The 72,089-nt window shown below is 43.3% G+C and overlaps 1 protein-coding gene across 3 annotated transcripts; it reads right to left on the bottom strand.

Annotated features, from left to right (window-relative positions):
- Positions 1–24,761: 24,761 nt before the first annotated feature.
- Positions 24,762–32,178, bottom strand: LRATD2 (LRAT domain containing 2). 3 transcript variants are annotated; one of them, XM_074887889.1, is made up of 2 exons: positions 31,877–32,178; positions 24,762–30,971 (listed from the first exon to the last, which is right to left on the bottom strand). In XM_074887889.1, exon 2 carries the CDS (start codon positions 30,964–30,966, stop codon positions 30,067–30,069), a length of 900 nt encoding a protein of 299 aa, XP_074743990.1. In that variant the 5' UTR covers positions 30,967–30,971; positions 31,877–32,178; the 3' UTR covers positions 24,762–30,066. The 3 variants fall into 3 exon arrangements, with proteins under 3 accessions (XP_074743990.1, XP_074743981.1, XP_074743972.1); XM_074887880.1 differs by having other exon boundaries at positions 31,853–32,178; XM_074887871.1 differs by having other exon boundaries at positions 31,505–32,178.
- Positions 32,179–72,089: the final 39,911 nt, after the last annotated feature.

Raw genomic sequence — 72,089 nt, forward strand, 5'->3', positions numbered from 1 at the left:
TTAAACCAGTGGAAGAGCTGGTCAGTAAAAAAAAAAAAAAAAAAAAAAACCAACCAATGCACATTACATATTGCTGTATATGATTTGGATGGTAAGGATGGGATTAGAATTTACAAGAGCTAAGAGTCTTCAATACATTTACATATATTATGTAAATATCCTTGAAAAAATATTGACATATATTAAACGTGAACTCTGTAGTGTGGTACAATCTCTTACACTGGGGGAGTTTCTATAGGTAAGCTAGTTAAGTTTAGCTTGAAAATGTGCATGGTAAATGTTTATATAATGAGTCAGACACACAAAGGCTAATTATTTTAATTGATTAATTTCAGTTGTGTAGACCAATTCTTAGAGTAATTACTTGACAAATCTTAATTGATTAGTTTACTGGTTTTATTAAAGCGTTATTAAAGCCACCATTCCCTGGGGGGATCTTCATTTCCAAGAGAAATACATATCATATATAGCTAATGTCCCAGGCAGTCACAGTGCATGTTGTTCAGGGACAAAGCACTGCCAGCCCAGGGAGGCTTTCTCCCAGCCAGTGTTAAAGGTGTGCAGCTGAACGGTGTGGAAAACAGCTGCTCCTGCAGTGAGTAATTCTCAAACATCCAAGTGCTTGTCTCATGCTGGAAATGGCCGAGAAAAGAGCAGGAGCTGCTGCCACATGGGTATGTGTGCAGGGGATATGGTAGCAGGGAAGGCAAAAGCTGTTTTCTGTGTAGGAGTAGCCTGAGCTGCATAACTTTACTTAAAATGTAAGGTTGCGTGGAGCTTCACCAAGGAAACAATACTCTTCTCAGCAAAGTCAACAGGAAAATATTCCAACTATTTCAGTGGTGGTAACATTTTGCCTGAAATTTTTGGGTCATGGCTTTATATCTTTATAAGATAAGTCTGTATATCTGCGCCATCAATATTTGTGTGTGTGCGTATATGCTAGCTAAAACTTCCAGAGGCAGGATATTAAAGTTTCTGGTTTGTATTTTCTGTGGTTGTATTAGTTCCAAGTTATTTTATGTCTTTAAATGAATTGTTCTAAAAACATAGAGCTCAAAAGCCAGTGCTACGCAGGAAGGTACATGCTTTATTCACAGTGGTTTTATTGTTTGTGAGATTGGCTCATGGATTAAAAGTTGTGAACCTCTTAATTTAATTCACTCCACCACAACCTTCCTACCCAAATGCAACAACACTCTTGTCCCAAATGCAAAGGCCTTACAAAAAGGACATTAACATTAAGAACTATATTTATTTATTTTTTGATTCTCAGAAGTAACAGAATAATTTTCTTTGAAAACCAGGGAGGAAAAAATCAATCATCTGAAGCAAGAAGAAAGCATGAAATGCTTTAGCCCAAGTGGATAAAATGAGATATAAGCAACTGAAAACAGAGACTTATCATGGAAAACATTAAGCAACCTTATCTCTCTGTGTTGCTAGCAGCTCCATCTGTTATACACAGTAAAAATACTGAAACCAGAAAGGCAAACACAGCAACAATCAACTTTATTTATTGAAATAAAGATGCATAAAACAACAGTCCTATATCAAAATGTCCTAGAGGAAGAAAACCAATCTCACCAGGAAGGTTTCCCAGTACTGAAAGAACTGAGAAGGGAAATTGCTGGAGGCAAAGAGCACTGTTTTGTAGGAAGTGATACACCCTGAGATACAGAGGGTTTCTAACATAACAGAGGCTTTCTATAAAATATTCCAGCTTGTATTTTCTATGGCAGTATTCTGGCAGACCCTGGTGATTATATTCTCTTTCCTTGAAATGAACTGTTCTGAAAGTATACTGGTCGAAGTGGTTTGCCCTTTCCCTCAGAGATTATAAAGTGGGATTCTATTTTGATGGTTAATCATTAAATGGAGTCCTTTCCATTTTCAGGAACAGAACGTTTCCTAAAAGAAATGGTGACTGAAATGAAATGCTAGGTATTCAAGCAACCTCAGCTTGCAAATAAGCTGACAGTTATGCAAGCAATGGCACATGTGAAACAGGTACTGTCTGAATAATTAACTGGAACCATTTTGTTTGCAAGTAGTGAACTGGCACCAGTGGCATCTTAGGAAAGAGATGGTTGCTTCTGTGCAGGTTGTTATCATCCAAGTTTTCTGCTGCACTTGTTGCAGATGACATTTTTTTGTTCTATGCACTCCTAGACAACTTACCTAAATTGGATCACTTCTGATGTCATATGACATCATCGTCATATAGTCATACGAAACTACAATTTTTTGTTTTCCTGGAAAGAAAGAGTAGACATTCTAGGTAAACAGACTGATTCAGCTCCCTTCTCCAGCATTGTTGAAATGAAGCTGCAGAAACTGTAATAAGCATTGATACTTCCATTTCATAGAATCATAGAATCATTCAGGTTGGAAAAGACCCTTGGGACCATCGAGTCCAACCATCAGCCCTACTCTACAAAGTTCTCCCCTACACCATATCCCCCAACATCTCATCTAAACGACCCTTAAACACATCCAGAGTTGGTGACTCCACCACCTCCCTGGGCAGCCTATTCCACTGTCTGATCACTCTTTCTGTGAAAAATTTTTTCCTAATGTCCAGTCTAAGCCTCCCCTGTTGCAGTTTAAAGCCATTGCCTCTTGTTCTGTCACTAATCACCTGTGAGAAGAGACCAGCACCAACCTCTCTACAATGTCCTTTCAGGTAGGTGTAGAGAGTGATGAGGTCTCCCCTCAGCCTTCTCCTCCTCAAACTGAACAGTCCCAGCTCCTTCAATTGCTCCTCACAGGATCTGTTCTCCAGGCCCTTCACCAGCTTCATTGCCCTCCTCTGCACTCGCTCCAGCACCTCGATATCTCTCTCGTATTGAGGTGCCCAAAACTGGACACAATACTCCAGGTGTGGCCTCACCAGTGCAGAGTACAGGGGGACTATCACCTCACTACTTCTGCTGGTCTATTTGCAGCATCTATTGCAGATCCCCTAAATCAAGGATTTAAATCAAATCAAAACTTTGCCTAATGCAAAAATGAGCCCTACAGAGACAAATATATCACTGCATTTGATTCAGGCAACTGCCCATCTTCTGATTAAATACAAAAAACATCTTCCTGCTAAACAGTTCCTTTCACACTGAGACATTATCAGTGTTTTTATAAAAAACTGTACATAGTTATGCTGAATTTTATAGCCATCTACTTTGCTGAACCATTTTGTGGGTTTTTTCTGTGGAAACATACACCCAAAGAAATGTATGTGACTTAAATGTTTGCAGGACTAGTGCTTGCATGTCAATGTTTGTGTCCTTGTCCAGAAAGTTTTTACAAAGAGCCTCTGATATCATGTGAGTTCCAGTATAACACACCAAAATATGCTGAATTACTTAGCTGCATTACCAAGTGTGGCTGGTGTGTGGTTATGTATGTGTTTGTGTATGTAGGGAACAATTTCTATTAAAAACAGGAAATAACAAGGGTGAGGCTCTGCTCCACCAAACAGCTGACTGACCCTGATAACTCTGGCGATGACTCTAAGTTTCAGTATAGAATCCAGGTGCAATCTTGCAATCAAATATCAGCTCTCCTCACCTGGTAGAGGCATCTCTGAAGTCTTCTGGCACTGGCCCACGGTCATCATGCAAAGGCCTCAATGAACTTCAACCTGATTTCCCTGAAATGTGATCACAGCTTGAAGAGGCTCTAAAGCTACTTTGATGCTCATAAACAAAACAGCATCCTGGCACAGGGCTGTTCTCTGTCCTGCAGACACCCATACTGTTAAATGATTAGCATGCTCCTTAACATGGTTTTAGCCCACACCAATTAGTGGTCGCCCACAGATTACTCTGGTGTGGTTTGGGGCCAATATAAAGCAGCTGTTGTGGGCTTGAACATCTTGTGCTGGGGCCAGGGGCTTGGAGTGGGGGAATTAGCTGTATGGATATAAACTCCGAAATACCACGTACGCTACTTGCTAGGGCCCGAGGATGGTCTCTAGCCTGTTTTATTTAGACGCAATCTGAAAGATGTGAGGCCAGCTTTTTTACATGCAGCTTCTGCATCACTAAGCCTTGAAACTTTAAAGCCACTTTAAACAAGAAAGTTGGGGTTTTGCTCCCATAATATTACCCTTCCTCACCAGAATGAATAAATCTAGATGAACTCTTACCTTCCTCCACATCAATGCCTGGGCTGCTCTCACTCCTGTCATAATTCAAGGAACTGTTCTGTATTTTGGAATGAACACAACTAATGAACTAGCTTTCTTGCCAGGGTTTCATTAATAATTTTCAGCTTTAGGAAGATACTGGGAAATGTGAATGTGCCATGTTGCTCAAAAAGTCTATGCTCATAGACTGCTGTGTCAACTACTATGGTTGGTCTCCAGCAACAAAGATCTGTCTGAGCTTGCGTGGGTCATGGAGGTTGTTGAAACCATCACCTTTCCTCCTCATTTAAAATGTGAAAGCACATTTTTCTCCTATCTGCCTGTTACGCCTGACTCTACAGATAACCTTGCTGCCCTGACTTTAAGAGTTTAGTTTATTTGCTTGATTTTTTTTGTTGTTTCCTTTTCCCAGCTATCATTGGTGCCTGGTCACCATAAAAGAGTGAACCAAATTTTTTCTGTGAGATTGGTGCTCCATGTAAATCTTCCAGGATTTCATTTGATTGAATGATTTATATCATTTCCTTCACTTACCTATGTATAGCCCACTCCAGTTTCACAGGGATTGGTTTAAAATCACCTTGTACATCCATATCAGAGAGAAGTATTCCCTGAGATGTTGATGAACCTGTGGTGACAATCTAATATCAGTAACTTTGCTGTGGTGGGAGTGAGGCAGGCAGAGGACTGATGCATGTGACTTTGCCCCCTTGTTGAACCTGTAGTGAAGTGCCTGAGGGGAAAAATCTTCAGTGCCGAGAAGTGCATGGGATCCTGTCTGTCTGTCATAAGGATAATCTCAACCCAAGCAAAATTTTAATGTATCTTCCCTGTTTCACTGGAAAATTTCAGATTCTTATGACACCCCAGTGGTATGAAACCCACTTAGCATTTGCACAGGCAGGCTCCCTCACCCCAGTTATTACATCGACCAAACTACATTTTCAGAATTTTTGGCATTTACTTTCCATTTCCAGGAAAACTTCAATTTGAGGACTGCAGTATTTATCAGATTTACGGACTTGTACCTTTGTAATTCTCACAGAGGTGGATGGTCTTGAGTTGCTCTGCTCATGAACTCACCAGACTTGGGGCATGGAAAAGGTTTGCAAATTGGTTTCTTCCTTTTCCACTGGGCTTAACTTTGATTTCTTAAGGATGCCATTAACAGATACAGTACAATTTTGGCTTTTCTGTGGTGAAGGGATGAACACATCTGCACAGATAGTTTTCATCTGGGTAGGAACAAGCCTGTCTCTATAGGTGCCTGGTTAGTTTGATGCTGCTGATATGAATGTTTACTGGTGGGAGAAACTGCAGCTTATTTAGAGCCTCCATTAGAACTAATTAGTTCCACCACTGCTTTGTTGGTTATGATTGCTTTTATGTACAGTATAGTGTACACTGATTCCTCTGTCTTTCCTCCTCACAAAAAAAATATTGACTTTTTTCCTTTCCCTATGTTCTCTGAGGGTGGAGACCACCCTCAAGGCAGACGCTAGTTAGCATCTATCAGCTATGGTCCTACTCTTGACATTGATCTAATACTTGTAGTTAATTCCCATCAACCAGTTCATATAAAATGAACTTTTGCACTAGAGACAGAAGAAGCTGGGTCAGGACTCATGATCTTCAGAGCTAGTTTTATGTTTTGCTTTGTTTATTGAGTCACTTTGTATGTCTCCGAATTCTGACTGCTGCTTCTGTCATTGCTAATCCAACATCTTTTGGTCAAGTTCTGTTTTCCTCTGTCACATAAATCCTCTCAAGACTTTGATCACCAATACTGTACAGCTACACTGAAGCATGGTCTCCAGGACATTTATAAATGCATGTTCATTTTGCTTTTTAGCTGTGGTATTAATCTCCTGTTTAACTTCCTTATTCTATTACAAAATTTGAAGATGTCTACAACGCTGCCTAGCTTTGGGCATGCAGTACTCTGCTGAGATCTTTTACAGGTCTTGCAGATCTATGGTTCCTGGTTTCTGAGATTGCAACAAGGCACTTCACAGGGTGTTAACTTTTACTGCCACAGATAGTGAGGAAAATTGCTTTCTGTTTATCTTTATCTATAATCTTATTTGTGAGAAAATAGTGGCTCAACCTTTTTAACCTTCTGAACTTCTGTATGCTTTCAGACAGCTGCTATGTTTCACTGTCTTTCTTTTTTCTAGTCAACCTGTTCATGAAGTGTTATCTTCTGTTCCCAAACAGAATTTCATTCTTCAAATTACTGGGACTGAATGCAAAACAGATAATATTTAATCTCTGACTGTATGAGTAACAAACAAAGCATTCTTCTATCACTGGTCAAAGTGAGTGCTGGATATGCAACATAAGGGTTTCTTTTAAACAATGGATCTAGTTTTGGGAATGTGAAATATCTGTTTTTTTTTTTTTTACTCTGAACTTCTGCTTGGACTCATGGTAAGTCAATCAACTTCACAGATTGAATGAAGAAATACCAGTAAAAATGCAAAAAGTAAGGCATTGCTGCTCATATATAGAATTTATAGTAGGCTATAGTTAGGCTAATCTTTTTTAGTGCCCAGCTTTTGTTAACTTGTTTTGCCACTCTGCATGTTTCTATAGTTATATGTAAAACGTTAACTAATGCTGTACCATGATGTTGTGACTTGTGTACATCATAGCATATCAGAGACCAGATGCTCTACAGATGTAAATCAAGAGAGATTCAGTGGCATCTACAGAGCAGTATTGGTTTATTAATCAATATATCAACTGGAGATCTCTCACTTTATATGCAGAGGTACATTCATACGTAGAAAGACTATAGATAACCCTACATATCCTATACATATATATATGGTCATTGAGTTGTCAGGTTCCTTACACTTGAAAAGGAGAGTTGATAGATGAGGTATGATGAGTGCACAGGTGATTATGTGAAACAGTGCTTTTATTTTACAGTTGATGGATTCAGCCAAGACTGCTCCACAAAAAGTTTAGTCCTGACAATGGATATGCGTTTATATACTACACTATATTAAGTTATATTATATATTATGTGTGTGTGCTTGTGTGTGTGTGCGTGCATGCATGCATGCAAATGTGTCTTTAGAATGATGGTGTGCATATATGTGCATGTGTGCTATGCAATACATACATAGTATCAGAGTATCAGCTTCCCATACAGCAGAACAGGGAACATGAACAGGAGCAGAAAAAATGTGTGAAAACAATTGTCTCCAAAGAATCCTTTGCCACTCCTGACTGCAGGTCACCAGGGTTTCCTAGAGACTGCACAAGCTACAAGACTGTGCATTATTGAAGAGGAAGGTACATAAATCCCTCATGAGGATTCAACACGAATGTGGTCTTTAAAGAGAGAAGCTGATGATGCCTATGCTTGAACATGTCATAAAACTGCACGTGTGTTGAAATCTGGCACTTTTCCATGCCAACACAGTACATTCACTGAACAGTCATTTGATGCCTCAAAAACATCTGGGGCAAGATACTTCATTCAATTTAATCCTTCACCTTGCCAGGATTTTTGCAAGGCATTTGGTGTTAAATACAACGTGCCCTTCAGCTTCCTGCCTGAAACCATCGGACAATTCTACCAAATACTCCACTGCCCAAAGTTACTGGAGGATATCAGCTATAATGTAGAATACATGACAAAAAATACTGTAAGAATCCTGATCATCCACACAAAGCAAATAGACTTGGTCTGTTAGGAGTCTTTAGCATTTGCCAGATGCAAGGATATTCATGGTACCACCTCCCCCCGCCCCCCCCCAGGCAGTGTATGGAGATGGAAGAGGTGAGATTGGGGCACCAAATTTAAAGACACCCAGCAAAGCATGTTCACCACAGCCTGCTACAGGCACAGCTATAGCTTAGCAGCACTCTTTTATGGTGCTGTTTAACATACCGCTGAGAAAATTGCATAGCCCTTTTGAGTCTGCCAGTACCCAAACTTTACCTTTAGGGCTGAGAAATTTCTTGACTTACAGGAACTGTTTGCGGCTAGTGTCATTGCTCGTCATGTGTGGGTGCAGTTATAAAGGTGTTTTCTGCCTGGCAGTTACCAAGACAGTGGTTCCGCTGACTAATCGGTGAGTTTCTGACATTGTTTTTTTGTACATTTTCTGCTTGGAGATTAAGCTGAGCAGAATGACAGCCCTTGATCTGCTCTCTGTTCTACATGAAGGAGGCAAATTAACACGGACGTGGGTGGAAGAATCAAGAACTGAAGTCTAAATCAAGAGGAAAGGCAGGTTTTGAGATGGGCTGATAACAAGTGATAGAGCAGGTTATGAGCAGTTAGGGAAGGACGATGAAGTAGCACAAGAAAGGCCATCTAACATTGGCTGGTGAGCATCTACATTTTTTTATTTTGTCTTGTTATGACCACCCCTCACTGCTGCCTTGCTAGGACATCTCAGAACAGACATCCAGTTCACTATCTCCACTACTAGATTTGATGTCTAAAAGCCACCGAGCACCACTCCATGTCGTATCAGGTTTATGTGCCGCCTAGAAACTAATTTACTTGCAGAGGGAGAAGAAAAGCGTTCATCAGGACTGCAAAGGTGCTAACGGGCTACGGCAATAAGTTAATATCAATAGAGTGAAAGTGGATCAAGTCTGGACAAACAGAAATACTCCAGCAATGAGTTTGAAACATTAATAAAGACAGAGGGAAACGCATGAAACCAGCTTTATGGAGAGAGGGAGTTAACAGAGAAGTAACTCACTAGTGACACAGAGATAAGCCACTTAGGCTGTCAGCTCATGATGTATTCATCAAGCCATCTCAGCTTAGATATGCTCAGTAAACCTTTACTTTCTTAGAGCTTTTACCATCTATGCAGTCTGTTTTGGCTGTTTTTTCAGCTCCTCCTAATTTCAGAGGAGTCAGAGAGAAGAATCTGCTCCAGTCTGTGACCTGGCTGTTTATTTTGTAGCTAGAGGTCACCTTTATACCCGAACATTATCCTTATCAAGCTAAATGCTCTTTTTTTCTCAGACATCAAAGCTTTCTCATGATAAGACAACCTGAGTTGAAAGTTCATATAAAGGATAATGACATAATGGGCAGCATACAAGCTGGAAAAATATGTAGTTTCCATTTTTGTTCCATGACTAGAACCCCATTTTGTTTATGGTCACTGGAAGTAACCAGCACCACTCAGTGGTAATAGTAGTGATGGCTCTTCAAACATCCAAGCATAGCTACTAGAGTGTAAATTTAAGTACTCACACTCGGGTGAAAATGATTGTGGTGTCTATTGGTTTCCATAGCAGATATAGACTTACCCTGCAGTAAAACAAAGTGAATACATACTTACTTAATAACCTAGAGCTGTCTCCTTCTGTTGTAGTGTCTTAAAAGGATGAGGAGAACTGCAGCTACTATTAGTGGAAATGGTATCTACCCATGCTCCGGTATTTACTCTTTGTTCTTTAGGTGACTCTGAATGGAGGATTGGACGTAATCTCTGAGGCCCAGCAGTCACCTTCATATGAAAGGATGAGAGGATTGATTTTGGCCAGTGCTGCATTAGCTTTCTGGTATTCTGGCTCTCTTACAGTCACCCAGTGACAGCAAATGCTGTCAGAACTCCTTAAAAATCACTGGCTGTCACATGATAACTAGCGACTGTACTCAGGATATGGAGCTGACACTTCAGGAATATGTGTGTCACCTAAAATTTGGTGCTCTCTTTTGGCCATCCTGCTTTGGATTTTTAATTAGAACATGAGGGGAAGACAGCAATCACTCAATGTAATATTAACCACTCTTATTGGGATAAACTGTTGTGCAGCTACAGAGCTTCTTACTCAAGAATCTCAGCCATCACCAGGAATTCCCTTAAAACCTGTGAACAGCATTATGTAACTGGGTGAGTATTTGCAGTAAAATAAGCCCGGCATTGTTGGTGTTCCTGGTATTTCTTATGCGGGGAAGAACTGCAGACACAGAGTTTACCTAATTATCTCTGGTTATATTTGATAATCTTGAAAGATCCCAGAACACAGTGATAACAGTCACACTATGATAACCGCAATGTTACTACAAGGTAAAATGTTTTGTCTTTATCTGATTGAGGTGGAGTAGCTCCAGCCCAAGCTTGTCTGTAACTAGCATTCCGTAGGATATATATTTACTTTCTGTTGTAATTCTTGCAGTGACCTCCAAATAAGCGTCAAAATATTGTTCTCCTGCATGTGGGAGGCCAAGTCTTCTTTCCTGAGCACTGAGCAGGGTCCATGTGGCTCAGTAACATTCATGCATTTTATATTGGTAACAGAAGAGTTTTGTTTCCCCACCATGCTCAGAACAGAACAGAAAAGCAGCCATCTCCAGGTTGGAGAGGACACAGGCACAGCCCAGCCTGGAGGAAGAGATCTGTCTGATCTAAGGGCACTGCAGAAGAAAACCGCATGCAAAATGGTCCCAAAGGGGCATGCAGGGAGATCCAAATGCTGATCAAGGGAGGCTCTGACCAATCCCTGAACTGGTCTGTGGAAGGCTGAGGTCTTGGGAGCTGTGCTAATTTACATGAGCAGAAGATGTGACTACATATCTTCCAGGTATGATATTTAGTTTGCTGAACTGTGTATTAACTCTTTAACTACCAGTTTCTATTTAAAGTCATAAAAATATTATTCAGATATGCTTTATTCTCAAAGCCTTACTCTGATATGAAGTAAATCAGTGTAAGTCAGAAGGAACTCCTTTATGCAACATAGTTGTAAAAACAGTGAAAGAGCAGAATCGTAATTTGCTCTGTCAAAGTTCCACTCTTGGATTTATCCCATGTAAGTGTCGGTGAGGGTCCTGGGTTCAGTGTGCACCTTGCTGGGGACTGTTAGCACATGCACACATGCTTGCATACAAATGTAAATGCGTGTGTAACCCATATACTCACAGAGACAGATGTGCGTATACACATTTAATCTTTCCTTGTGTGTTTCTGTGGGCCTGTGTATACATATATATTTATAGAAAGAGAAAGAAAAGAGATTTGAGTATGTATGAGAAAATAATTCAGTTCTCCTAAGATCTGAAATGCCCTCTGGATGTGCTTGCCTCTTTACCAAGTACAGAGGAAACCTAGGGAGACTGAAAAAATACTATTTTTAGCAATAAATTTCCTAGATTTTGCTACTAATAGCATTGTAACTTATTATACTGAAAGGTATTTGGAATTTAATTAACTTGGCTTTTAATCCTGATTGTTTGCTTTGTTCTTTCTTCCACTGTGAGCAACGAAAATGAACTGTGTATTTTCACCTTTATTACCAATCAGTGTCCAATCACTTTCACTTTTACATTCTCAGACACGTATATAGTGCTGCTGTGTGAGAATACAGACATTTCTCCTGAAGTCAACAACTCTTTCTGTTAGCAGAAAGAAATGAATAAATAAAAATTCAGGGAATCTTTTCCTTTGTAAACCAATATATTTTATACTATCATTGTTGATCAAAATTCAAACTATTACAGTTCAATTCTGCCTTTAAAACTTGTTATTGAAGATATCCCTGGACTTAATCTGGTAGAGGTGCTAGTCTGAAGTCCACGCAGAACACTTCATAACTTCTCCACTAAAATGGTTCTCATGACTGTAGCTCAGTGCTGCAAGTCTGAGTCCAACAAGAAAATTCACACCATCCAAACCTCCTTTCAACCTCAGCCAGTCCAGAATATATTTTTCACACTTTAGAAAACCCCAAATGCAGAAGAAGATGGCTTGTCTTTTCACAACAGGCACAGTGACCCTGGGTACACAACGGGGCACCTTCTAAATGCTCTTTGTACTTCACCAATTGTCATCATTTTCTTCTCTTAATTTAAAGCCTGCATCTGAGACAACTGCTTCTTTGAGAAGGAGGAACATTATCCCAGTTCTGCTAATGGGTGTTGTTATTTAGTATAGTAAGACTGTATTCATAAAACATTGCCTAAACCAATGGCAGTGTTTACCTGTTGATAAAGCTATTGCAGTAGTACATCTCCTTAAAAGAACAGGAAAAGCATAATTGCATTTAGTGACTAATTGACACATGAAAATTAGGGGTTTTAGTTGGTCCCTTTGCCTGGTTCCTGAAGCAGGGCAGAATCTCTCAGGGCTACCTACAACCACAAGAATTCAGTGCAAGAGGCTGAAGAAAGCATTTACCTCTCTGCTCCTTATTCATAGCATTCAGCTTGTTATTCATAGAACCTGGTACGTTTCTGGAAACACCTACTGACGAGCGTTTCAGTTCTGTTGAGTTTTAGCCAGGTAAACAGGGTTGAATTTTATAACTGTTAATGCTCAACTAAGGCAGCCCAATTTCTCCCAGATCTGAGTGTTGGAATTGCTTCTTGATCTCACATCAACACATAAGTGATTTCTATGTATGGCACAATGCTGCTCACGTTATCTGTGGTGACACTTCCATGCAGCCACTGGCCTGCTGTGGAGGACAGGCCTGACACTTTCTCAAACCAAAATTTTATTTCTGTGTACATTTCTGCCTCTTATTTACTCCCCATTCCACTTTCCAATTTGCAGATTCTCCTTCTGCAAGGAACTGGAAAGAAGAAAATCTCAACTTCAAGACTGCACTGGATTTAGTTCACATCACTATAGAAATCTTTGACACAAAGAGGTGAAATAGTGAGTGCTGCTATCAATAAATAATCATAACTTCCAAGCACTCTTTCCTTGTAGCGGTAGCTTCCATTTGGCCTCTATTAGAACATACCATCCGTGTTTGGCTATGCTGTATTTTTGTTTCCCCATCAGAGATACTGAAGTGTACTTTAGCGCTTGAGCGGAAATCCCACTCAGCATTATTTGAAAAATGCTCTGTTTGTTAACTAAGCAGTTTGTACTAGTTATCACAGAGTCTAAAAGGATATCAGACTTGAAAATTTATCTAAGGTAAAAACGACTGCTTGAGATCAATGTCCAGACTGCAAACTTCATTCATTTTGCTTTTACATACCAGGGATAATGACTCGTATTGTCTGTCTGCATTTCTCAGCATGCACCTCAGTAGGATGGCTTATTTGCAGCCAAAAGAGAATAAAGACCAACAAATGTCAAATTAAATTCTTGCAATTCAGTTTCATCATCCTTTCCTCAAATTTGCAAAACATTTTTGCTAACACGGTGCTTAAAATCTACAACGTATATTTCAGCCCATTAGTAGGTGAGCTTCTTTATTAAATCACAAAACCTTAACTGCAGTATCCTATAATAATGGTCCTAAGAGTGGCAGGGAAATTACTGTCATTTCCGTCCTTGAAAAAACAGGCAAAACCATCCACAAATTCAAAACATGTTTCTGTGAAAATACCCAAACTCCTTTTTTTCGTTCAAGAGCTCTATTTCCCATGCTAACATTACACACCACTTACTGGCATTACAGTTCTTGTTTTTCAGGAGCTACATAATATTATAGTTAAGAAATACAATCCACAAGTTTTTTATACATTTATGAAATCCTCTCTAGAATTACACTTCATAATACAATATGTGATCAATCGCCCTATTTTCAAAACAACATTCCAGTCTGCCACAACATTAGCCTGTACAATATATATAGGACTTCAGCAGAGCTGCCAGGCTGCTGGGACCGTGCTTCTCAGTCTGTTTCCTTACACTTTAAATGTTTACATTGCTTTGACCTTCATGCTTCTGCAAAAATGCATGAGGGATTTGAAACCTCTCACACCCTCCACAATAACATCATGTCAACGCACTGAAGTCTTTGCTTTTCTGGTTACCATGCTAATGGAAGAGAAAGGAGGGAGTGAAGTGTGGGTGAATGAGCCCTCTGCTCAGATTTGGACAACAGGGAAGAGGGAAATGCCTTGCCTTGGGAAAGAGTTAATCTTGCCCAGCCTAGCCTAGCACGGCTGTCTGTGTCAGGGTGACTTCCCTTGCAGGCCTGTAAAGTCTGACACCATTGTTTGCTTAGGGTTGTGTCCAAAAGCACAGTCACACCCTGTCAAGAGCTGCAAGCGTCGACAGCCTTACCTTGGTGCCGGCTCTCTGTGCAGCCCCTAGGCACCAACAGGAAGCACAATACCGCAGTGAGGCAGAGCTGGAGCAACTGCCAGCACTGAGACGAGGCTTTATCGCTTAATCGTTCATTTACAGACTTTTGATTTAGGAGCATTTTTTTAAGGTGTAGGCTTACAAAGGAGCAGTAAATTCTGCAGAGTGTCAAAGGATGTTCTTTCAAGCACACTTCCCTCTCTAATAGGCTTACGAATTTCCCATCAGGTTGGTGCTTACTTAGCTCTGAAATTTGTTTTGCTGTAACAAAGTGGAAAAAATAAATTTGCCTAAAATGAAGCACTTCCAGGCCTATCCACATTTTTAAGTAAGACCTTGATACCGTAACGCCATGATTCCACTATTGCTGTTGCACTTTATGCGCACGTTTCAGTGTTTGCAGAGCCAAATTCTGTGTCCACAAGTAGCCTGTTTTTCAAAGGCATGCTGTGGAGACAAAGGTTGAAACCCAAATCACTTCACAGCAGTCTGCAAGTCTGCCTCTCTCTTCAGAAGTTGTAAACGTGTCTAAGCAAAAAGCAACAGCTCTCCTATCTGTAAATAATGGGATTGGGTGAAATAGCTCAAATACCTGAAAAAATCCTTTTTTAAGACAGAGAAGGAAATTCTGGTTCTGGGCACCAGCCTGGAATACTTCGGGTCTGGATTAGTATGCAGGAAGTAAAGAAATGGAAAGGCGAACCGTGGCTTAAAAATGTCATTGCACAAACATGCGTGCATATTCTCTCAGGCCCTGCCTGGTGGTTCAGTAATGCAGCAGGCAATGATAATGATACAATTTCATAGCTCCACTAATCCCAGGGGATGCACAAAATGCTTGACAAACTGATGTTCTGTATAAGCAATAGGCTCGGCCTTTCCTTCTCATCTGTAGAGGAGTGGAAAAGATTACAGTGCAAATATAGCAAAATCTGTCTGGTAAACTCAGAAGCAAGTGGAAGCATAATCCATTCAATGAACACATTAAAATTTGTATTAATAGAGAAATTTAGACAACTTTACACTTAATTAGCAGACAAGCTAGAATTGTTCCATTTTGTTTTGGGGAAAGCAAAGCAGTGTAGTAGGAAACAGAATTCACCTAGAAGACATATAGGCCATTTGTGTGCGCAAATCCCTGATTCAGAAGAGAATATGAAGGTCTCTGATCTCATTATATGGGACAGAGAGGAAAATCCAGCCCTGTCAAACTTCATTTATGAACCTTGTTGTCGAGCTCTAATTTCTCCTACTGTTGTCTTTGCTTTTAGCAGTTTGCTTATGATTTTATGAGTAGGTGTGATCCTAATTTATTAAATGACAATGTGTTAGAATCATGTAAAAATTTTCCTGAGTAAGAGGTCACCATGTCTGAGCAATGAGTTTTATTTGGATGGGAAGTTGAGGTCTAGCAAACTAGGCGTTTTTCCTGGTTGAAGTCTCTAAAGACAGACTGGCTTTGAGGGAGCCTTTTTTGGGTGATTGGATTCATTTTGACAGAAGTCTGTCCTTTTTCATAGATAGGGAACCTTGTCAGACCAGGTTTATCATTTGCCTGCTTAACATTAGGCTCATCAAAGCACTCTCCTGCAACAAAAATGAACAAAATCAGTTAGCTTCTTGATTTGTATTAGAAAAAACTCAGTATTTAGTGCAATGTAAAGTTACATGTTACCAGGATAAAAGTAGTGTGCACGAGCTTAATACATTGAGATATGTCAGCTGCTTAAAGACAAGAACAAAAGAATATTTAATAGGCCATCAAAAGCTGAGGAAAACTTCTTTCAACCCCTTACCATCTCTGGAACAAAGAAGTCCAAAAGGCCAAGCAAGAAAGGACATCTTGTGTTTTGAAGATCTTGACACAGACAACAGAGCTGCTTTGCAATGTTATCATCTGTTGTTTCCCTGTGGCATATTTCTGCAAGTATCTTCAAGAGGTGTTTATAATCTCAATGACAATTTCTCATGAGAAAAAATGATCTCTTAAAGTGTCCTTCATGGTCACCTTAACTACAGTCTATTCCAGGAATATGAAGCAGCAGCTAACAAGCATCTCTTTTCACACAGGAAGGCTGCAGGAGTGGGATGCTGGCACAGATCCCTGTGCCCAAGGAATGGTATCTGTGTGGAGGAACCCGCAAGACTGTGAGGCTGAGAGTGCCCAGTTCAGCAGTGAGCAAGGTAAGTACTTGTGCTGGGTGCTGATTCCTCATCTATCCCTCTCCCAAAAGCAGAGCTGAAATCCCAGGCAGAGAACACATACAACAGCAGCTCCACTCATCAGAGCAGCTTAGCTTCATACCTCTAAGAAATCAGGCTAAAAATATTCATCATGGGAGCACCTGTGACAGTAGCAATGTCATGGATTATTCAGGGTCTATCAGATGGCAAAGGGACAGATGCTGTGGGCATCTGCAGCTTTCACAGACTGTTCATCAATGTTATGAATTTATATATCTCTTGCAGGTTCTGCTACCAATTGTATTCCTGGTCAAATGGATCAGACAAGGAAGTACATTCATTAAAGGAATTGCAGTTTCTTAGACTTCAGAACCTTCAGTTCCAGAGGAAATATCCTATACTGATTTGATGTGGTTCAAGAAGGTGTCAGGGAGAGGACTAGAAGCTTTGTAGCAAGACCAGCTTGACTCAGAAGAGGGTATATGTGCTGTGGATTCAAGACTCTTATGGGTGAAAGAGCCCTAGAGAACAGCAAAGAATTATTCTTGGTCTTCATGTAGAAGGTGTTAAAGGTGTATATAGTGAAGCATTCTGATAATCTCTTTACTATTTGAAGAACCATTTTTTTTTTCGTAACGCTTTTATTCCAGCAACAATGCTACTGTTCCAATAGCTCTGTCAGAGCTACTGAGCTGTGCATTAACCCTGCTGTTGCCCCAAGAGAAGAAGGTGGAAGCTGCTGGGCTAAAGCAAAGCCTGTGGATAGATCTTTTCAAGCTGCAGAAACCATCAGCTCAGGCGAGAGGAAGTGACTGAAAAAGGAGGCTAAGGGAGACCTAATAATGATTTCCTGAGGAAAACTGCTGGTCAGAGCAATTAGCTATGAATCTAGGAAAAGCCATAGCTGAAAGGAGAACAGAGAGTTTATTTTAATTCCTCAGTGTCTGGGAGCACTTTGGATGGGATCTAAAGGAATACTTTTCCTTTCTAAGCAGATTCCCAGAAAGATCAAACCCATGATGTCCCTAGAATATTGGGGCCACTTGGTGGACAGGACCGCCTCCCAGCTCCAGTTCTTCATTCCTCATTATGGCACATTATTGCACAACTGGAACTTAATATACGTTACATTCCTTATGAAGAGCTATGGTCTATAAATGTGACTGCACGGGATCTGTGGTTTCTAATGCAGGCCGTGAAGGGATGTCCCTTTTTACCATGGTCAGGGAGGAACTGACAGGCTTGTCAGAGACTTCAAAAACCCTCAGCCTTTCAGTTAGCAAGAAGCCCAGTGCTCTCATCTACCTAGTTTGTTGTAAGGGAAATGCCATGAAATATTGCTCGAAGTAGTTATAAGGCATTAGCTGTCATCTGATTTCAAAAAAATCGCTCATTTCTCTGCTGCAGTTCACCAATGATCAGCTACACACAATACGTCTCCAATCAACTGTCAATGGACAGTCTTCTTTTGATTTCACTGGGCTTTAGATTTAGTTTGTGAGAGGCCAGGACAGTTAACAGAGTAATGTGCTTTAAAATGAAACCTGATTATTAGTGACTATTTTCCTCCATTGAAATCAGCAGAGAAGTTTACTTAATTCTTTGTCCTTTAATCAAAGCAGTAAAGCATTTCAACAGTCTGTAATTCTGGCCGTATTGAGTTACAAAACAGGGAAAATTCACAATAGTGTAATTTTTCCTTGTAACTCCTTTATCTCAGTGAAAAATATTTAAGCAAACCTGTCACAAAACACGCTGCTGTACAATGATGTATACATAAATTGACCGATGTTCCTCTTAGGAATTCTTGCCATAAGTTTTGCAGTCAAGGGGAAGGGCAGAGCATAATCTTGCTGAAAAGCACTGGCGTTGGTGGTTAAAAAATCACTATTCCTTTTTAAAAATCCATCTTGTGTCTTTACTAGGCTGCACCTCAAGACACTTACAAGCTGTGTTATATTAAAATGTTTAATTAGAAATATGAGTTATGCCTTGCATGGTAACAGGAAACCACCATAAAATATCAAATAATGTATACTGTGATAGTCTCAGACTATCAGAGCAGTCATGCATAAGTTCAAATCCCTTTTCGGTGGGACACTGATTAAATTCTTTGATGAATCTAGGCCCGTGCATTCAGCAGCTTCTTCCCGTTCTCAGCATGGGTTTAGTTATGTGAAGCCAGAAATGGCCTTTGTGTGTTTAGACTTTGGGAGCACATTCAGCTGGAATCTAGCCTTGCACCTAGGGTTAGACCTCTGCAGTAATTCAACTCTTCTTGTTCCGGCTCTGAACAAAGACAAGCAGGGCTATGGAGTTATGTTACTCACTACAAGTTGAGGAATCATCTTTCCATGTGGTATTATCCTCCCTCCCCCTTTCCCACAGGAATTGCACAATGTAAGTTAAGCTTGTGCCTTTGCCATTATCTTGCTCTAGTGGCTCAGTTCCAACACACGGCCGTGTACCACCTCATTATTTATATCCTGCTAGCATCTTATTTAGTACCTCAGCTTCCATCACAAATGTATTGGGATAACTGCTTTTTCCTGGATAAGAGACTCATTATAATTGCAGCTTCTCTGCAGGGGTCAGCACCTCCTCCTCAGGAATATGATAAGGTGCTCCGAGTGCCACCTCACCTGCAAATCTTGTTTTTCCCTGCAGAGTCACTTCCCACGGGCTACAAGCTGCTATTGAATTTCTGCAGTAATATTTTGATAACTTAATTTAAGATTTAATGGCTTTCTTTCCTGTGCTTTGTAGTATAATTAATTCATGGGATGGGAACTCATTAGACTTGGGGATCTGAGATGCATCTGGGCACGCAAGGGCTGTAAACATGTAAACCTGTGTTAGGGCCTATTGAAGGTAGGAAAATAAAGAGCTGTGCATGGAAAGAATAAACTATTTTAGCCTTATGGATAATCAGAAAATACTTTGTTAATAGTTGGGTATAATCATACCTGTAGTTTGTAATAATAATGGTAAAACCAACAACAGACTGGTCCACTGACATTTAAGGTGGTTAAGTCCTAGGCTTCCTGGGCCTAGAAGATCTGGCCCAACACCTCCAAACATCATCTTGCATGCATGTGTGCATGCTCAGGAGCTGTGGGCACTTCTGCCTCTTGAAAACATAGCTCAAGGAGATACTACAGAGACCCTTTGAGACTGACATTGAACAGTCCACCATGAGACTTGGTCTCCTTGGCTTACTTACAGCAGTGGTGCTGTGTGTATCACATGGAAGAGACAAGGCCTGTTACTGTCATCGAAAAGCCTGAATTGCTGGAAGAACTGAAGCCTTGGTGTCCCACTCCTCCAGAGAACACTGCAACTGCAAGAGTGCCAGCTATCTGAAGGTGGAGGTTTCTTGTTCCCTGCTGGTAGTTCTCTGAGTCTGCTTTGATATGATGGGTCAAATATTCACTGATTCAGAGAATAAAAATGGCTCTGGCCCTAAGCGCTGGTTAGAGTGTTTGCTCAAATTCTGTGTTCAAGACCATGTTCTGGATTCAGCAGAGCAGAGGTTTGAAACCACTTTCTAGGAAAACACTTGAGTTGCCCACTTATCTGCAAGTCTGGGCGTGGGTATCTCATTTCTTTAGTTTTCAGTGAGGGCTGAGGAACCCAGCTCCAGGAGACAGATTGTAGTGCAGAACACAATGGCTAGGTGTGCATGCCAGTCTGCCCCACAACTGTACATGTCCCTCTTCTGCACATCCCTTTCATAGGTGCATTGCTTTCTTGAGGAGCTGAGGAACAAGAGCACAGAAAACACAAAGAGGAAAAAACACAGCATCAAATGTGTTTCCATAGAGTAACACATTTGGGTCTCAAGGATATGCGCCTCACTGTGTATGCAGTGCCGAGGTTCCCCACAGAGCACTTTCTCCCCCTTGGACATGACTAACAGCTCTAGTGAAAGTATTGTAAAGAAGAATGCTGCCAGCTGCCTTCTGTGGGAGCTGGACGAGTTGTGTATGGAGACCTATTCTCCACAGACACGATTTACATAAGCACTGCACATATTTCTCTGTGTGCTATCAGGGTGCCTTGATCCTTCTCTCTGAAGGCTCATCTTCCCCTTTACAATTTCTGTGGTGAGCCAGGTACACTTGTGTACCTGTTTTGCTCAATTAAACCTTTTCCAGAGCTGTGAGTCATCTATTTCATGGTCCAGAACATCCTCATTTCATTTCCTCTGCCCTCTGGTGATTGACTTGATTAATACTATGTAAACACCTTGAGACCTCATTGCACTACCTACTGTACAGAAAGAGCAGACCTTGTTCCAGAATGCTTGTTTTGAATAGGACAAGATGGAAGAAGCTCAGGAGCAAGGAAAAATTAGAGACAGCCCAGACTTTTATATGGTGTAGGGGAGAACTTTGTAGAGTAGGGCTGATGGTTGGACTCAATGATCCCAAGGGTCTTTTCCAACCTAAATGATTTGATGATTCTATGATCCTCAGTTAACTTGTTTCTTAACAGTCCCAGTTAATTTCCACTGATGCACTTGATATGAGCAACAAATTCTGGTTCCAACACAGAGACTGACCCAAACTGAGACAAATGCGTGTCATTGACCATTTGACATGAGTTTCTAGCAAGCTCCAAACCCTTCTAACAAGGTCTGCCAGCTCTTCCGGTTCAAAGGGTGCTCTGAGTTCTTCATTCCCATCTGACTCCTGATCAGGAGGGTCAAGCACCCTTTCAGCAGGTGTTAGGGAGAGGCCTATGTAACTGCTGGGCCTGGCATACAGCTACCAGCGTGTGGCCAACAGAGGCAGCAGTTTGCACAAAAGGGGCCAGAAACTCTGCTGAGAACAACATACAGAGATGCTCAGCAACGGTGGTGACATGCCACATGCATGGTGTCCCACACCCACTGGAGCAACTGGCCCTGCAATATCAGGGCATCTCTCAGCCCAAGGTCCTGAGGGACTGTACAGGCTGTCTGTGCCCAGGGGCTGGCAGGGGGCTGCAGGGCGGCCTCTGTGGGGACAGGCCGGGGCTGCCCCGTGCCGGACACAGCCGGTTCCAGCCGGTCCCAGCCGGCTCCAACGGCCCCAGTGAAGTACACAGCTGAGCCCCTCAGCCAAGCTGGGGGTGCCCGGGGGAAACCAGGTTTCAGCAAGGGCCAAAGGCGGCCCAGGCAGAGGAGGAGGAAGCCAAGGAGGGAGCAGCAGCAGAGGGACCCCGAGGCTGGAGGACGAGGAGGGCAGGAGGTGCTGCAGGCCCAGAGCAGGGATCCCCTGCAGCCCTGGAGAGACCCCGCGGGAGCAGAGACCCACCCTGCAGCCCGGGGAGGGCCCCACGCCGCAGTGGGGGGATATTTCCTGCAGGAGCTGCGGCCGTGGAGAGCCCAGGCGGGAGCAGGTTGTCCCTGAAGGACTGCAGCCCGGGGAAGGGCCCGGCTGGAGCAGGGAGACGGGGCAGGAGGGAGGAGCAGCCCAGAGGGCTGTGAGGGACCCACCGCAACGCCCAGCCCCAACCCCTGTGCGCCTCAGTGTCAGGGGGAGATGGGGGGAAAGTGGTGTTTTAATTTTTGCTTTTCTTTCTCACCATTCAAATCTATTTTATTTGACAATAAATTTAATTTTCCCTATGTAGAGTCTGTTTTGCCCATGATGATAATTGGTAAGTGATCTCCCTGTCTTTATTTTGACCCATGAGTTTTTTCCATCTTATTTTCTTCCTCAGTAGGAGTGAGAGAATGACTGGGGGGTTTGGGCTCTTAGCCAAGGTTGACTCACCACAGGAAGGATGCAGCTCTGCAGGTCTCAGGCTGCAGGGAGTTCCTGGTGCTTCTTGCTGGGGCTAGGGGAGACGGGCTCCTTGTCTGCAGGTGTGTGCTGGCGAAGGATCCAAGTGTGACCAAGTAAAGGAGCTGCCGCAGGAGGTCAGCAGACTGTGCAGCATCACAGATAATGAAGAGAAGGTTGACGATCCTCTCTGATACCTGGATACAAGGGGAGCCTCGGCCCTCCAGCTGTACTGAAGGAGGAACAGGCAGAGTCTGTGCTTATTGAATTGGAAAATAGAGACTGATGGTGAAGTCTGGAAACTTGTCACTTTAGGAAATGGGAGGAAGGCTCCAGCTTGTCCTGAAGACTTGCAATTACAGAATAGGTTTAGTGCCCTGGTGGCAGATAAGTGGCTGGGAGCAATGTGCAATGAACACCTGGTTGATGTTCATCAGTCACCTCTTCCAAGCTCCAGAACGGTCCATCCCTATGCGCAAGAAGTCAAGAAAAGGTGCCATGGATGATCAAGGAGTTCTTGAAAAAACTCAAACATTAAAAAAAAAGCATATCAGAGGTGGAAGGCTGCTTGGAAAGGTCATTTGTCTCCATCATTGGAGTTATTCAAAATCTGACTGGATCCAGCCCTGAGCAACCTGCTTTACTTGCCCATGCTTTGAGCAAGGGGGTAGCTTAGATGACCTCCAGAGGTCCCTCTGACCCTTAAGGATTTTCTGTGATTCTGTGAGTCTGCTGTTCCACCCTCACCTTCTAGTGCTTGGGCACCGTACTCTTGGCTGACAGGAACAGCCTTCTGCCACAGTGCAGAGCTCTTAGGAAGAAAGTGCAAGGCAACCACTCTTGCAAATTAAAACTTAGGCTGTCTTCCTTTATAAAGACAAAGGAGGTGTTAGTGGTGGGCAGCCTTCCTTTATACAGTGTCCTAGAGATCTGAGCATAGTTTCAGGATGGAGGAAGACTGAAAATCAATTTCCTCTTCTGCCTGGGAATGATGGGGATTCAACCTTCCTATCACTTCCAGATTTTTGTGGGGTGAAAACTTTCAAGAGTGCTCTGCTGGAAGTGATCCACAGTGCAGAGAAGAGAGAACTGAGAAGAAAAACTCTCTACAGAATTCCAGTGGCTCAGAGCAGCCAGCCAGGAGCACAGAGACCTCATCACAGTCCATGTCCCTGTAAATGCATTTTACATTAATCTACTTCTAGCTCAGGTGTGTTCTGAAATAAAAGGGCAGTGCAAACATCCTTTTTAAGAAGCTCCTCTATAGTATCTGAGGTCACATTCTGGGAGCAGCTACTGGCATGTGAGGCAGGATCCTGCTTGCTGAATCTCCCTCCCTGCGGGCACAGGCTGTGAGAGGAATCACTAGCTGCTTTACTTTACGCACTTGGAGAAAATTCCAGGTGAGAAAAAGCCCCAGAACCTCAAGATTCTGGAAGCACTATGGTAAGTAAAGAAGGGAAAAAAATAAAATCAAGCTTCAGAGTTTAGTGGCCTCTAGTGCTAGCTGGCAGCTGAGCAGGGATTTTCAGGTATTGATTCAGTCACCCAACTCACATTTTTGGTTCTTCATACTCTTTTTCAGATCTAATATCAGACACCTGAAAAATTCAGGCACTCTTGCAGTCACATAGAGCACAGCTGGGTGCCTCATATATCTTGTCTGAAGTCACCTAAATCCGTTACAGATCTAGAAGTTAAATGGTATGGTGGAATCCCACCTGTGGCCCTGAGCCTTAAAAGCTGCTGTCTCTGTTAAAAAAATTTGTCTCTGTCACACCTGTGAGAAGGCTGTCAAGGACAGCTGCAACCCACAGAAGAGCCAAGATCTCTACTGGTACTTCCAGCAGAAGTCTCATCTTGTTACATCTAAATTTCCTCAGGATGGTTTCACTCAAAGTATTCTTGTTTCAGCTGACTTGGTGCTTTTGTGAGATACAAATAGCTCTTTCTGGTCAGGATCTCAGGGAGAAGTACAGTTTGTTGTATCACAGTTTTTGTCACTGTGGATGTGCACAGAGTGGAAGGCTTTGATGAATTAAGAACCATTACCCTATGGATATAATGTCTTACTACAATGAACGACCCTCATCACCTTCAGTACGAAACACTGCTGTGCCTGGTGCAAGTAGAATACAGATCCCACTCCACCCCTGGAGCTTCCACAAGGCAAAACATCACACACACTGAACAGTTGTACAGATTTTCCAAAAACTCCCTGTGAGTTCTGATGTTCTCTCATTTCTCCCTCTCACAGACACCGCATCTGTTCCTTTAGCAGTTGCTGGCAGACAAGACAAACCCGGGTGCCAACTAATACTATATGATCTTCTGCTGAATTCATTTTCCACTTTTAAAATTAAATTATGGGTCAGATCCTCATCGGATTTAATACAACTATTGCCTATTAAGCAGCTGATGGTCTGGCCTTGTACAGAGATTATTCTTCCTCTCTCTTTGGAGCAAGAACACAACCGAAGAGTTAGATTTTGACTTGACATGTGAAGTCAGTGAACACATTGATTGTTTTGTGTTTGATGTATCCAGCATGAGAAATCACTAGCTTTCTAAAATCTGGGGAAAAACACACCATTCAGAAAAAACAAAGAAGAGAAAGAAAGGTTGTAAAAGATACTATAAATCTTTTATTTCTTTTTAGTTACTATGCAATGCCCTTCACTTTGAAGGAAATGGTACAATCAATGATCTGTACTTCTTTCTCAGGAAAAGAAGATATTTGCACTAACAATTCAACATTTACTGACAAAAGACAGCTTACAGAAAACACTTATTGTGGGAAAAAATCATATTTTGTGATTACACATTATCATGGACTATTCAATGAAGTGTTACAATGTCAGGCATTTCAAGTGTACATTTAAAGAAAGCTTCTAAGTCAATATTAATGCAAAAGAACCATCTAAACCACCAGTGTTTGATGTCACCCTGATTTCTTCCTAGCCACAGTTAAAAAAAAAACCTAACCTGAAGGTCTAAGCCTTACATACAATACACCTGGCCTTATCACTGCACATTGATTTATAAGAGTAGTCAACATATACTCAATTAACAGTAGATTTCTTACAGTTAGAAACTTCTGTTGGAAACAATGTATTTCCTACCTCTACTTAGTTGCTAGTCTCTGATCTGTTATACAAAATTAAAGTTTTGCTTTCAAAAAATACTTGTTCCTACATGGCTGTTAGAATTATGGTTGGTGCTGTTAATTGTCAGAAGAGCACAGCTGGGAGACCACTCAACAACACACTTCACACACCCAAGGACAGACCTTTGGTAAAAGTTAACCAAAGGAGAAGAGAAAAAGAAAACCACCATTACATTCAAAATCTGAAATATATTCATCACATAATATTATCTATTTTAGTACTGAGAGTGGGATATCGAATATAAATGACCAAAACTTAAGAAGTTTGCCTAGGGTTTCATTTATATAAAATAATTGAAAGTTTACTTCAATGGTCTAGGGTCCTTCAGTCTGAAGAACATATTTTTCCAAGTAAGAAAATACAGTTTTTGAATTAGCTTTTGGGCATTTTCCCTGCCTACCCTACAACTGCCTACTATGTTGGCCAGATGAACTCTAGAGAGTTGCTGTAATCAATACTTCGCATTCACAAAGAATCAGGGATAACTTGAAATAGTCTTCAGTTTATGCCCTTGTTCACCGCCATGGAAGGTGAGTATCTCAATTGTGTCTTTAAAATTACTCAATCAAGGGATAATTGTAGGTTTTACTATAAAGCCTTTTCCAAGACATTATTTGCATCAAACACACCAATACTCTGGGGAAATAAGACTGCTCATCTACATTTTCTAGCTGGAGCTACATTTACACATCTGGGGCTCAGTCTTGCCAGCCTTAACATGTGCATAATGGTATTCACAGCAGTCATCCTATCAGTAGCAGTAGGTATGCCCAAGTGAGTAAATTCATATAGATGATTAAGTGTTTGCACAATCAGAGGGCTTTTAAAACAAATGATATTAAGTGTTAAAAATGAAAAGGGAAAGTTCAAGCATGACAAGACAGACAAAGATACCAGAGAACAGTCTGCAGCACGATCACTGGCTTAGTTTGCAACTGCTGTGTAATACACCTCTCTCACCGAATCAGTGCAGCTTCTGCATTTCCAGGGGAAAACTGAGGCCAAAGCTTGGGCTGGATTCCACGAGCCTTGTTTGGACAAGAGGCCCTTTGAGAAACAGTTTTCACAGCACTACTTGTTTTTCCCCGGTGATTATGCAACGTCAGGCCCTCCGTGCTCCCACCAGAGACCACAGATTGAAATTCCAGGCCCTTATCCACAAAGAAATGTAAATATATACTTAACTTCAAGCACATGAATAGTCTTACTGATTTTCAAGTGGCTCAAGGTAGGGTCTACTCATAACTTCAAACTTCAGTATAGGCTTAGGACCTTTGCTGAATCAGAAGTTTTGCAGAAGGATCACACCTGAATTTCTGTATGTTAAAGAAACAGCTGCAGAGGAGAGCACTTTTATCTATTCTCTTCCCCTCTCTTTTGTGATCTACTCAAGTCTTGAAGCAGATACATACACAAAAAAGTCTGTTTTCCTGGGACATCTTTTTGTTTAAAATCGAACTCTAGAAATCCCAGTCTAGTCTGCAGACAGTAACAATAAAGTACAGCAAAGACAAGAAACTAAGCAGTTGTGATGTGCTTCTACAGCAATTCTTGTTCTCACATCCAGCTCATTATGGGTCCATGGCTTTAAAACCAGACTGCTTAGAAACGTTTGCAGTGGTGTTTAGTAGCACCTATTAAATAACACTGCCCAATCAACAGGTAGGGAAAAAGGACCTGCCTGTTAAAGATTCAACAGTTGCATCTTTATCTGCTGGAATAAGAAATCCCTGTTTGGAGGTAGCCCTCTTCCAGACTAAATAAAAAAATTTCAGGCTTCCCCCCCTCTTCTACTGTTACACATAATGGAATGCCAGGAGACAGAATAAATCCCCAAACATAGCTTGCAGAGAAATTTAAATATTCCAAATATCTATGTTTTAAATACTGAACACCTGTATCCCAGGTGTCAGAGGAGCATATAGGTTTTGTAGCACAGCAGAATGCACGCCAGACTCTGCTTCGCTGTGAGGCAAGCTCCCCCCTTCACTCTCCATCCTAGCAAGGCAGTGCAAGCTCTGGGATTCTTTGCTAAGGCCCTATGCCTGTGTGGGAATTTATCCCTAAAGGCATAGCCAGTACAGAGAAGCACCAAGATCAGCACAAGACACAATTTCAGTTGGTCAAAGCAGCTTTGCTTTCCATTCCCAAACAGATTTGGTCCTTTTTTTATTAAACAAAAAGTGAATAAAAGAGGAGAAAATAAAGCCAGACTATGCAGCGTATCTCAGAAGGAGAGAAATGGCTAAGTGTCATAGTTCTGATGTTTCAGACACAAGGGAAAAATATTTTCACAACTAGTTTACTGTTTAGTACCCTGTAGATACATAATATTTGACATTTATAGCAGTTTCTATACTTTATGACCTAGAATATACTTTAGATCACTAATGAAAAATAAACCCATTCAGAGGACTGGAAAATAATGTGCATAACAACTTACTTTCAAATGCAAGGTTATGAAGGGATTTTTTTTAAACTTTCAAAAATATCTGTAAGAAAATATTATTTTACATACCTATATTACACAGCGAAATAAACTTTGTTATATACAAGGTTTCAGTACGAAAGAAACCACAGCCAGACATTCACTCGTGGTCTAGATAATCTCAGTTGTCTCGTATCAGTCAGTACAACAGGGAGACTCTCCTTCACTCTTTTTCAGACTATTTCAGCTTTTAGTGGTTACTACTTGCTGTATAAAACCTGTGTGCAGACATCCACATATTAACCCTATGAGTTAGGTATGGGTAGTTATTACGCTCTCAAAGCAAGGTTGCACATCTGCTTGGCAACCACAGTAACTTGAGTATAACTCAATTGCATATTAGAGAAAAAAAGAAACAGTGCAGACACCTGAGCTATAGCATTCTACAGGAGCTTGGTGTTAAACTCTCCTTTGGATTTGGGTATTTCACAGCCCAAAATGAGAGCATGGGAGTCATTAAGGAAACAGTATATGGTGTATTTGCATAACCCTAAAAGTTCTTTTTCCTCCTGAAGTGAGGATGAAGTAGTCTTTCACAGATTCTTCCTAGCTTGTGTATTTTAGGCTGAAAACACACACCACAATCTATTTGGCTCACATTGGCAAAGTTGCTTCATCTAGTTTTAACTAATCAAAAGCTGGTATCTACCTATTCTTAAACAACAAACTTTACTCCTGTCTCAGGGGCGGAAAGGACGCAGCGTACTTTGCTATTTGTGGTATAACTGTAAACAACTGCAGGGAAGACTGTATTAAGTATGCTTCAAGTTTACATCACACTTAGTTGCCATTATGTAAGTGAACGCAAGCTTATCTTCAAGTTCACCTCATCACTATTGTGCTTTAAGGGGAAGGAATTTTGCATTAGAAACTGCCTCCAAATCAGTGTTTGCTCTTACACTTCAGATCCCAGAACAAAGATCAGACAGTGCTGCCTGTGTGGGAGACCAGTTTGAGAGCTGAAAATAAGTTCAGGGAATATTCAAGATAGAGAGCACCACACTCCCCCTCCCCTCTTGTTTAATGAGGGACTTGCATGACAACTTTGGAGGCATGTCCTCTCCTTTTCTCTAATGCTATAGCTCAGCTGAATACCATAAAAATTAGCAAAAAAGGAATCATGAAATTCCTAATGAGACTGCAGTAAGGAAGGAAAAAAGGAACACCCAAAACGCCCTGCCTGCAATGCCTTCCTGCCTGTGCTCCCTCCCATCACTTCCCATTACAGCTGTGTTTACTGTGGTGCAGAACCTGTGACATGCGCACGGCCAGGAGCACCCAGCCAAGAGGCCACCCTCTCGAGGGACAGCTTACTCAAGACATATTCTTGCACACGAGCAACCTGCTTCTACTGCCTTGATGCGTACCACAGATGTAATTGGGAGCTCTGCCATTTGCTTTAGGGGAAACCAGACAGCTTGCAAGGACCACTGGCATAGCTCGGTATCTGCCTGTAAGAGTCCCAGCACACACCAATGTGCCAACTCCTTAATCAGGGTTGTAAACTTCCTCCTTCCCTGGAGCTGGTCAGCAATAAATACATCTTCGGTCCTCAAAGCCACACACTGATAGCAAAGGAGGAGGTCCCCCAGCCCACCTGCAAGTTCCTATCAATTAAGAAGGCACCAGGGACATCAAACTCTTTTCATTAAAATTACACCTTCATTTTAATTTCATTAAAATTACACCTTACACCTTCCAGGAGGCTGGCTACCAGTCCATGAAGCCTTGCACCAAGGCAAGCAGCTTGTTGCAATACCAACAGGAGCCACAACTGAAGAGAAACAGGGGAAGAGAACGGAAAACAGTATCCTCATGCTTCTCAGCTACCAAACTAATCATGAGCTCAAGGCTACATGACCATGTCCTGGAAGTTGTTGGCTCCTTCTTAATAGTATTAAATACTCTTAACTTCTGCTGCTAAGTAGATGTCAGAGGCATTTAGCATCTTGTAGGGTCAGGCCTACTGGCAGATGGTTGAGGGAAAGATGATGCATAAAGAGGGAAGAGGAAGGCAAAAAGGTGGAAGTGGAGAGGGGTAGAATTGCCCTGAGTTTTATCCTCTACAAATAAGTCAGTGGTTTTATCATCAAGCACTGAAGGAGTTAAGCACTAAAGCACAGACACTTAATCAGCTTTCCCCCTTCCTTTCACATGTGATTGGAATGAAGCTGCACCGAAGCGGCCCAAAGGGCTTATAACAGCTCAATTTCGCAGCCTTCGGTTTTAATCCCCATCACCCAGGCTAAGCAGCATGGTGGTGCCGAGGCTGCTACTCCACAGCAGTCCGAGCACCTGGATGATGATGATGGTCTTCCTCCTCCTCTTCCTCCTCCTCTGCAGCCTGCAGGTGGCTGGAAAGCTCCTGGATCACAGCAGCCCTACCAATCTGGTCATTTCTTCTCTTCTCCATAATCAGATCCTCCAGGCTCTGAAACTCCAGCGTGTGGCTGCGCCTGTCACCCAGCCGGATCTGCAATCGGTAGGGCTGCTTGCCTATGCGCAGCTCCCCGCCGATTTTAAACTCCCGCTTGCCATACCGGCACCAGGCAGCGAAACACTCAGAGTTTCTCCAGCTCAAGTCCCGGTCCTTGCAACCCACCTGCTCCAGGGCGTTGCGTACCACCACGGCCGGGCTGAGGGGTTTGTAGCGGTACAGCTGGTTGGCGATGCGGCCCCGTCTGCCCTGGCTGGCGTCGGTGAGGAAACTGTTCACCACCTCCAGCCTATGCAGGTGCACAACTTGAAAATCCCCCACATAAACCACCCAGTGTGGATACTGGGCCTGGCACACAAACTCCACCAGGTCACCTGGTTTGCATCTATTCAGCAGGTTCTCCGGGGTGTAGGTGCTCAGATGCCCCCCACCTCCTTCATCACCCTCCTCCGGCAGTGCGTCCTCCTCGGAAAAGCTCTTTTGGTAAATACACTCATCCCGGTAATAGACTGAGCACTCCACCTCGTGCAGTTGGGGATCGTAGGGCTGCAGGGCAGGGTGCTCACCCCCCAGATCGTGCACCGAATCCTGCTGCTGTTCCAGCTCATCATCATCATTTGAAAAGATGTAGGAGACCCCGATCCTGGGCCCTTCATCCCTGTCCATACCTGTCGGGTCGGCCGTGGGAACTTCCTTGTAGTTGAGATGGGTCAGCTTCTCCACCTGGTTCCCCATGCCCGCTGCAACGACAGACACCCCGCGGGGCCATGAAGGCAAGCGCGGGCTCAGCGGCGCCCCGAGAAGCGGCTGGGTGGCAGAGCGCGGATCCCCCCTCCCCACGCACCCCACCTCTCCCCGCTGCACTGCAGCCCTTGCGAGAGCCCCCGGGGGCTGTCAGAGCCCCTCGGGGAGGAGCAGTGGTGGCCGCAGGGGGGGTGCGCACCCCCCTACCTGCACGGAGGAAGGCCAGGCGGCACCACCACCTGTTAGGCGGCAGCGAGGAGGAGGAGGAGGGAGGCGCAGGAGCCGCCGGAGAGCGGGCAGGCACCCAGCCACCTGTTAGAGGGGGGCTGCAAACGCCGGGGGAGGTCTGAGTTAGGGACGGCCGAGTTGGGGACGGCCGAGTTGCGCCCCGCCAAGAGCCGCACAGGCGCGCACCTGCCTGCCGCCGAGCCGGGCCGGGCTGAGCCGAGCCGGGCCGGGCTGAGCCGGGCTGCCGCCCAGGTGCGCCTCCCCCCCGCCCTCCCCCGGCACCGGGCGGCTGCAAACTCACCCGTCGGGGAAGGCTGCGCGGCGGCGGGAGCGGCTCTAGGGCGAGCGGGCGGCGGCGCGGCGGCGGGGGGGGGTGGCCGCGCAGCGCGGCTGGCTCATGGCCCCGGCTCGGCGCGGCTCCGCGCTCCCCGCGCAGCAACAGCGCCCGTTGCCGCGCTGCCGGCACTGGGGCTGGGCAACCTGCGCCGGGGAGGCACGGCCAAGGGGAGGGAGGCTGGATCCGGCTGCGGACGCCCTGGCGAGGGCTCAGCCCCCAGCATTTAAAGAGGCAGCTCTTTTTTTTTTTTTTCTTTTTCTTTTTTCTTCCCCCCCCCCTTTCTTCCCCCGCTCCCTTTCCTCCTCCCCGCACCTTTTTCCCTCTCCTCTCTCCTACATGCCAAGCGCTTTGCTCCTCGCCGAGGCAGATTCGCAAGCGGAGGTCGGGCGGCAGGGCTCTCGGCGCCGCGGCCGTAAAGCTCTTGGCGGCGCTTGGCAGCGGGAGCGGGTGTGCAACACACTCGCGCACACACACACACGCTCACACACGGCCCCTTTAAGGGAGCGGTGCCATGAGGCAGCCCATCCCGCCGGTTTGGCGAGGGGGGGAGTAACTGAAAGCCGGAGTTTGCCCGGGACAGCACCGAGAGGCGATGCAAAGCCTCGGTGCGGGGCCGTGGGAATCACCCCGCTGCACCCCTCCCGGGGCGCGGAGGAGCGCGCAGCTGCCCGCGGGGGAAGCGCCCGCCCGCAGTCCCTCTCCGCGCAGCCCCGCGGGGGCGCCGGGAGGTGCCTCCTTGGGGCCGCAAATAACAGGGAAGTTGTAAAGCGAACAAAATCAAAGAGCCCGGCTCTCCTGGGCTGACTTGCTTCCTCCATGAGCGGAGCGTGTAATTAGTTTTATTAATTTCTTTTCTTTCCGACTCCAAGAGATCACTCTCTTTTTCAATATAGAAGATTATGATTCTTTCCCCCTGGAAAGGCATTATCAGAACCGGTGGGAATATTTTTCTTTCTGTGTTTTGGAGAATGCAAAACAATATTCTGCTTTTTCATTAATGCCTAGTTAGCCTACTAGGTGGGTTTATTATTCGTGCTATTTTAACATGTACTGGTAAATTCATGCTGTTAAAATAGACTACAGAGATAATTTATGGGAGCTAGGAGTAATGTCTTTAATTTTGTCTCATGTATTCCCTTTGTCTGTTGTCTTGTAATTTATAAACCCAACTGCACACCACTGTTTTGAGGATTCACTAAACAGCAGCAAATGAAGGAACAAATGTAGTGTTACCGGGGTGCTGAGCACTGCCCACGGACTCAAAGAATACCATTTCCATCAGATTATACGCCTCTGTGGTTTCAAATATAGACCTGCCCTTTGGGGTGGAGAGAGTTACTGCCACTGGGGCTGGGGAGACACTCACGCTGCTCTGCTTGGGATGGTGGGGCAGTTGCAAGCAGTTGCAGCAGGTGACAGGCAGCTGGATCTGGACCTTTTTGTTTTGAATTCGCCTGGTAACTACATCGACGGGAGCATTTTAGAGAACTGAAAAGCACATCAGGGGTGTGCTTGTGAAATGAATCTCCCGAACACCCACCGCACACGCTTCAGTTTGCATCTCGGTGTGGTTTCAAACAACACACGCACATTCCTTTCACATTCAGCCAAACTAGATATACTCCAGCCACAGGATTGGACCAACGCTAGTTCAGTAAACCTCCAAAATGTCGTTTTTCAGCAGTGCCTGTCTCACTCTACAGTTCCTCTCCTCTATGGCTGCTGCTGGACAAAAGAGGACCCTGCTTCATAGTCAGAGCTTTGTGAAATTACTTCAGTAATTAAGGATTGACGTGTAAAGGTGAGAGTATTTTAAAAGGAGGAGCTAGACTGAACATAGAAGTTACTTTTTCATATTCTCCCATTTATATTGGAAGCTGTGTCTCAGCATCATACCTTACAATCTTTGGAGCAGTTTTATTTCTTGGCTAAAGTGGTTTGGCAACCCTGTGTTGAAGGCCAGGTTTCCTTTCGAATCTGCTGCAATGTGTGGAAAGTTGTGTCTGTGCAGGAGTAGAAACTCAGTATTGCCCAGAGGAGTCAATCATGTGTGCGTGTACGTCCGCACATATTTGCAGCTCTCTATCTTGTTCTCTCATTTCTTCCTGTCTGCTTCAACTTGCTCCAGTGCTTAATTTTCTGCACCTTGTCGGCTGCTTTGATCTCTTTGATCTCTTTGACTTTCCTTTCAATGACTGCTCCTCAGAATCCACATTCTCTGATCAATCTGCTGCTTTCTAGGATCAGAAACCATTGGCAAGTATTTTTGTGTCGTAAAACACACATACATAATGGCTACTGCGCTGGCAGATAAGGCATGGGGTGAAAAATCCACAAAGGATTTACAGTGCCTATATATCACCTGGGCTGGTGCCTAAAATTATGATGCTTAAAACTTCTGCTTGCTTAACCTCTAAGCCTCAAAGCAGCTAAACTCCAGAGGCACAAGGAATGGGGGCTTGTGGCAGTGACGTGCTATCTCAGTTACTATCCTTTTAGAGAGACCATTGACCTTTTGCGTAGCTTTTGAATAAAAGGACTTTGGTGCTTATCTGCCGAAGATAATCCAGTCTGTGCCTATAGAGTGGAGGGAAGAATGGTTGCGCAGTTGCTGAGCTGGGGGCCCAAACTGCAGCAGGGCAGAGTTGGAAACACACCTCTGTCCTTGCTATTGGAGGATCCTCAATTAGATGACTCCTTGCTCAGTGTGGTGGCATTTGTTATCCAATTTTGAGATACTCAGCTCTGTGCACATATTATAGAGGGAACGCTGTGAATACCACAGTTAGAGCTGTGCTTGAACACCTACAAAAGTCAACAGGGATGCCCACACTTAAATAAGGTAACTCCCTCGGGTTGCAGTCACTTGCTCAGCCAGATTGCATAAGTATTTGTTCCTTGTAGATTCTCTTTTGGAGTGAAAACTCCACCACAGACAAAACTTGGGTGTGGTTATAGGACTGGTCCACTCCAGGCAACTCCCCCATCTTAGTCCCTGCAAAGACTGCAAGGAAGCAGGGGTGAATCTCCATGAGGTCTGGCTCCCTCTACTCTACACAGCCCTTCAACAGTTTCCCAGCTGAGTTTGCATATCCACATGCTCTCAATCTATTGTTGAGTGCAGCAACACCTGTCTACAGTTTCATGTCACAAAAATACCATTCTAGTGGGTTGCAACATGGCTCATAGGATATTTGAGATGCTTGAAACTTTGATTGCCCACAACACACACTCTAAATAGTAATTTCCCTTTTAAGGCTGTGTTGAGTTTGTGTGTAGCAGGGTTTTGGTATTGGGGGAGGGGGCTACAGAGGTGGCTCCTGTGAGAAGCTTCTCAAAGCTCCCACGGCTCCAAGTTGGACCCACCTCTGGCCAAGGCTGAGCCATTTAGTGATGGTAGTTGCACCTCTGTGATAACATATTTAAGAAGGGGAGCCTGAGAGGAGGGGAGTTGTAAGGGAAACACCTATGCAAACACTGAGGTCAGTTGAAGAAAGGGAGGTGGAGGAGGGGGAGGTGTGCTGGAGCAGACACTCCCCTGCAGCCTGTGGTGAGAGGGCAGGCTGTGCCCCCGCAGCCCACGGAGGTCACTGGTGGGGCAGATGCCCACCTGCAGCCAGTGGAGGACTCCGCACCAGAGCAGGGGGCTGTGCCTAAAGAAGGTCATGACTCAGGGAAGCCCGCACTGGCGCAGTCTGTTCCTGAAGGACTGCACCCTGCGGGAGGGACCCACACTGGAGCTGTTCGTGAAGAGCTGCAGCCCTATGGAAAGGACTGACGTTGGAGCAGTTCATGGAGGACTTTCTCCTGTAAGAGGAAGCCCATGCTGGAGCAGGGGAAGAGTGTGAGGAGTCCTTGCCCTGAAGAGGAAGGAGGAGTGGCAGAAACAAGGGGTGATGAACTGACCACAACCCCCATCCCCACCCTCCCTGTGACACCGTGGAGGAGGAGGTGGAGAAATTGGGAGCAAAGCTGAGCCTGGGAAGGAGGGAGGGGTGGGGGAAGGTGTTTTTAAGATGTGGTTGTATTTCTCACTGTCCTACTTTGTTTCATTGGTAAATTAGTGGTGGTGGTGGTGAAATTAAATTGATGTTCCTTTTCCTCCAATCAAGTCTGTCTTTTGCCTGTGACCATATTTGTTGAATCATCCCTCCCTGTCTTTGTCTTGACCTCCAATCCTTTTGTTTTATTTTCTCCTCCGTATCCCTGAGGGGGAAGGAGTGAGGGAGCAGCTGCGTGGTGCTCAGTTGTCCTCTGGGCTTAAACCACGACAAAGGTCAAAAAAACCCGTCATCACGCAGGGCTCTCTGGAAGCCCAAAACTGCATGGCTATATAGTCCATTGGTGTATACAGAACACAGAGGGGGCTGTAGCTCTTGGCTTAGAGACTGTGGACCACCTATGGTGCTGGTGCATTTATTAGTCTGTGCAGCTGCTATGATTCAGGGACCTTTGCCGTGCTGGTTCTGGTTGCCTTAAACTTAAGTTCTCTAGTTTCAAGAATTAGGTGTCAAAGTTATTTTGTTGCTTCAGTGTTGTTCCAACGCTATCTTATTTTTAACCTTACACACATCTTACATCCAGAGATTAAAAGTGTGATGATGATTTCAAATCACAATTGCTCCTTACTTGGATATGAAATGCTGTGTTCCCGTTATTGTTGTTACTAAAAGGTATCCGGTACGAGAAGAAATAAGTCTTCTTGTTACATGTTTATATTTTTTCTTAGAGAGCAGTACTTCTGAGTAAGACAAAGTTTAGTGTCATGTTCTCTGAGCATGTTGTGTTTCACAGGTATTCAGGCAGCTGATGCCTATGACACCCTTGAATTATTTAACAGCTTCCATTTCTTTGTTCAGTAGAGTTTTATAAGAACTGAGATAAACTGTGCTCCATTTGGCATCTAAACACTCTACTGCATCATAGAACTAGCAAACTAGAGTGTTTAAACACCATGGTGGAATTAGGGGCACTGGAGGAATGAACCACTTCCTACTGAAGTCCATGGAATTTCTTCCATGGAATTCTGTAGAAATCAGTTGTGCCCTTAATTGAGAGAGGTGTGTGACCTGAGAGCTCCTTGATGGATGATGTCCTTCCATGACAGCCATAGCTAAGTCCACCAAGGGAAGTTGGATTCAGAATTGTAACATCTCATTTGTTGCCTCTGTCCTACAGTGAAGCTGCATCCCTGAGTCAGGCACCAAGTTCTTGTAAAGTCAGGACCTAAAATGATATTCATCAAAGCTGTCAGGCCTGAGATAGCTGGTAGGGAGTAGGACATAGAGTTATCGTCCTGACAGCTGTTGGGAAATGGTGCTTCCTTTCACTCATGTTGCACAGCCTAATACTCTCCCAAGGTTAAGTGCTTTAAGGAGGTTGGCTGTTTCTCACACACAAGAGGAAATGGTGCCACATCATTTAATAAAAAGCATTAATATTTCAGATTGCTTCCTTGGGGTATGAAAGACCAGGGTAGAAGTCTCTCATCTCACTGAAGGAACATGAACCGTTATCTCCCAGGAGAGTACTGAAAGCCACCAGACTGTAGGCTATTTTTGAGCAAGTCCTTCTCTCTCTGTCCCACTAAAGCTGTTCAGCTTTGTATGGGCTCATTAAATACCCATTCAATCAGTCAGGGGAAAAAAAAAAAGGAAAGAATGACAATGGCTCTTAAATCAGATGCAGGAAGGGGATGGGAGAGCTTTGAGGTCCTCTCTAATGAATATTCAGATATCTCACAATCATGCAATATCTTAATCAGGAGTCATTCAGACAGACCCACCAGAAAGATCTGAAAGTTTTGCTTTTAGGACGTGCTTATGGAAGAGTTTTGTTCCTGTCTTCTCAGGAAGACATTGAGCCTCTGGGTCTCACATATCCTGCATGACTGGTGTAACCCAGATGCTGTTAGATACCAACCCATCTTGGTTTCTGTTGTGTCAGAGCCATACTGATACCGCTGTTGGACCAGGCCTCATGAAATGACTTTAGGAAGGGGCACAACTAGTTTGTGACTTGTGTTTGGGCTTATGTGTGAAATAAACATGGAGCTGTCACTACTCGCTGACTCGTGTCTTCAGGAGAAATAACCAGAAAATTTATGCACCTCAAAATGTTGACAAATATAATGAAAATCTCAGTATTTCTAAAACTTGAGATTCATGGTATTTGACATAACATGAGAGGTATAATGAGCCTCTGGTGTCAGATGGGTTTTATCTGCATTTAGCCTGTAAACCTTTAATGACACCAACAAGAGATTGACGTCTATGTGCTTCTAAACATATGACCTTTGGCATTCCATATAGTGTAGCATGGCCCACCATATATTCAAGACCTGAAAGTAAGGCAAACTGCAGATCAGAGAAAGACCAAAATCTTGAGAACAGAGAGGGGAAATTCTAAGTGTCGTGTTTATCACATCAGCAAACTCTGTTTTTTTCTAAAACTCTCACTGTAAGCTTATGGCTCTGTTAACTACTTTCAGCGTTGTAATTTGTGACTAAATGTGATCCATGGCAAAATAAATTGCTGAGATTGCCAAAGCCACAGAGTTTTTAACTGAGGCATCCAAGCCATATCTCAGAAGAAGCTCTTCCACTGTGAGATTTTAATTGGTGCATTCCAACAAATGAAAATGAAGTAATTCATATGTCAGTAGAGGCCTGGATTCTTAGGAATTGCTATCAAACTGACTTGAGCAGCAGGCAAAGCTTAATTAAAATGCAGTCCATTTTTTTTTTCCAGAAAATAGCAACTATATTTCAAATATAACAAGGAAGGAGGTACAGCACATGCATCTTTCCAGCGTGAGAACTACTAGTCCCTTGCATCTCTCATCTCTCTCTCATGCTGAGCTTCTCCCCCAGAACCTCCTCTTTTAATGTGTCTTTTAGCACATCACTGGACTGCTGGCTGCCTTGCTAGCTCAGTGTGTTCTTTCGTATGCAGCCAGGAAAGGGTGAGACTGCTGTGTTCAGTGGAGAAACTTATGATGATTGCTCCTGGTGTGCAATACCTAAGCAGAAGCCATTAGTAAAGGGAAGCAGTCTTTTCTTTGGCCGTTGCCATGCTGCTAATAACACATTTAAGTATTAAAATTAATGTGAGGTAAACACATCACTCCTTCCAGCAAATCTATGATGTGACTACAGATTACCCAGAGAGGTTGTGGCTGACCCCTCCCTGGAAGTGTTCAAGGCCAGGTTGGACGGGGCTTTGAGCAACCTGGTCTAGTGGAAGGTGTCCCTGCCCATGGCAGGGGGGGTGGAACTAGATGAGCTTTAAGGTCCCTTCCAACCCAAACCATTCTATGATTCCATGACTGTGTGCTCATGCCTCCATTTTAAATAGGGAAGAACAGAGCAACCACTGAGCAAAGTGAATCCTTCTATGACGCCGGTGGTGTTTGTGCCAGAAGATGAGGCTAATCCTGTCAGAACACGTGGTCATCCACAAAGTGGTTACAGAGCCTGGGATTTGTGGGATCTGCTGTCTTTATCCCATCTTTGGATGCTTGCTGATTTGACCCAGAAGCACTGGCCACAGCTGCTCCCCACAACCATCTCTGCAGGTCCATGGCATGGTAGAGGAGCAGGAGTCGGGCAGGTGACTGGAAAACAGGTTAATACTTTTCTTTCCCAGCCAATGGAAAGCAACAGAGATACAAAGCCTCAAACCCCTTGCAAAGGTGGTGTTTAAGGCTTTCTGCTGGACCTGTTCCAAATCCAGCTGAGCAGGACTCATCCCCTTGCTGGGCTCATCTGCTGAGGCTGCAGTGCTGCAGGGCGAGCAGCTGTGGGGTTTGTACACAGCCACCTGCACTGCGGAAGGCCCTGGACTAACCTGGTTTGTGCTGTGTGGATGGAGAGTGGAAAGGGAACGGTGCATGGCTTGTACTCCACATGGTGCTCTCATGAGCCTCGTGTCACATTTCTTAGTGCCCACAGCCCTCACCACAGATGGATGCACAGAGTGAATCTGCATCTGGCCCAGGTATGTTATGAGTACGCCTATGGGATGGGGATTTGCTGAGCAAGACAAGGAGGGAACAGGCAGCTGAAGGATCTGCTCTGGGGCATTAGTGTTTAGGCAGGGCCCAGGGAAGCTCGTGGGCTGGAGGTTGCATCAGTCTGAGGCAGATTTGCACATCCCTCCCAGCAGACTGAGGCACCAGCAACGTTGGGTGAGAGCAATATGACACCCCTGAGAGCACTGAGAGTGCTTTAGCAACAAATTCGGACTTCTAAAGAAATGAAATGGGAGAATCTATTCTTTAAGGCCTCTGGTCTCCATTTGTGAATAGAAGCTACTCCTACCTGTTGCACTGAAGTGCTGGAAAGATAAATAAACCCATTAAGGTCCTGAGGTGCTCAGAGTGCCTGCTAACAAGGCCCACAGAGACACAGAGGAAAATCGCTAGGTAGGTGCTACATTTTTCCAGGCAATAGGAGTGTCTGAATTTGAATCAGCCTGCTGATTTGATTCACAGTGCTCAGGGAGGTCCTTGACTCTTTACCCAGGCCTGCCTCTGGAAACAACGTGCAGCAAACTACGTGCAGCACGCATGCCAAACACCTTCCACTGAGGTGATTTTCAGTTGGCTGCAAGCATCCCTCTCCTGTAACTCACTAATGATGCTGCTGAGACCTTGGAGGCTGCAGGGGACCAGCCAAGCCTAGGCAGGCTGAAGTCACTCCTGTGGATTCGTTCATTACTGCCTGCAACCAAGAGCCATTTTCTACCTAGGTTAAATGCACACCTTGAGACAACTTGCTCAGCTTTGTAGACAAATAGCAGGCACAGCATAGTGGCTGCTGTGTTAAACAATTGCTGCCCCTTTGCAGAAAGCACATGAGCATGAGGAAATGCCACTGTGCTTCTTCCACAAGAAAGCATCAGTATTATCCTTGTTTTCCACTAAGCCCTTTCTGTTAGTGCCTGTGGGAGGAGAGCAAGAAGCAGATGGTTATTCCTTAAATCCTGTGAACTAGTTAGATGAAAATCATATTCCTAGTAGAATCTACTGTCAAGGAAGCTTCTGGCCTGCTGGATGGCACTGCTGGGTTGGATTTATAAAGTGCTCTCTGGATAATGATGTGTGTGCTCATAATAATGACTTTAATACCTGTTAGAACTGGCAGCTGTATGCATTTGCCCTTCTGGAGACAGATGTTCTCCTGCCTGGTTATGTGGGTTGATTCCAGCTGGGGAAAGAGGACAGAGAGAGCAATGTGCTATTCATTGCTATTTCATTCCCTTTTTCCCTTTCCTTTGCCTCCCTCCCCTTTTCTTCCCCGGGCAGTCTGCTAAGCAGGAGTCTGACCGATCACATCAGCTGCTGCAGGGAAGCCCCTTGGCCATTCCAGTTCATCCTCCTCCACTGGCTGTCAGAGCATAGGAGGGAGGCTCGGGGCAGGGCTCTGAACTCGTCTCAACTCAGCAGCACTCAAAGCAGTTTGACGATGTTTTCCATCCTCACATGTTGTGTTGGGTTTCTGTGTGTGGCAGGAGTTTTTGTAGTGGGGGAGGGGGCTACAGTTGTGGTCCCTGTGAAAAGCTTCTTAAAGCTCCCTTGGCCTCAAATCAGACACACCTCTGGCCAAGGCCAAGCCAGTTAGCGATGGTGGCTGCGCCTCTGTGGTAACGTATTTAAGAAGAGGAACCTGGGAGGAGGAGTGAGAGTTGTGAGGAGGAGTTGTGAAGGAGATCTATGCAAACACTGAGGTCAGTGGAAGAAAGGGAGGTGGAAGACAGGGAGGTGTGCCGGAGCAGACACTCCCCTGCAGCCTGTGGTGAGAGGGCAGGCTGTGCCCCCAGAGCCCATGGAGGTCACCAGTGGAGCAGATGCCCACCTCCAGCCTGTGGAGGACCCCACGCTGGAGCAGGTGACTGCGCCCGAAGGAGGCTGGGACTCTGTGGGAAGCCCGCACTGGGGCAATTCATTGCTGGGAGGACTGCAACACATGGGAGGGACCCAAGCTGGAGCAGTTCATGAGGAACTGCAGCCCATGAGAAGGACTCATGTCAGAGAAAGTTCATGGAGGACTGTCTCCCGTGAGAGGGAGCCCATGCTGAAGCAGGGAAAGAGTGTGAGGAGTCCTCCCCCTGAGGAGGAAGGAGCGGCAGAAACAACGGATTATGAACTGACCACAACCCCCATTCCCTGCCCCCTGCACCACTGGGGGTGAGGAGGTAGAGAAATTGGAAAAAAACCTGAGCCCGGAAGAAGATTGGGGTGGGGGAAGGAGTGAGTGAATGGTTGAGTGGTGCTCAGTTACCCTCTGGGCTCAAACCATGACACATGTGATACCAGCTGCAGACTGGGCTTGTCACTCATGCTTACAGGCAGTGATTAATTTCATACAGTCCCTGTATATGTTAAAGTTGTCGGCTCCACACCAAATATCTTTTCTTGTCTCTTTTTGCGCAGCATGGTATTCTCTTGGTCTAAGTGTTTTATGGTTCCACATGAAGGAGATAACAGCATGAGCAAAGCTGTGGGTAAAGATAAATCATCTGTAGGCGGAAATATGAACACTCCATTTTTTGGAAAGCAGCAAGGCCACCATGCCAGGGGACCAAAACACTTACTGTAGTAAGTGTCTGCAACGATCATCTTAAATCTGTACTGCCTCAAATTCAAAGTGATTTCAGTGCAAAACCATTTTGCAGTGCAGCTTTTGTATTAGAATGAGTAATATAAAGACACTCCTCTAAGGGAAGATGCAGATTCCCATTTTTTCACCTGAAATGTCCTTCATTTGTTGTTATAAACTAAGTCGAGTTCATAGTTAAGTTGAGGGAAGGACTCCAACTGACTTTAATGGGAGATGAATGAAGTTTTGTGCATGGTGTTCTTCCAGGGATGCACTGATTCAGTGGTCTAATTCGACTGGGTATTCTCTGTTTTTAGCATTTACAGTCTACTGATCCTAAGCGTTTCTAATCAGGAGAAGGACAGTGTTATTTTGCTGGTATAGAGTAGAAGATCAGGCAAAACAATTCCTACAGTCTGTGCCATTTCTTTGTTCAAAGGTCTAACAATGAAATCCAAGTGAAGGTAATGTCTTCAGGATAAGATGTCATGCACTGTAGCTTAGTTACAACACAAAAAATGAGAAATTAGTGTGATCTTGGATCCTCTAAAGAAGTGCCTCCATGACTATGTCACACAGAACAGGTTTGTGTACTAATGAAACTCAGCAAGATTCACAAGTTTTGTGAAACGTCACTCCGTTTTTGGGTTGTTTTGTTTTTTGTTTTTTTTTTTTTTCATTTCGCTCTTTATCCATGAGGAACTCTGAACAATTCATGGCCTTTTAGAGTCTTGGTTGCACCTTCTTTTATAAGCATAAAAGGGAAACATTGCCAGTTCTAGGTTTTCAGTGCAGACTAATTAAAGCCATATAATAGCCATATTTCAAGCATGTCCTTCTGAGGCCAACTGCATCCTGCTGTATTAATCAGAGTGTAGCCAGCAGGGCCAGTGAAATGATCTTTCCCCTCTGTTCAGCACTTGTGAGATTACATCTGGAGTGCTCTTCATTTTTGGATCCCTTGTTTGGTCCCTACAAGGACAGAGCCAACAGACACGAGTTGGAATGTGGAAAATCCCATTTTAAATATTAAGATTTTTTTTACCAAGAGGGTGGCCAAATACTGGAATAAGTTGCCCAGAGATGCTGTGTAATCTCCACCTTTGGAAGCATTAAAGACTGGACTGGATACATCCCAGAGCATCCTGATCTAAGTAGACATGCTTTGCACAGAGGGTTGAATTAGATGACCTCTGCAGGTCTCTTTCAGCCCAAATTATGATTCTATGATTCTCATAGGACACAGTAGAACTGCTTATTAATAATGCCTACTAGATCCAGTGAATCCAATTTACAGTTTCTTTCAACTCCATCCTTGAGTCTGATTCAGTAAGAACTAGATAAAAATCTTCCGCTTGATTTGAAACTCCATGAAGAGATAAAACCCCTCGAGGCTCTCCTTGCCTAAATACTTAAGTTCTGATTTTCCTGGACTTCAAAGGCAGAAACGCTTTTCTGCCTGGAAATGTCTCTGTCTATGGATGCCTGAGAAAATAACTTTTCTTATACTTGCAGATATACCGGGTCATCCAAAGAGATGACAAATCACAGAACTGCTTCCCTGATTCTCCCCCAGCTCTATGTACTTTGTAGGCCTGTGTGTGCACTCTGTCCGTGGTGAATAGCACCCTCTTAGTTACTTTCCAGTGGTACCCAGGGGACATTGTTACTGCCCCATGATGGGACTGACAGGCTTGAGGTGTGATGCTCTTCTTCCAGCCAAGGGTTTCATGAATTCCTTTCCCCATTAGAAATTCTCTAAATACTAGTTGGGCTGAAGTCCGACACCCAAGCTCAGCACAGGACAAAAATCACTGCAGCATCAGGTCTTATGAAAGATGTGCACTACAAATTCCAAATAAATGCATACCTTAAGGCCAGAGTTTGCCTCCATTCTTTACTGATCTAAACAGGATTGTGAGAAGGTGCTACTCTTGTAAGCAAGGCTGTGAGAACTTGGCTCTCAAGGAATATGGTCTCTTTGGCACTGCTGTATTCAGTGCTTGTGAGGAAGGCAACTGGCATCTTCCATGCTGGAATGAAGTCACTGAGTGCCATGCATGTCTGGGGTCCTCTAGCTTTCTTGAAGCTGCCTCATGCATTCCACAAAAGAGGCTTTGAAAAGTTGATTGCTTAGGTTTTAACTTTTCCAAAAAGGTTTCTCTGTTAAAACCTTCTGGTTGGAAATACCAAACCCTGTTGTTGCTAAGATTAAGGTATTTGTTTCTTAGAAATGGCTTATAAGCAGAGATCAGCACATGGATTATTGCTCTTTCTTTAGCCAAGTGGAGCGAAGGTGCTTCAAGTAAATTGTGCTTCCAGTAGGATCAGTTTTGCATGTGATTTTAATAATGGCTTTGGGGAAGGAGGGGTCATCTCTAAATTTTTATTAAAAAAAAGAAAAGCAGTACTTACCACTAACATATTGAGGTTTTAGTCTGTTTTAAATGCAGATAGCAAAAAAAGCTACTGTGTTTCAGTAAAAATTTAAAATGTGATTTATTTTTGCATACTAATTAAAAAATACACCATAATCAGATTTATGGGTTTTGCTTTTCTTGAACAGGAATTTTTTCCCACTTTATTTCTGTGTTGTTTTTTCCGCCCCAAGGTTAATGTCATAAGCAAAATAAAATCTGACTAATTAACTCAGCCTTGGGAAGACCTGTCAGGAAACAGAAGATTTTTTTGCTGTTGCTAGACAATGACCTTAACTGTGACCTGGAAAGATATGCTTATAGTTTGTGAATGAAGTCAGCAACCGTGCTGTGGTGCTTCTGGCCTTATTATGAAATACACATCACAGATTGTGTCTAATTGCACATGGTGGTTTTATGATATCTGTAGCTACTGAGCCAAGACTCAGATGTCAGATATCAGCATTCTCACTATAGTTAAATGCTGCTGCCATGTAATAGATTCTATTTATCTCTTCTCCAGCTCCCAAATTGCTGTGTCTTGGGTCAGTGCCCTAAGTTCATTCTTTGTAAATTCCTGACCAAAGTTATTAGGTCTCCCCTTTAAAAACTAGGATGAATTAGTGCTGCATTATCCCCCATTCTGGGAAGCATGGCCCCAGCTTTTATCATGATCACTGGGCTGACTTGTGCTAGGTTTCAGCAGAGGAAGATTGGTGGAATTACTTCAGTAGGGGTATCCAGCCCTTTGCTTAAATGAAGAGAGGAGTCTTCTGCTGGTGTTCACAGAGGTTGCGGGATTGCTTTATCTCTTTGGAAACCTGACAGAAGGTTGAGCCATGACTGTGGAGAACCCATACATCCTCATTTCCCTCAGCCTCAAATACATGTCTGTGGCTTGAGCTCGAGATTTACTTACAAACAAAATGTGCAATAAATAATGGATGTTCATGTTCCCAAAAGTTCAAGGGTGTGGTGCTGATGCCTCAAGCAGCATCACCATTAGCGTACTGACCTTAGTTCTCTCAGCCAGTTCTCCCTGTGCCTACCAGATTCCAAGCACCACAATCTGTTTCTGTACTGCAAAAGGGCTCTTGTGGTGCCTGTGCCTGGATGGAGCCTCCTGTAATGGCCTCTCCCTATCCCTCTTCCCTCTGACTTTCTCAGATCATGCATGATGCCAATAAATTAGCAGTATTTTTGCAAGGTCTTTCCACCAGCGACACCGGAATAAGATACTGCTGAGAACAATTGTGTGGTGCTCTGTCCCATGTCTGTTTTTCAGACAGTCAGCACTGCCTACCGCCATTTTAAGTCCTTAGCCTATATGGTGTCAGCTGCCAGGAAAAGAGCTAAAGTGCTGGGCTCCTTGCTGTATTTTGTCTTCATGCAGCTCTGTACTGCTCCCAGTTTCCAGATTCATAACAGTTTTTGCAGTGTGTTTTGTTCCTCTCTTATGCGCTTGGTACTGGCAGTAAAATGTGGGTTGTTCTCAATGTTTAGAATCAAGTCCTATATATGGAAGTGATTTATCAACAAGATTACAGGCTGGAGGCCAGTGGAGACTGGACTCCAAGGTCCCATAATTCTTTGGAAAATGCCAGCCATCGTAGGTTTTGCCTCCCAGCGGCTGTCCATTATTGATAGCCTTATTCAAATATTATATTCAGATTGTAAACAATGACACATTTCTAACTTTATACTTATACAGGTGCAGCTAATTCAAGTCTTGGTCATCATATTCACCTCTGTTCTTTCATGTCAGTCCCCTCTTTCTTTACCCTCACAGTCTTTGTTGTTTGTTTTTTTTTTTTGTTTTATACAAGAAAAGTAATCTCTTCACAAAAACTTTTTCTGTGCAAAGTACTGCCATAAGAAGTCATCATCACTAAGATATTCACATGGAAACATGGAAATGTCAATGCCTAGAACATTCTGACGTGGCAGATGAAATAGATAGGCACTTGGGACAGTTGCACAGTACTATTGAATCTCCACGTCATTTATAGCTTGTGCTGCTGCTCAGTGACTGAGAGACAAGGACAATGTAGTTCTCTGGGACATTTTTAATTACTGGACCTATGGCAAAGGAAGGGAATAATTAGTACAAATGCCCAGTGTAAGGTATTCAGCCATTGAGTATTTCTTTCAAGGAAGGACTATGGACTGCATTAAGAAATGTGTTCAGTGGGGTAGTGTGGCTGTTTTTGAGCCTGACGGCAAGGAATGAAGTAGTATTTCTGTCTATCTAACTGCCAGTGTTACCTCCTGCCTTCTCTTCTTAGCTCCACACCAGGACTTGCTGGCCCATGAACACTGGTAATGTTATTGGTTGCTAGACAGACTGCCTGCTGAGACAGAGGACCTTAAACTCCCCTGGGCAAAACCAAAGGTCTCAGAAACAAAGTCAGCTGAAGGAACAAAGAAACTGAGAAACTTGAGATGTGTCTCCCATGACCATTAGAGAAGTGCCTGGCTGAATTGCTCTTTACCTTTATTGTTTTATATCCTTTTTATCTGCCTGTCAGGGCATTGTCTCTTTCCCTGAGAAAGTGAAGAACAGCAGGCACTGAACAAAATCAAAGTGGTTGATGATCATCTCAGTGGTCGCAGTAAAGCTGGCTGGTGGGGAGGGAGATATGGAGACTTCTGACTAAGACAAGCTGTTATCTAGAAGCTGGAATAAAATACCTGAGAATTGATCAAGGGTAAAATTTACCCCTAACTGTGCCAGCCTCATTTTAGACTGGAATTCTTTGATATTAAATAGGCATCACAGACTATCCATAAATATTTTGGAACCAGCAAATTTAGGTTACTGTGATATAAATAAAAGAAATTTTGAGGGTCCTGAAGCAAGAGAGATTAGCAGAACTCCAACTGTTTTCAGCAGGAACAAGTCTGGGCCTTGAGTTATTTGGCTCATAAGTCCTCAGCAAGATTGAAAGAAGAAGGGTCTGGGATTTTTTTGATCTAAGATTTTATTAATGTCCAACCAGGATACTGTTTAATCTTTAAAACAAATACCAGCACTCAGAACACATCAATTGTTTGGATTCTGAGCTCTGTGTAACACATATTCTTGGACAGGCAAATTACAATGAGAATAATCATTGTCAGAATACTAATGTGATGTAAACTAATGTAGAGATATTTATTCAATGGAATGCAATTACCAGCAATACTCTATTTTCTGAACAGTGTGACTGTAATCCAATTTAGGCTGTTTAACCCCTGGTGATTTGTTTCCGTTTGTATTGTGATAGGCTGAAAACAGGCAGGATTGCTGGGGGCAGCAAAAGGGAGAGTAAGGGGAAGCAGCGCCACATGTAATCTGAGATCTTAATGACTTTACTAAATCTACATAACCACAGGGCTGTTCATCATGGTTGTGCTGCTAATTGAATTTTAAAATAAGGGTAGATCCTACACTCACTTTCTCCCAACAGCATTTCATTTTCTGGTGGATGCTTAGTCACCAGTTTAAAAAAATCCTTTATGGCTTTAACCTAAAGTTACATTAGGACCTTGGATTTTGTACAAAACAGGATTCTCAGGTACATGGTGTCAAGTGACAAAGGGGGTGTACAAGGTGAGTTTCATGACCAGCTTCTCTTACAGAAGTGTTCTTGACTGGAGGATCCCATGGGTAGAGGACAGCTTCTCTCCTTAAGAGAGAGTGGAATCATGGGAAGGACAGAGCATGGGGACCTTGCTGCAGGCAATTTCTGAAGACTAAAACCATCAGCTAGATACTGGTACATTCATTAGCACAGACGAGTCCCCCTGAAACTAGCACAGTTTCTTTGCTTCTGAAACTAGCAGAGGATATGTTGTCAGCACAGAAAGAAGTCTTGAGATCTGGTCTTTAAATAAAATAAGTGCTAGGGTAATCTAGTTTTAAGTGCAGGGAGATATTTTTTAAGCACAGAAAAATAAGTGGGGAAGGCCTCAGTGTCCATGTAGTGCAGAGTTTGCTAATGGCGATGGCAATTCTGACACTGAGCTGAATGCAAGCACATGCAGACTGGATCCTGAAGGGTGGAGCTGGACCCAGTAAGGGGAATGGGGGTCTGGAATATTCTGCCTCTCCCCAAACACCAGAAAAAAGTGTTGAGGAATGAGTATAACCATCAATGACAGGAGGATGGACCTATTTTCCAGAAAGCTACACACAGCTCTGATGACTATTCAGGTTGGAAAAGCCTAGGGAATAGCTCTTCAGACCTTTTGTTAGTACCACACCATCCGCCCACCAACACCTCCAGTGAAATTAGGCCCTTTAGTTACAAACCACAAAAGGGCCGGAGATGCAAGGTTTCATCACAGTGCTAGGTCAGTATGGAAGGGACTAGGACATGCGCACTGCCAACCCTGCCTATCTGCATAGGACAGGGCTCTGGGTGGGCTTTCAGCTCTGCCTCCATGGTCACCATAGCTGAATATCTCAGTGGAGGATAGCAGATAAAGTGGGAGGAATGAGGTAAGACTGTGGCTTTGCTAATGGTTTTGGACATGCATTTCTTGAAGGTCTGGTGATAAGATGTATCAACATTTGATTGCCTGGTTGGTTCTGTACAGGAGGATGTGTTCACCCCGTGGCAGGCTTAGGAAGGCTGGGGTCCAATATGTCCCCTGGGGTTACCTTAGCAGATGAGTTATGCTTTACATCCCTTGTGCCTAGCCCCTGCCAGAGAGATGATGCCAGTTCTTGAAGGCACACTGATATAACCACCCATAGCTGTGGGAGCCCTAGCTTCCTAGCAACTAATTGAGAGTTCAGTATTATTAATGATGTGTACTGCCGGAGAGACCAGGGGCCCCAGCTTTACCGTGGTTAGCACAATGTAAATACAGCATAAGAAATCTATGCATGGCCAAAGGAATGCATGACTAAGGCCATGGCTATCCAAAGGTAATTTCCCCAAGACAGGAAACATTCAAGCAGGAACATTGCATAACTTCTTCCAGACTACAAAGCGCAGAAAACCTGTTCTCTAAAAAGAAATGGGCCCTGCATGGGAATCTAGTAAAATTTCCAGCTTTAGGGCATTTGCGCACTTTCATTCAGGTTTTTGTGTCATGTAAGCACCTATCTTGGGGAAAAGATGCCAGCTGGGGCTTGCCCACATATGCTGTTGGTATGTCTGTAGTCTTGCAATGGTAAGAGGGAAGCAGAAATACACTGAAAAGAGCAGGTAAGAATAGCATAGTTAGGACAGAGTGGTCCTAATTCCCAGGGATTCTGCATGTGAGAGATTTGCCAAATCAAACCCTTAGTATTTCCAACATCCATTCATCCATAAGAACTTAAGCTGTGAGTGAAAAGCACATAGTGCAGCTATTATTCTTTCAAGTCCCAACTGAGCTGTTTGCTTTTTCACTTTTAATTTTTAATATAATTTGTCTTGTGAGTTTGTATGAGGTGTCCCTCCCCAGTCGTTTACCATGAGTGCTGCAGGGACTCCTGACATAATGCAACAAGGGCTCACCACATCAGTGAGCTAAGGAAGTAGGCAGTTGTGTTTCTTACAACAGTCCTTACTTAGGCCCAATTGGATTTAAATTACATGCCACTGGGGGCTTTGTACAAGACATCTGTAACAGCAGAAACACCTGCAGAGCAGAGTTTCAGGATGACAGATCTTCTCTCTCTGGACTAGCTCTTTCCCTCATCTAAGCTGGATTCTCTTCGCTGACTTGCACGGTCCACATTGTTTACACTGGTGTAAATGAAAGGAGAATCAGAGCCTTTCTTTCCTTTGCTGGGAAAAAGTTATGCAGCATGTGTCTGCAAAGCTAACCTGGCTGCACACTGCCCAACCACCTCCTCTTCAAGGTGCTGTTCCCACTAAGCAGTCTGCTTGGCTTTGAACAAATTGAAGCATATGGCCTCTGTGAAAAGCCAGACCCTCTTTGCCACTTCTTATACCAGCAAGCTTTGACAGTCTGATGCTTTACAGTGAAGCCGAGTGTTGGTTTCTATTCATACGTATGAACTTTAAAATGAACCATGATTTCATCTAAGCCACTTTCCACTGATGCTGGACCTCCATCATTCCTACAGATCAATGGTATGGATTTCACTTTGTGAAGATTCAATGCACAGATTTTGAGGTAACGTTTTTGGTTATGAAAAGAAAGGCCAGGATCAAGACTGTGGGAAAAATTAGCTCCCCAAGTGCAGACTGGTCCTCACTGGGCTCAGATTTCTTCCCTTGATGTGCTTTTATCCTACTCCAGCTAAGAAAGTGTTCTTAACTCAGTACTTAATACACAAGAGTGTTGACTGCACTTGATTTCTACCTTGTGTTCCACACGTTCTGACATGAACTTTGATCCTGACCTTTGGCTGTAAGACAGAGATGGATGAAACCTATGATCTAGCATCTTTCATACATTTGTATATCAGTTGTCTGACTGCAAAAGCTTGTTCCTTGTCTAGCAACCATCTTTAGCCTGTATGACTTGAGACTACATCCTGTAGTGGTTGGCACTGCTTTATTCATTGCTGCAGCTATGTAATTTTTTTATTGGCTGGAGCCCTTGACCATTAAATGAGCAGGAACAGGTTACTGTATGCAAGGGAAGAGAGTCTTCAGGATTTGAAGAGGTAGGATTATTTTTTGTTACATTTTTGCACAGGAAAGAGAAATTCAGCAGGATTAGTTTCCCAGTAACCCCCTGTCTTTATCCAGCCTGCACTCACCATTTCGGAAAGTCCCTAGAATGATACTAAGGAGACCTGCCATGTACAGATGTGTGACAGCCTCCTAGTAGTGTCATCTAGGGTATGGTATAGTCAATGGTAGACTGTGGTTGAGCAAGGGATTTGGTTGAGAACAGGCCTACAGTACACCTAGACATCTTGCCTAGCCATGGTAAGCATTTGATTTGTTGTTGTCATTACCCGGGCACATAATGATTCTTTTTTTACTTGTCCCCCCTTCTTTATTTATTTGCTATACCCATGTGTCATCGGTCATCACAGCACATGACTGGACACTCTTTAGAGTCCTTTCTGGACAGTTCAAAAAGCTGAATTGTAGAAGAAAACAGCTTCAAATGTTTATCAGCCTGCAACCTTACTGTAATTTCCAGTGATTAATTCATATTTTTAGACGTGAACATAGAGGCTAAAATCCTCATTTGAGGGGATGGTAGGAGCCAAAGAGCCACATTTGGCACTCAGTCAGATCTCAAAGTTTTGCAGTCCAAGCAAATTTTGCAGCTGGGCAAGCCAAGTGCTCTGTAGAGGCTTAAATGGGAATGTGTGATTAAGAGAGCCTATAGAGAAAGAGATTATTAGGCAGAAGGGAAAAGAAAAAGAAATACATTAGTAACATTTCAGATTGTCCATGCAGAAGCTCAGTAAGGTGAAAGAAGAGATGAGATTTTTGTATACTATTCACCACTGTCATGGTCTAAAAGGTGCTCCAGGCCATATGAGGGAGCTCCCTTCATCTGCACCCAATATCCATGTTCCAAGCACAGTTCCTCCTCATCCTTTCCCTTGGTGCTGCTGTGTGTAACAGTGCAGAAACAGCTGCAGGGTGTTTGTCACTCATTTGGTGACAGAGTTGAACATGGAAGAATCCTGTACCTTTGTACCAAAATGGCTAAAGAGGTACTCCCCAACTCCTCCTCCTTCAGCAGAAGCAGCAGGTGAGGAAGGTTGAGGAGGGACTTAACAGTGAAGAACTATTGATAATTTGTGCATGTCTATGACTTGATACACACCTGTCTTCTGGAGATGTGGCCATGAGCTTTGGATCTTTACTGCCTTAGCACTGGAGCACTTTTCATCGACCTTCCCTCTAAGGCTTCATTCATAAATCACTTATGGAGTGTGAATAAACCATGGGGATGGTTTAATAAATGGTTTCTCACATAAAGTTTTATTCCCCAATAATAATTAGCTTATTAGTAAATCCCTAATGGCATTGCTAAAGGAGGTCATTATCATTATCCCTGTTTTATACCTGCAGAAGCTGAATCAGAGGAAGGGAAAGTCACCCACTAAGTAAGATCTGTGGATGCAAACCCCACTGCAAAAAGCAAGTGCTTTATTCAGTAGGTCACAGGACCAATAGGTAATTGAAATAAATGGCTAATCAGCTGGTGCAAACAGAATGTAATAGAACAGTGATATCTTCTTGGAAAATGTTTAAAACCACCTACAATAGTTACTTGTGTCTGTGGTTGGTTGTCAACATTTAATAGCACTAACAGTTTGTAGAGGCCATCAATATGCACATAGCAAATTGCTGTAGTTTTCATCTTTAGGAATCTGCATAGTTTGTGTACCATCAGAATTTTTGCTGTGATCTCTTGAATTGTTAAAAAGAAACTAGTATGCCATTTGTTAAGTTTTTTACTCAAAGATGTCCTTTTTATTCAGCTTATTCCTGAGCATTTTGAAAATCATGCTAGTACACTTGATTGTTTTCTTTAACAGTCTGTTACTGGCCATAGAAAAATCTGCTGCTGTCTCAATATACAGGACAACAAAATATAAAGTGGAGTTAAATCAAAATAGATGTCACGAAGGCCACTGCAATGATTGCATCATACAAAGCAGTGTGCAATTCAGTGAAAGATTTTTGCATGCCTTTTTCTGAGAGCAATCAGGATGGATTTCCAATATATAAAAATTCCCCTTGAAATCAAAAACTATACCATGTCTAGTTATCTACAGGGGACCTAAATCCTCCTTAAGGTGGAGAGGGAATTTTAGACAGACAGTGCTTCATGTCAGCAATGTATGATGATGCTGAGACTGCAACTCCTCCAAGTTGGCTCATGGCTCTAGGAATTCACAGTATTGTAAATTCAGTGCAGTAAAATTAGTGTAAATTCAGTACATTACTGAGCAACTCCTCAATTCCTTGTGTAACGAATGATAGGGAGAACAAAAGCTTAACCATGTGATTTACGACATCTAATATGCTGAGCACCGGGTCCTCCAAGCCAGCCAAGAGGCAAACCAAGAAAGGAGTGTTTGAGAGTGTCACCTGGGCTTATCTCCCCTGGGACTCAAAGTCTGAAACCTCTCTTAAAGTTATGTATTTGGAGACTCTTAAAATACTTCTGCCCCATTTGCCTGCTGACCTAGTGGTTAGAGCACCCACTCAGGAGGTGGGATTCAAAGTTTTGGAGGTCTTCTCCACATGAGGAAGTTTGACACTGTGGCTTCTGCACTCCATGAAAACCTTGAACACCAGAGTGTGATAGAGTCTAAGAGAGTGGTGGGATGAGCAAAGGTGCCCTTTCCTCATCACCAAGTTGCAGAGTAGCCAGGGATTCATTGCTGCAATGGAGAGACAAGTGCAGAGAGGGCAACCTCCATAGCAGCCCGTGCCAAAGCTCCAGTCTGATTCTCAGAGCTCTGTTTGCTGCTCCTAGATTTTTTTTTCCTGGTTACTCTTATTCTTTCAATCCAGGCTCTCTAATGAGGAATGTGTAAAGAGTTGTGGGAGCAGCGTAGATTCCTCAGGCTGTCCCTTGCCAGCTGAATATGCAGAAAAACTCACATACCATCCGTGTTGCTCAGGGGAGCTGGTTAAGGTAGGTTTGTGTGCATGAAATGGGCATAGTTAATGCCTGTGAAGTAGTTTAAAACATCTAAGGACAACTCAGACTCAAAGCCTCCTGCTCCAGAGTACTGCAGAAGCCTTCAAGACCCTCTAGGGGAATTTTTATCCCCCTTGGTTCAAAGACTGCTTGTAAATTGATCCCTCCAGTTGAGGTTTTGCATGTGTAGATAGCTGACCACCCCCTGCAACACCGAACAAAGAAGCGCAAGGCAAATACCAGCATTCAGAGTGTGACATGAAGAGTTTGACGTGCTGGTAAGGAAGCCACACAACCCCATAATTACTTAAAATTCCATGCCTGGCAATGAGGTGCAGGGGGTTAATTAGGCTCATAAGCTGGGGGAGCAGGGAGACCTTTGGGAGAATCTTGTAGACAAGCAGCAAAGCATGTGACCTCATTTGAATTTTAGTATTAGGTTTCCTGCAGAGATCTCGAAAGCATCCTCCGATCACTGCCTGAAACTTTGTTTAGGTTTCATGTTTGCAAACACTAGGCATCTCTATTAGATTCTGAAGCTGCTGCACATGCTTTAAACCATCAAACTGGTGATTATGACAAGCAAAGAGATCCCTGTCCTCCTTTTGTTTGTTACAACTAGTGACTCCCCTGACTCTTGTGGCAAACAATCTCCCATTCTTCCATTAGAGCCTTGTGATCCTGCTAGTTGGAGCTGAAATGGTTGAGATGGGCACTGCCGGACAGAGGGCTATTCTTGTGTGAGGGTTTCTAGTCTCCAAAAAGACTATAATAGGAGCCTGACCTGTGTCTGCAATCTGCAGCTCCTTTGGTTTGCACTTGAGCTTTTGCACAAGTCCTTGGTGTTTCTCTCCCATTCATAACTGAGGGTATTGTTGTTCTCCTCCCCCATCAGTTTTCTTCCCAAGTCATAGCTGTGTTTCCAGTACAGTGCATTTCAGTCCTGCAGAATTTTGATTGGGGTAGGGGAGATTTCCCCAGGCTACAATGAGACCTAAGTGCACTAGTCTGTGGCTATTAGCCTTCACAAGGCTTTGCTGGAGAAGGAAAGGGAAAAGATAGGGTTGGGCCATAACATGAAAGCCAGCACCAGACCGTCTCCTGACCTCCCTCAGTCCTTTCTCCAGCTGATGCAAACTCATTGGTGCTTGTGGGGGTCTTTCCACTGGCCATAACAATGTCTGGTTTCACATCAGCAGCAGCTCTGGGGGCATGCAGAAGAGAGGGGAGGGGAATGACTCATTGCTATGTTCAGCTGCAGTACATGTTGCAAAAGAAGTGTAAGGGGAGTCTCATTTCAGTGGCCCAATCTCTCCTGCCCCAGACGTATGGTCTGATTCTGCACACTAAAGAAAGACTTGCTTTCAAAGGGAACAGATCCCTTGTGTCAAGACAGGAGCAAATAATAACCTTTACATCCATCCAGGCAGAAATCATGCTTGGAATAACTGACTCTGAGGGTTACAGTGAGTTTCATTATTACCACGGTACCTGTTTCTTGTGACAACGACATCAAGAAATTCACCTTCTGCCTTTTGGGCACCGCTGTGATCCTGAGTAGCAACCTTCACCGTGGATTGCATGCAACCCCCATGGAGCAGAAACGTCATGCTCACCGCACGCTGCCGTATTTCCATTATATGTGTGTAAGTGAAATCAAACCTGGGGGATTTCTTCCTAGCGCTCCAGACACACAACCGCATCACAGAATACCAATGCGAGAGCTGGACTGACGCACGCGTGAGGAGTTCAGCTCTCAGCCCCAGGGACTAGCAACAGGCGGGCAAACCTTGAAGGGCAGGATAGCTTGTTAACTCAGTGCTTTAAATAATAGCAGTGGTGGGGGTGCTGGTGATGTGTGTCCCTGTAGTGTGTATTTGTGTGTGCATGTGGTTTGACAACAGGCATGAAACAGCACTTGCTTCTTTGCTCCTCAGGCAGCAGCCTTGTGGAAAAGCATCAAGGAGGGCATAGGAAAGAGGTTATTTTTTTTATTCTCCTTGGAGATTTTGGACTGATTAAAAAAGCTATTTTTGCTAGGAAAGCAACAAGGAAAAAAAAAACAGCCATACGTGGCAGGGATAAAAGCATGCTTAACTCTTCCGATAAGTACAATAGCATTTAATATCTTTGCTGCTTCGCCCAATATTGTATCACAGGCATCACCGGTGTTGTGCTTCCCAGCATGCCCTAGCATTCCTTCAAACAAGCATTCGCTGTAGCAGAAAGTCCAAGAAAAGACTTAGTCCCTTGAGGATCAAGAAGAAAGCAACAGTGAAGAAAGGTACAGTAGCTATTAATATTAATGTTAAAGGAAGAAGGGGGAGAGGGGACATAGGAGCAGTGAAAAAATGACTACTTATGGCTTTGATGTGTTCATTTCCACAGGACCAATAGCAGCATGGAGAATACGGAAAGCAGATAAAGAGGAAAATGAGGAGGTGGAGGTGAGCAGAAGGCAGCTCAGAAAATTGCAGAAGCTGTGGGGAGTTTTTTCGTCTAGACACTCACACACAGCAAAGGGAGCGACTGCCATCTGCATCTCCTCCAAAAAAAGGAAGGGAGAAAAGGGACAGAGCTGAGACAAAAAAAGAAATCCACCTGCATGCCTCTCATTTTGGCTGTGGTATGACTGATCCATGCTGAATGCCTGCTGTGGGAGGGGAGAGAAAACTAATGGAGGTATTGTTGTGTCTAAGGAGGCACAACATTAGGGAGTGTGTGAATCCTCATGTATGGCTCTGTCCTACTGACACAGTGGGAAGTGGGGGGAGGGAACTATTTTAGTCCTGTTGAGGCTGCTAAAGAGTAAAAATGGAAGTAATTAAAGGCCTATTCTAGTCTCACTTAAATCTCTGAGTCTTCAGGCCAGAGTTATTTTCATTACATCACTTTAATGGCATTGCATTGATGTTTAGACTGGGTTGAATTTTTTTTGGTTTTTTTTAACCTGAATTTAGGAAATGAGCCAGCACTTTCTGTGGCAGTGCACTCACTTTGCTGAAATTCTGCCTGCAAAAGGTTGGTTGGGTCCCAGGAGGAATTTTTCTAAATCCCAAGCAGCCCCAGCATAGCCAGTGTTTGGGCAGCTGGGTTACTGCTTTGTGTTGTGGAAAGGGCAGGCTTGAGTCCCAGCGTTAGCCGTTTCAAAGCTAGACTGGAAATAAGAATGACAACTCCCGCACCTTAGATAAGATGATTGATAAATAATGACCGTAGAGTCTTATTGTTCCCTATTTTTTCAATGAAAAAGGAAATAATCTTCAGTGGTTGAGAACAAGAACAAAATCCAGAACAAGAGCAGGAAAGGTTTCCTGTAACAGCACCACTGTTTCCTGCCCATCTTGTCCTCGGTTAAGGCTGCTGTGGCTGTAAGCAGTGACAGGAACAGCCCTCTCTTGTTGCCACATTCATCCCCAATGAAACTTGTCTCATCTCATCATCACTTTTAATCTTTCTGCTCTCAGGTCCCCCTGTTCAGCCACTGCAGGCTCATGTGGTGTCATGGGAGGTCTGATCTCAAGTCTCCTGAGCCTCTGTGTGTGTCTGCATCTCCTCGGTTGGCACCTGTCCCACATGGGACTTAGCTCATGTCTGCATCTGAGGCCTTCTGAAGGTGTAGGGTGTCATCCCAAAGAGACTGGGCTCTTCTCCAGCACAGGTATATGTTCTGTTCAGGCTGCCTGGATCTCACCACATATCCTGCAGGGTAGTCAATGTAAAGACCAAACAACTTGATGCTTGGTTTTCAAAAAAAACCCAAAATGAATGTTGCTAACCTCCTGTATTAGACCTCACATGGCTTTTCAAGAACTACCAGTTTGTACAAGAAGAAACACAACGTCCTCTGTTGTCAAAGTCAAGGAGGACCCTCAACTCTGTGTCCAGAAGCTGGTGAAGGGTCTGGAGCACATGTCTTATGAGGAGTGGCTGAGGGAACTGGGGTTGTTTAGTCTGGAGAAGAGGAGGCTGAGGGGAGACCTCATCGCCCTCTACAACTACCTGAAAGGAGGTTGCAGAGAGCTGGGGATGAGTCTCTTTAACCAAGTAACAAGTAACAGGACAAGAGAAAATGGCCTCAAATTGCGCCAGGGAAGATTTAGACTGGAAGTATTTCTTTACAGAATGGGTTGTTAGGCGTTGGAATGGGCTGTCCAGGGAGGTGGTGGAGTCCCCATCCCTGGAGGTGTTTACGAGTCGGGTTGACTTAGGGATATGGTGTAGTTGGGAACTGTCAGTGTGAGGTTAATGGTTGGACTGGATGATCTTCAAGGTCTTTTCCAACCTTGATGATTCTGTGGTTCTGTGATTCTGTCCATTAGTTCTGACTGGTCACAAAAAGCAGAGCACAGGGTGAGCGTCACATCCCATCAGAAACTGGCAGCCTGCCCAAAACCTCCTAGTCCTTCTCTCCAGAATAACCCTTCCCCTGCAGACCAGTTACCTCAAGGAGGGAAACAATGCATTTAATCAGCCCCAGCGAGAGGTACTGACTCTGTTCCTGTGCTCACAAGGACACTGAAAATGCCCATGGTACTTGTGCCCTAGTAAGGGTACCACATGCTCATTTAGTGATGGGTAAAAAGTATCTTTCTGTCATCCCAGAAACAAGCCATAAAGATTGGAAAGGACTGAGCTATTGGAGCAGTGGCTCAGGTCAACAGAGATGGAACTGTTTGGACACATTGAGGCATAATGAGGGAAAGGATAATTTTCTGGTGTGTGAGGGGGGAAATCAAGCCAGGTTCTTTGAACCCCAGCCTACATATTTTCACTTGTAAGTGATCCTGACTGGTTATATTCATTTGCAGTGACTGACTGAAAGCTATAGATGTATTTTAGATGTTAGATCATTCTTGTTGCTGCACCCTGAATTTTCTACATTTCCTGTTTTAATTCCCGAAAGGTGTTTTTCCAACTGGACACGGGAAATCTGCTGAACTCCCCTGGCTCTGAGCAGAGCAAGAGAATTACAGACAATATCTCTTATGGGCAATTCGCCCCTTGATTTATCTCGGTGGGGGGGTGGATTATATTACATCTCAACATCCCTTCTGAGCCTATTTTCTGCAATTGATACAATTCCTGTAACTCCTCCAGGAATACCAATCACTATCATGTAAGCTCATCAGACTTGGTTTCTTACTATTGCCACTCACTGTTGTCTCACACATCCATAGGTGTGTTAGAAATAAACGACCTTGCTCTTCTCCTGTAGCTGCAGTCTGCCAACCCCATCTAATTCATCTTCATAAGCACTTGGCTGGCAAACAGTGTCACCAAATTCCCAAGGCTGGCCATGGTCAGGTTCTCTTTTCTCCCTGCGTGTTGTTCAAGAGCACAGATGCGGCACGGTGTGGCGACTGTGTGTGGAGGTGAGAGCTTTGCTGGGTTATGGATGTCCCCCAGGCTCCCAGTGGCAGCAGAAAGACGAGCGGGGCTGCTTGGCATCTCTCAGCAGTTGCTTGTTCCAATGGATTAAAGCTGATTATTCCTTGTTTTGGCTCATGGAGTTACTCATCTGTTCTCCCAAGCATGGATATTTAGAACAAGCTAAGCAAGAGTTTGAAGAAAGAGGGCAGAGGGGGCACTTCTAGTCAGGAGAACGGCTTGAGTCAGTTTATTACTAATGAGCAGTTAGTGGCAGTTACCCACTGAAGAGGGCACATGAAGTACCCCCTGTGGGCTTGCTGCTTGCAATGGCTTGCCCTTTCCATAGGACGAGACTCAGCAAGATGTTTAACGTAAAGCAGGTGAGTAATCATGTGTGTCTGTTTGTAGGCTGGGATGAATGATGAAGGCACATGCTGACATACTTTTCAGAATCAGAGCTACAGCTACATTTGAGACCCTCTTTAAAATTCACCTCTGGGTACGTTCAGCTGCAGGGCTGATACAAAATGGTCTGTTTTTCAGTACTTTGCATTAAAAGCAATGCTTCTGTCCTGACAATGGAAAAGTAAGACACAATACACACTCATCTCTTTTTTGTAAAAAGTAATTTTAGATCCCTGAATGTGCAAACGCCAGCACCTCGTTAACATCAAAAACCAATTAACATAACTGATGAGTGACGGGAAATCAAAATACAGTCAGATCTAACAGCCCCAGAGTCAGGAATGTAAATTATATAGTCGCACATTTTTCTGTGAGATGACTCGGTTTGTTCTCTTTCCATTGTAATCAAAAGTGAATTACGATCTTGAAAGGTTCTATCTCTCCCAGATAACTGAAGAAAGCTAATTAAAAACAAAAGCCACAGATGTAATCATTGCTTAATGCTGTAAGCATAACATGACCTAATGCTATTATGAGTTCTGAACAAATTTCAATTAGAACTCCAGCTGGTAAACAGATAAATGTGATAATGGCATTTTAATATTACATAATCACTTGTTAGTAAAAGTAATTTTTATTTCAGCCATTCATAAGTATCAAAAATGGTTTTAGATTTAGATAAGTTTTTCAGTACAATTAGAGGACAAAACCCATTTGAATTAGTAACATTTGAGAAGATCCTCCTCAGGGGTGTGTTCTATTTTTTAAGTTAATCAATTTTTTTATACAATCAACACCACTTTGTAGCTTGCTAGTCATTTACACTGTTACCAGATCAGAAAAGTAATTCAAACACGTACTTTGTACTCTGCACTGGGAGGAATCACCGCTAGGTTACACTGGCCTTTTGTTGCTCAAAGTACTTTGAGCTTTAGGGAATGTGAAAAGTCATGGCCTGTGACAGGAGGTCAATAGGATTTCAGAACATGTGGAAAAGCTGGGGGTGCAAAACCATAAGCTCTTTGCATCGACTATTGATGTAGTTCTGAGAAGAGGATAACCACGAGTCTGACTGGATCCTTGTGATAAGTAAGGGTAGTCTGTGGCCAGGGTGCTAGCATGGCTTTGGAGAGCCAGGACCAGTTCGCTGTTCTGCCAGATTTCCAGCAAAAGGTGAATAAAATACTCAACTTGCTCATGCCTCACTTTCCCTGAAAAAAGTGTCAGGATAGTGACTTGAACTGACTCTCCTGGCAACCAGGAGTGCATAGGGAAACCACAGCCAAACTCCTGCCTTTTTCTTGAGAAACAAAGGTGAAAGCAGCAGCTCTGGAAGGATGGTCTGCTTCTCTGCTGCAGCCAGTGCTGAGGCCCAGCATTTGATTTCAAGACAGGTGTGGAGTAGCTGCCTGGTAGGATGGTGACAGCTTATTCACCTAATCAACATACAGCTCCTCTCTCTTGTGATTTAAAACACAGATAAAATAAATTCCATCACTAGAGGAACATACTGGCCTGACAGCACCAAGGGAGGAAATCCACTCCAAAATTAAGACAGTGAGGGAAGGTGCAATGCAAGGCTCTCCCTGTTGTGCCGTTAAGCAGCCTTAACCTTGTCCTCACAGGACCACCTCTAATGGGGGGAGCACTCAGCATCCACTGCTTGGCCTCTGTGCTGAGGGAACCAATCTGCCATTCTGATGAAGGTGATGCACATGATGTGGACACCTATATTTCATTTGACTTCATTTGCATGCAGCAGTCCTCCCGAGTTGAGAGTTATTTGATGGCAGAGACAACAGAAGCTGTCACTACCCTGAAATAAAATTATTGCTATCCCTCTGTGATGTGATTTTTTTTCCTTCTTCCTTCAATTATCCCTTTTTTAATATTTATTACATACTCTGTAAGGTTACTTTTACTCTGGAAAGAGCAAGGGTTAAGCTTCTGTTTTTTAAACAAGAGAAAACATATTGAAATAAATCACTTTTTTTTTTTTTTTCCAGCAGCAACAACAATAACACACACAAAAAAGAAAGAAATCCAATATGAAAACATACTATTCCTAGTTAAAAGGGCAATCACTCTTGGGACTGAAAGCTCTCCTGACTAGCTGTTGTGGCTTCTCCATTATTTACTCATATCATAGTAACAGCTAGAGGTTTGAAACAAAATACAAGATTGCATGTGCTAACCCCTGTAAGATGCAGTAGGCACTTGCTGTCTATGTAGGTGAGAAAACAGTCCGGGAAGTAGAATTTCATTCTGTCTGTGTGAGAGGCTGAGGTGTAGAGAGACAAAGCGACATGGTTATAGAGGAGATGGCAGATGAAGTTTGTGGTGAGATCAGAACTGAAATGATGCTCTCAGACCATTTGTATAGCTGTGAGTTCCTCCTTCCTCCTGGAAGTTTATGTGGAGCTCCCAAGACATGGGTTATCACTTCAAATCCCATGTGTCATCTTACTCCTCCTTATTATGGGGCATGTGACATGGACTCAACAGTGGGATGCTGTTTTTTAACTTGAGATTTCTAAATTGTAAGTGTTTACCTTTGAGGCAGATATCTGGACTTCATGGAGAACCAGTCAATACCATCCATAATACCTAGGGCATGATTAATCTGACCTAAATGTGGACGTCTGCTTTAGAATAAACTGACTGATGCCTTATGGCTGTATTGACCAGATCTCCAGTGACTGTAATGGGAACCCATCCAACAGAGACAACCTAATTTAAAGAGATTAATAACACCCCATTCAAGTTGTGCACAGTGATGCCTTTGCGAAAGCTGTCCTGTCTTGACAAACTCTGGTGTGTATGCCTGGTACACTTCAGGAAGTTGGGCAGCCATGGTGCTGGGATCCTCAGCAGATGCAGGGATCTGAATAGACTGTAATAACCTTAGTTAATGGGAGATGCATTTTGCCAGAGCTGACACACAAGTTGGCATATCAGCAAAACAGCCTTTAGGCTGCTGCGGTCTGAGTCACGAAAGTCTTCTTCTGTGTATATAGGTGTATTTTTTATTGTCTGCATCTGAAAATGGGCTTGGCTGTCTTTGAGCATGCCCTAGCAAAGCAGGCTGCTAGACAATGAGAAGCAATTCAACACAGCTTAAGGGTGAATGGCAAATGGAGGATATTCATAATTTTGACCATCTGGCCTGTCTGCGCCAAACTTGCCTGGCTTCAGGTAAAATAAGGTCTATCTCTGCTGAATGTCCATATGACTCCAGTGTTTTGAAAGCCTGAAGGAAACACTTTCAGTGAGTCATGATACTGCCCGCAGCTGCAGAGTGTCCCCTCAGACAGAGAAGCAGCCCAGTGACCTCAGCCATGAGAGCTGGATCTGGTCTTTGGTGCTGCCCAGAACACAGGACCAGCAAGTGTCACTCATAGAGGTCTCAGAGAGTGAGGTAGCTCCAGAACAGCTGTTCCAGCAGTAATTTATATAGGCTCACACAGCAGTTTCCTTCTTCAGCTCCGAGTTTAATTCTTCTCTTGTTAATCTTCATTTTACTTCTCTGGTGAAGCCTACTGAGGTTCATTCATGTGAATTATATCACACATTCCTGGAGCCAGGCGATTTCTTAAGCCCTCTTCTCTACTTTGCTTTCCACACAAGATTTCACTGATGCCTCTTCGTGTCAGGTAATGCATATCAGATAAATATAACTAGCAGTTCCTTCCTTCAGTAACTCTTGCTTTATCTAACCCTTACTGCTTTGTTTACTGTCAGCATCCCAACCTATTGCCCATTTTCCTTTTATCCTATTCGCATTCCCTTCTTCGTGCTCCTTCTCCTCTCAGTGACATCTTTTTTGTAAAATATAGCCCTGCTTTAGTTTTAATTTATCAAAACCCATTGTTTTCAACCCTACACATGTTAAATGCAGTATTTATGGTCAAACTTTGGAGATCCCAGACCCTTCCTAATCCCTTCCTTCAGCTCCACTGGCACTGCCCTAACTAAAGTGACTAATGTTCAACCAGCACTCCACCCTCAGCTGTCTTTGACACTATCGGCCATATCTTATATGACCCAAATCTCTCATACTTTTCTCCCCATCTGTAACTCTTTCTTCTCCTTCTCACTTATTCCCCAAAGTGGTAATTCTCTTTGTAGAAATGAAATTTTTGTGTCTCTCCTTATGCCCTATTCATTTATCATAAAGGTACAACAAATCTACTTTAGTAGAAGAGCATAGAATATATGTAAGAATATGGTCTATATATTATTGTATAGAATATATAACTCAGCTGTAGCAGCTGTATTTAACCTCACAAACATTGCTGTGCCTTGAATATATTATAGAATTTTTATTTTATGTGCTTCTTCAAACAATTTTGATGCTTCATAAACTCCCTGAGTACCTGTGTAACCACTCAGTGACCATAACTCACAGACAGAAAAACTCAACACACTCCCTCAGTCATTGAAGATGTCTTATTACAGATTAGCTTCCTTTGCTCAATATTTATTGGAGGTTTTTTGCCTATCTTCACACTGGTTTCAGCAAACCCTAATTAACTGGATGTCCTTTAAACAGTTTCTTTGCCAGGGTATTCAAACAGCCCTAAAATCACCCTATTAATTTATTAATTGATATAGTTGGAAAGTTGGCTTTTTAACTGTCAGCAATCCTTCCTCCAATTCATCGTTCCAGTCTGTCCTGGTTTCATCTGGCATAGAGTTAATTTTCTTCCTCGTAGCTGTTCTAGTACTGTATTTTGGATTTAGGATGAGAATAATGTTGATAACACACTGATATTTTAGTTCTTGCTGAGCAGTGCTTACACTAACTCAAGGGCTTTTCAGCTTCTCATGCTGCCCTGCCAGCAAGGAGGCTGGGGGTGCACAAGAGGCTGGGAGGAGACACAGCCAGGACAGCTGACCCAGACTGGCCAAAGGGATACGCCATACCATATGACGTCATGCTGAACAAAAACTGGGGAGAGTTGGCCAGGGGTTGGGGGTCACCACTTGAGAACTGACTGGACATTGGTCAGCGGGTGGTGAGCAATTGCACTGTGCATCACTTGTTTTGTATATTCTTTTATCATTATCGTTATTTTCCCTTCCTTTTCTCTCCTATTAAACTGTCTTTATCTCAACCCACGAGATTACCTTTTTTCTGATTCTCTCCCCTATCCCACTGAGGCGGGGGGAGTGAGTGAACGGCTGTGTGGTGTTTAACTGCCTGCTGAGTTAAACCACAACACAATCTTTCAACAGGGCTGGTTTTATACTCTGGCAAATGGAATAGATATATTAATATTCCTGTTGCTAAACTGATCTTACATCAACTGATTCGCACATCAAATGTGGAGGTAGACAATTATTACCATCCTTGTCTTTATCAAGAAGGAAAGAAAGGGCCATATTCACAGAACACTGGGCATCTCCCTTAGGTTAGTCTCTGCAAGCTCTCTGTACAGAGAGAAGCTCCTCCAAAGGGCAACATTAGAAGAGCCTGCTGAGATCAGCCTACTAAGATGAGTCAGATAATTCAGCTGGCTAAATTAGACTCTTCAAATGAGTCAGTGGTAACACTCCTAATGGCTTCAGAGGATGTATATTCCAGCAATTAACCACAATGTGTAACTGTAGTTCTATATAATTAGCTATACAAATTGCAGCAATATACAATAGGTTGCTATGTCTTAAATAAGCAATGAAAAAGTACAGTGTGACTAGAGCTCAAGGTTATACTTGTCTTCATTTACCTCACTACAAGAAGCCTGCAGGGCTTTGATTTCCAAAGGGAGATGAAGTTTGTCTTCATTAAGCCTATTATAACCAAATGATGATTCTTTGGGTCTGGCTTAATATTCAACTTAGGCACCTCTTTTCTGTCTGCCTTATATATTCCTTGATTCTTGAATCTCACTTTGTGCCGTGGTATTTCTGATTTTCTCCCTACACCTCATTTCTATTCTTTTCTAAAATCATACAAAGATATAATTCAAAGGGACCGCCAGAGGCCAAAGCAGGGTGGCATCAATGTTAGATCTGGTCTCTCAGGGCCTTTGTGTTGTCTTGCTTTGAATATCTCCAAGATGGAGACTGCACAGCCTCTCCGTGTCTCTGTTTTAATGTTTAACCAACCTCACTGTGAAGAATTTTTCCCTTATAGCTAATTGGTATTTCTAATTTCCATTTGCTGTACCTTGTGTCTGTCAGCTAGTAGTCTGGCTTCATCTCTTTTTTAAACTCTCTTTAGGTAGTTGAAAATATTAACCTGATTTCCCTTAACCTTCTTTTCTTGCAACTAAACAAGCTCAGCTTCTGGAGCCTCACCTGGTACATCATATGCTTTGGTCCCTAACCATCTCAGTGGGTCTCTGATGAACTTGTTTTAGCTTGTTGATAAATTTCTTGCACTGGGAAGCCCAAAACTGAACACAGTAGTCCAGACAGGTATTCTTCACAAGTGCAAAATAGAAGGGGAAATCAGCTTTCTCAAACTGTCAACTGTGTTCTTATTAATGCAACCCATTGTGCAGATGGTATTTGTCACTGTAAGGCTGATTGGCAGACTCATGTTCAACTCCTTGTCCATCAACACCCCAGGTCCTTTTCTGCAGGGGTGATTCCTAGTCAGTCTAGTGTTGCATGAAATTATTCCAGTCCACATGCGGGACTTTGCCATTGCCTTTGTTTCCAGGAACAATTTCTAAACCTTGGTCTCCAGGTATATCTGAGATACACAGGTTCTGAGACTGCAGGTCAGATCCATCACTAATGGCTGTTGGCAGGGTTCTGCTGAAGCAAATAGAACCAACAACATTTATATAGCAAAAGATCTTGATCTTTCTTTCTTTTTAATCCTGACTATTTTTTCTCTGAATATCCTCCTTAATGATGTAAATATCCTTCATTTCTATTCTTACTGTGTTTTTAGCTTCAGTATTAACTTGTGGTAATGATTTATTTTGCTTCTTTTTTAATCTAAGTGAGAGGCCTGATTCGTCTTGCTTCATTCTTTAACCGGATCTTTATTTCCCTCTGCATGTTGTAAATACACTTATAAATGTGTTAATTGAAATGATTGTCAGAGGTACTGAAAATGACTCATTTCAGGAGTCCTACCTTGAAAGTGTATTCATAGCGAAGTCTAAAGCAGGAAGCTCTGCAAGTTAGACTGTTTTTCACACTATAAAGAAACAGCAATGAATAATTTGCAACAAAGCAGACATGCATATGGATGCACACACTAATGCACACTCACAAGGAAATAGTCCTAGGTAGAGTCATTATAATGGTGGACAGAGTAGGCAGTTTTGTCAGTCAACTGAGCTCTAATCAATCTGTCTAATGCCTTTCACAATATCATTTCATTAGATGCTCAGAATAATCATTAATTCTTCTGCTCTTCAGCTGCTGGGTTTGATTTGTCTTCTTTTACTGTGGGAACTAATATGCATCCCATAAGATCTGGTCTTTTTGAATGTTTCCTATTTATTGCTTATGTGCTAAGAATATCTATTGCCTTTATTTTACAGACATTAGAGGGTGAAATCCAGGGGGCATTTCTACAGAGTACGGTATGTAAAATAGTTAAGTTCTTGTAGGGTTGAAACAGTTAGAATATTCACTGAGTTATCAAACATCTTCCCTTCATGAACCAGGTTAATTGACATCCTGCAGAAGCCATTAGGCAATTTTTATTACAACTCTTCAGACTGTATTCCACCTTTATTTAGACCTCAGTTTTCAATGAGCTTAAAGGTAATTTGAATGAAGATGTGGCTAGCACAAAAATCTGTCTTCCACTTTCAACAGCATGTGTCCATCTAGAGAGAACAGTGTAGAATGGGAGAGGACATGTAAGCAGAGGTGGAAAAAGTTCCCACTGATACAGGGGAAAGCATAAAAAGAGCAGAACAATGTAAAGAGCAGCCCCCAGTAAGGAACAAGGAAACCCTTGGGCCAGTGTGCCCAATATTCCTGTTATCACATGTTGATTCCTGTCCTTTAATCAATTGCCTTTTTTTCCCCTAAATCTTCTGAAATGACATTCTAGAATCTTGTCCACCTTGATAATGATGTTTACTTTTCGCTCTATTTACATGCTACATTTATTCACATCCAGTTTGTATTTATTTGTTTTCATGTCATTAGCTGGCCTTATTCAGACAACACGCTACAGCTGCCTTGGTGAGACATCGCAATAGCTCCATAAATGATGTGGGTGTTTCGCATGACTGAGTGACTGAAGCTCCCTCTAAACTGTGGGCCTATTCAGGATCTTCCACACCCTGGTTCACTGTGTCTCAGATCAGGGCAGCTATTTGAGGAGCCATAACTCAAGGTCTTTGTGGATCAGTGGAACAAAATTACCTTTCTCCATTTGCATCAGGCCAAAAACTAGACATGAACCCCATGTTGAACATGTCTGATGGAGAAGGAAGAGGAGGAAGCATCTGCAGCTGTGTTTTGCCTATTGTGTGCTAGCTAGAACTCATGTGAAAAGGAAGCAAGTCTTGGACCAAGACCTTCATCTGCCTGAGAAAGGTGCTGCAGCTCTTATTTTCTAGGAATACTTTTCCACCAACTGTGATCTATAATTCTGATAGGACTATACTCCTCTGCACAGAAGATGGGCCGTTGTGCAAAAAACAAATGCATGATCTGTGAAGCCAGAAGGATCCTGGTTCTGTAGCTCATTTAATGGGGCTCTGAAAGAACAGTCCTGGGTTCTGGGACCTATTTCCAGTACCTGCATGTGTATTTCATGTAATGACTTTTTTGGGTGAAAAACATATGGTGTGTCTGAAGCAGGCACTATTGTTGATTGCAAGGTGGTTGCTCATCAGCTAAAGCAAGGAATGCTTCCCACCTGTGGAATTATCACAGGGTGGATTCATCACTCCTGGAAGACATGAGCACCATTTACAGCATCTCTTGTGCAAAAATGTCTGGGATTTTTGTTTCCACCTCATCAGTCAGCTGTGTGACTCCAGGCTCTGCTGCAGGTGGTCCATCCCTCCTGTACTCTCAGCTCTATTCAGTGCAACTTGAGCTCTCCTAGTAGATTAGTCTTTCAGAAGCTTTTGGTGACTCTCTGCCTGCCTCTGGATTGCACGTGAGCAACTTAGCTCTCCACAATGAAATGGCAATGCCACTTAACTACTGACAAGGACTGGTAGCAGTCCTAGTGCTTAGCCTTAACACAGGCCTCAGACTGTCTCTTAGGTACTTTTTGTTCATTGGTGGTATTTACTCTTTGGCAGACTTAGTAGGGACAATGATACTCTCTCCAGCATTTTTTTTTTGCCTCTAGTAAATGAGGTTCCCTTGGTAATGTTAGGAGTCCTTCTCTGTGCCCATCCCAGTTTGAACTCAGCATTCCTGAATGTGGTTAGCTAGATTTATGCACTGCATCCCACACAGATTTCAGCAAAGCCCCACATTAATACTTCACTATCTGTCCTGATATAACCAGCATCTACTACAGTCTCTCCTGGCACTTAAATCTCAGGAGAAAAATGTGTTTGTATGAGCAGTTCACCCAAGTCATTTTAGATTATACAGCTAGATGGTAGTCAGCAGATCATAAAGGGTTTCACTAACCTTGGCAATGCTGAACACCTCTTAGGTTATTTGTCTGATATGTTACTCACAAAAATACTCAAAATTGAGTTTCAGACTTTTGCTATTTACAGCACCCAGTTTTTCTTGCCTTGGCAATTTTCCCTGAATTGTGAGGGAATTCTCTCGCTTCCATCCCTTTCCAGCTTCTCTGCAGTGATGATACAGGTTGTCATTTTGTTTTGTACCTACACAGTTTTCTTATTTTATAAGGGCCCTTGGTGGTGCTCAGCATCTGATGTCCAAAGCATTACTCAGTCACTTGTATCCCTGGTGTGAGGAATATAATATTAGGTTGTGCTCTACCCCATTTCAAGGTCATCTGCTGATCTTAAGATGTGTAGATGTAAACCAATGGTACATATAAGAGAAGTTATTAAAATTCTGTACCAAACTAATCTATATTACTCTAAGTTTAACATAAGAATCTTATATTCACACTCATATATGTCACAAATTCAGGGCATAGCATCCTGGGGCAAGAGAGATAGCGATAACCCTGGTTATCAAGCTCGTGCCATGTGAACTTTTGGTTATCAAACTGATAGCAGGTGGCTAGTGGTTCTTTGGACTTTGTTCTTTGGTCTGAACCCCTCGTAGTTTTTGGTCAGTCTTCTGTATTGTATACAACATGAATACATGATAAGTAGCACTTGGGCATTTATCAAATGATTTAGACTAGCCTGCAGCCAAACCAGCTGATATGACGTAATTTCATCTCAGGAAGCAAAGCAAGGGTATAAAACCTGCAAGGTAAACCCAGGTGCAATAAGCAATGGTGGCCTTTAAGATTCCTGCTTCAAACAAAGTCAATACTTGAGTTTTGCCTAAGATGAAATTTTGAAGTCTACACAACTACCTATACATTGAGCTGGAAACTATCAAGTTATTATTTTACTTAGTCAAATTATGATAGAAAAATTAGTCAATGTTTTTCCTTAGTAGTATCATTTTGGTGCAGCTCCCAGTAAATTGAAACAGAAAAGTTAACAAAGGCAGTTTCCATCTTAGGTCTTTTTTTTTTCTTTCTTTTTTAGTTTCGGACTGTAATATTTATTCTTTAGTAGGCTTTGTCGATAAAATATGGCTGAATTTTTCCGAGAGTTCAACTCTCACTACTGAGTCTAGAGGCTCCAAATAAATCAACACATGAGCTTTTAAATTCTACCTAAAAGGATTATAGTGGGAGCTATTAAGGCATTGGGCACTTTTGAACATCTGACCCCTGAACAGGGGCTTAAAGACAGTTGAGCTCTTCTGAAAAATTCATTCATACCTGAAGACTCTTGGAGGTCTGGCTTCTCCACTTTTCAGTGGTTTCTTGTTCTTTATCCAAAGACAGGATCCTGTTACTGAGGCTGAGAGCTGCAAACTCCTGAGAATCGATGTGAGAGGCTAAAACATGTTAAGTGATTGCTTGCCAGAAGGATAACTGCAGGAAAGATTTATAAAATGAAATTCTTGTACAATATCTATGATGCTGCTGAATTCCCTTGCTGAAGGAATAGCAAGGGTTACTTAGAACAGATTGAAATCTGGCAGGAAAGGAAGGGATTATGGCATGCAGTGAATGACAGCAGGGAGACAGCCATGTCAAAAGTTCACATTCAATATGTGATATCAATAATTTACGAGGCACTTCCATTTCATTTTCTTTATCAACAAAGCTGTCTACAAGCTGTTTGGAGGGTTTTCCTAGTTCACTGGTTTTGCTACACCACAAAGGGGTGAAATATCCTTACATATAACATGATGTTATTTCATGTACATGTGACTTTACCATGCCTCCAATGCAATGTAGCAGGATATATTAGCTGTATTCAGCTGTGTCAGGTATCATTCCCTGACATCAGCATATCTGTGACTCTGTCATCATCGCTGTGATCTCTTACGACTTTGTCTTTTTTCATCTGCCCATCTTATGCATTAAGTGATAGGAGAGTAAACCTCCTCGAATTTGTGTGTTTGTGTGTGTCTGTGTCAGAGGTTGCTTTGGAGGATCCTTAGGAATATAAAGAAGTTGCATTACTTGCCGAAGGCACTGGAGAAGCAGCCCAGTTTGATAAGTCTCCTAGAGACAGTTCTCCGTGAAAGGGCCTGGCATGCAGGTTTGCACTGCTTGATTCCCTATGGCACAGAGGTATGAGGAAGAATAGATTATATTTCCTATCTTTCCTTCTGAGTACAGTACTTGCATGGTGCACAAGATGAGATATTGATAGTCTAAGGGCAAGGATCTCCCAAGACTGTCTCTTTGAAAACCTTATCAGTGCTCTTTCTGTGTTGAATAACTGAAGAGCAGAAATTAGCATCTAGGTATGAACTGGAAGGATAAAATGGTAAATCACCAACTTGACCAATTGTGACATGTTTAGATACATTCATTTTGAAATAGAAACATGAAGGATAGTCTGATTCATTCTGATCTCTATAGACTGCCACAGTCTTGGGTATTATAGGCAGTTTTAATCAGGCGAAACTGGGGCTAGGGATCTTGAATGCAGTTCTGTGTATTTGCAAGCATGTACTAAGCCTGTTATCCCTGAGTATGGGGGCAATCAATCAGAGATGGTTTCAAGTCCA

Source organism: Strix uralensis, chromosome 1, assembly GCF_047716275.1.
Source record: "Strix uralensis isolate ZFMK-TIS-50842 chromosome 1, bStrUra1, whole genome shotgun sequence".
Lineage (NCBI taxonomy): Eukaryota > Metazoa > Chordata > Aves > Strigiformes > Strigidae > Strix > Strix uralensis.

Excerpts from the sequence above, each read along its gene's own strand:
- LRATD2 (XM_074887889.1), bottom strand. The coding sequence starts at position 30,966 with ATGGGGAACCAGGTGGAGAAGCTGACCCATCTCAACTACAAGGAAGTT.